General features: G+C 37.5%; 3 protein-coding genes and 1 long non-coding RNA gene across 4 annotated transcripts; 3 read left to right on the top strand and 1 right to left on the bottom strand.

Annotated features, from left to right (window-relative positions):
• Positions 1 to 19,390: 19,390 nt before the first annotated feature.
• On the top strand, positions 19,391 to 26,867 carry LOC120346344 (neurensin-1-like). The gene is made up of 4 exons (XM_039416055.2): positions 19,391 to 19,724; positions 20,958 to 21,063; positions 24,206 to 24,397; positions 25,846 to 26,867. Exons 1-4 carry the CDS (start codon positions 19,480 to 19,482, stop codon positions 26,035 to 26,037), a joined length of 735 nt encoding a protein of 244 aa, XP_039271989.2. The 5' UTR covers positions 19,391 to 19,479; the 3' UTR covers positions 26,038 to 26,867.
• Positions 26,868 to 32,288: 5,421 nt separating this feature from the next.
• On the top strand, positions 32,289 to 32,669 carry LOC120345623 (adenosine 5'-monophosphoramidase HINT1-like). Its single transcript, XM_039415148.2, has one exon. The coding sequence runs from the start codon at positions 32,289 to 32,291 to the stop codon at positions 32,667 to 32,669; it is 381 nt and encodes a 126-aa protein (XP_039271082.2).
• Positions 32,667 to 45,815, top strand: LOC120345606 (uncharacterized). The gene is made up of 6 exons (XM_039415127.2): positions 32,667 to 34,661; positions 35,317 to 35,460; positions 36,239 to 36,385; positions 39,306 to 39,412; positions 40,381 to 40,542; positions 41,745 to 45,815. The coding sequence occupies exons 1-6, from the start codon at positions 34,068 to 34,070 to the stop codon at positions 41,833 to 41,835; spliced, it is 1,245 nt and encodes a 414-aa protein (XP_039271061.2). The 5' UTR covers positions 32,667 to 34,067; the 3' UTR covers positions 41,836 to 45,815.
• Positions 45,816 to 50,382: 4,567 nt separating this feature from the next.
• On the bottom strand, positions 50,383 to 51,429 carry LOC144425766 (uncharacterized). Its single transcript, XR_013477642.1, has 3 exons — positions 51,214 to 51,429; positions 50,607 to 50,678; positions 50,383 to 50,518 (listed from the first exon to the last, which is right to left on the bottom strand). It is a non-coding gene; the product is annotated as an uncharacterized LOC144425766 (long non-coding RNA).
• Between the last annotated feature and the right edge of the window lie 9,519 nt (positions 51,430 to 60,948).

Consider the following 60,948-nt stretch of genomic DNA (forward strand, 5'->3'; position numbering starts at 1 on the left):
GATTTTACTCCGCAGAGAATATTGCTTGTCCGTTCTGAAGTTATCGATTTAACAGAGCAGAAATGATTTGTGTTTGAATATGCGACTCTGTATATTGTCAGCTAGAAAAATGTTTCGGAGATTTATTCTAAGTAATTCAATAGTCTTGCTGGACACTAACAAAAATATATTTCTGTAACGTTTCGTCTGACCAAGGTCAGACTTCTTCAGACATACATAGTTCAACTATAGTTCAACTAAAACTATGAAATATATTACAGAAATATATTTGTTTTAGTGTGCAGCAAGACTCTTGAATCACTTAGGATTGTTATCTCTTCTCTTGCTACAGCATCCTTGCATTGTATGCACACCGATCCACCGACGCAAAAGTTTAGGTGAAGGTCACTTGTCACACACTAGCACAAATACTGTACTGTTTCGTCTGGCCTTATTTGTGTTAGTGTGCAGAAAGACTATTGAATCACTTAGGATTGTTATCTCTTCTCTTGCTACAGCATCCTTGCATTGTATGCATACCGATCCACCGGCAAAAAAGTTTTGGTGAAGGATAAGTAGTTAGTCCCGTAGAAACCCAATCGATAGCGGAGATTTATTGTTTAAAATCGAAATTTTAAAAATTGTGTTTTATGTGTTTATGTAACTTCTATGGCAGTGGTCTTACTGGGCCAATTATGTACATAGGCGGTAGCGTGCGAGCCACAATAGTAGTGAAATACCAGTTAATTTTGCGTATTTTCACATCATATTTATTTTTTGCTTCCGAGTGCTTCCGTTTGCGATTAATCCACAACACCGGCGACACGTCAATGCAAAATGAAATTGAGCCTTTTTCTTTGCAGATTCATGATTTGTACATCTTTGAAGTAAGTGCAGCATAGGTAACGATTGTTTTTGCTTAGCCTGCCCAATGTATGGTTGGGAACTTGCCACGCAATTGGTCGAGGATCAGAACTAGTCTTTTTTTATGTAAATTTTTGAAGTAAGTGCAGCTTGGGTAACGTTTATTTTTGCTCAGTCTCAGTCCTATATGTAGATTGGAAATTAGTAAAGGGAGGGGGGGGGGGGGGGGGATATATACATGGTCGTCCCAATCGACATTTAAATGTAGGTTTGTAGTATTTTGAAGCAAGTGCATTATAGGTGGTAATAATCTATGCCTAACCTGGTCTATGCATGGATTAGGAATTAGTTAGGTGTAAGGATGTATGGTGACCGTACATTTGAACCAACGTACATTTGAACCCATGTGTATATCCGCGGGTTCAATCTATATGCGGGTGCTGAAACCCATGGGTTAGGGTTAGTATGGGTTCAAATATCCGCAAAACAAAAACAAAAAAAATTCCATAGGTGCAATAGTATGCAGGTGCAATTGTCGTGGGTCCAAATGTACGTGGGTTCAAATGTACGGGATTCAGGATGTATATATGCAGGATACTTGGCTTCTATATATATAGACCTCACGCTAGGGACAAGGAATCATTATATATGTATCCTATCATCATTTGAACGGCTAGGGCTGGGCATTTTTGAATACCTTGTGATTTCAGAATCGAATCGAATAATTTTTTCGAATCAAATCGAATCTCGAATACTTGGAATTATATAATTGTAAGCGACTTTATTATAGTAATTGGTCCTCTCAACAAATGAATTACTGAAGACATAGAATAAATCACTCAGATAGATTACTGAGCGTTCATACAGAATAGCAAACACGTTTTATCAATAACTCACTACAGAAAATAGTCGTATGTTAGAATTTCGTTGAAAAAATATGTCTCCAATGAAAAAAAAAACTGGGGAATTCACTTCGACCATTAGCGGAAAGATAAAAACAAGATAGCGGCGATTCGAAATTTAGCTCTGAACCGATTTGAATAATTCACTATTCGATTCGTATAGTCGATTCGAAATGCCAAACCCTACGAACGGCTTCCTTCTTACAGCGCATATTTGGCAATGCGATGGGCCATTGGTCAAGCAAAAATAATTGTTTGGCGTTATTTTTATTAAGAGCTCTTTTGCTGGTTTTTACACACTCTCTAACTGGTGCGTCCGTTGGTCAATATATCGGCAATGTTCTGGCAGAAAGTGTAGAACAGACACATTACAACCTCTGCGAATCCCGGGGAACTAATTATCACACTGTAATAATAGAAAAGCGTTTTATAAAGAAAAATAATCTGAAAGCCTTATCGCAGTTGAGACGGTCATCATAATATTGTGTATAACGTAAAGGATGATAAACACAATGAATTTAAACAAAGATTCAATTCTAAATGTGTGCAATACGCGGCCCACAGGTCCGAACCCGGCCCGCCACGACATTTACTGTGATCCTGACCAACACTCAGATTTTTATCTCATCATGCCTGAAATCCTAATCCGACAGTTTATGCTACAACTTCTGTCAAAGATGGTGTTAACAAACTATGCAAGAACGCGAGTTTCTCAAGTGTCCCAATTAAATGTTAATTCAAATAAAATTATTGACTGTGGGAATTTTTTGATTTGTTGTGTATACATGAAAAAACTAATTTTATTTTGTGTGGCCCAACTATATTTCTAAAGTTGTCGGACACTGACAAAAAATGTTGCGCACCCCTGGGTTAAAGATTAGGCTTATTAGAGTAAGCCAACATTCATTGATTATTCATTAATGACTTGGAACTGTGATTCAATGGAAGGACGCTCTTTACTCCTGGGAAAACAAAGTCGCCATTGGAACAAGTTTAACATTTTATGTAACTCGCATTGATTAGGATTTCTCTGGATTAGACGAGCGTGTACCTAACTGCTTTGCTCCTTTCCATTGTGTAAGTGAATCTGTATGCTCTGTGCTGTAGCATAAGCGTTGCCTGGGGGGTCATGGCCATCAAATAGGCACGAGTAAGCGTCGTATTACGTCATAATACAAAAAATAGTTGGCCCGCCATAACAATGGGGCTGGCTACGCTCTTTTAACTGTAGTGCAGCAGTGTTCAACCTTTCCGACAGCTTTCGAGGCTCGAGGAACCTCTGTGCAGTTGTAAGACAATAAGAAGAATTGTATAAACAATGAGTATATATAAAAGTAAAATTAATACTGGCAAAACAAAACGATTTTTCAAGTTTGTAAAGTTTAATAATAGTGACAAACCTAATATGTAGTTACAGCTAATGGTAAGACACATCTCAATATGAGTTTGGCAAATTTACAAGCTAATGGTAAGACACATCTCAATATGAGTTTGGCAAATTTGCTAAAAGTGATTTAGGAGTCCTGCTGCACACTAACACAAATGTATTTCTGTAATGTTTCGTCTGGCCAAAGTCAGACTTTCTCAGACATACATTATTCAACTAACTATTTGTGTAAGGCAGAATTCTTGAATTGTATAGTATGGTCATCTTTATTCTTGCTACAGCATATTTGCTTTAAACACCCTAGCATACGAGTCACAAAGGCATACAGGAATGGAAGGACAGGTAGTTAGCCTCGCATAACTCTAATTGATATATCGGTAGAGGATGTGCTGTACTTACCTTTCAGAACGTAGCGTAATGTTCTTTCTATAAATTGCTGGACTAGGAATTATACTGTCACTGTAAAAAAAGTTCGGATTGGAAAAAAGCGAGAACTACTAGTCAAAGTTACAGTTAATAGTAAGACACGTCTCAATGGAAATTAGGTAAATTTAAAGCATTTTCAGAAGTGATACACATAATTTTGCAAGTTTGAAGAGATTCATCTATTCTAAAGTAACAGTGAATAAGTAAGACACATCTCAATGGGAATTTGGCAAATTTACGACATTTTTTTAAAGTGATATTATGCTTGCAAGTTCGAGGGAGTTCACTTGTTTAGTCTAGACTTATTCATATTTTAACGTTTCCGCGGCAAAGTTTGAATCTAATTTCGATTCAATATGTAAGTCACGTGACCTCAAATTTCCTGCCAAAAATCCACACTCTATCAACTATGGACAGTCGAGAAGGAAATCGTTTTTGAGGCGAACAGAGTAGACACAACTACTTTCAAATGAGAGTCAGCGGGCCGCTAGGAGTATAAAAAAATACCCGCCAAAAGTTGGCATATTCAGTTTTCACATTATTCCATACGGGTGATGCCCATTGCATGCTGTTGTTTTTGCAGTTGTCCTGTTAGTATGAAATGGTCATCGTCAAGCTGTTGAAAGGCTGAAGAGATAGTGAATGGGGGGAATAAATTTTATTACCTCAATATAGATACCCGCCAAAAGCTGACATTATCATACGTATCGCTATTTTCGGCTCAAAGAAAAGTATACTGGTATTCTGTCATTGTAAGTTAGTATAATCATAGTAATTGAATTTGAATCGGGCTATGCAAGCTGTTAAAAGGCATTGAAAAGTAGTGAAGCGAAAAGAATTTTGCTGTACCTCAACAAAACTATTAAGTTTTATTCAATTAAAAATGCAGGCATCGCTAGTGAAAGTGCGTTCGCAACATCTGATATGAATTACAATTGTAATAGACAGAGAGTTCATACTCTGAGAAGGCCGGAAACGTTATTCGATTTCTCATTTTGTCGTGCCTGAGTCAGCCTCGTGGAATCACGTGATCGTCGCAAATCCCGCTTCAATGAGCATTTTAATATTTTGCCAACCAGGAATTCAAATTGTATTTGATAATAGATAGTGTGAGATGTTCTGGATTTTCGTGTAGACTAGGAGGTGGCGGTATTAGAATGAAAAGCCCAGTGAAAGCAGGAATATTCAGATTTGACTCTGATTTATTCCCAAGTATGGTCGGTTACAGGCTTTGAGCTCGACCCTTTAGTAGATTTTCCACATTTTTGTGACTTTAAAGCGGGACGCTTCAAATAACCAAGACCCCTCAGATGTGATTCTTTTAACTTTATATTTTCCGATTTTACTACATAGGCCGACAGACCGGTCGGGACAAGACGTTAAAAACCGGGACTGTACCGCCTAAAATGGGATGTAGGTTAATAGGACTGAGAATACAATAGGGGGAAAGGGTGACCGTACATTTGAACCCACGTACATTTGAACCCATGTGTATATCCACGGGTTTAAGCTATATACGGGTGCTAAAACCCATGGGTTAGGGTTAGTATGAGTTCAACTATCCCAAAAACAAAAAGAAATCCGTAGGTGAAATAGCATACAGGTGCAATTGTCATGGGTTCAAATGTACGTGGGTTCAAATGTAATGGAACCGGGGGAAAGATATTTAATAGACACAGTTCATGTTCTGAGCAGCCGGAAACGTTTGTCGATTTCTCTTTCCATTGTATATTAGTCAGCCTGGTGGAATCGCGTGGCCATGACCAGTTCCCAACAAAACAAGCGGTTTCGTAACTAAAGATAGCAGCTGATGGAGTGAAATAGAAAGCAGAAAAATTATTCTTATTTATTGCTTATTGTCCAGTATTTTAAGTTATTTTAGGCCCTGTCGCCATTCGTATAGTATTCTCCGTAAAGGGTTTATAGCTTGAAGAAACCTGGTTTTATTTTAGCGGTATCGATGCAAAAAATTTTCAGTCTTACTCCGACTATAATTGTTAAATATTTTGGAGTTTGGACGTTGACATACGTCTGTTGTATTTTCGTGTTTAGGTAACATTTGACTGCTAAGCATGCCATTCCTTTGCATTGCTGTCGGAAATTCAAATTTAACGAAATCTTGTTCTTGGTTTGCAAACTTACGCCTCGTTTTGATAATGTTGCATTTTTATATAGCGCAAACACTGGTATTATCGGGCTTGCGACCCATCTCGTCTGTTTGATATCCAGCACATTTTGTCATTTTTTCTGTATGTGTCGAGATCCAGCTTAGATAGCCTATCGGAATAAACCAAACTGAGACGTTCGATTTCTAATCCCCTGTCGCATCAACCACTAATCCCCGATTGACAACATGATAGGCAAAGTACAGGGTGAACAAAAACAGAACCCTGGCAATTTAAAACATATGTTTAGAGCAGTAGTTCTCAAGCGGTGGGACGTAGACAATTTTTTGAAGAGGAGCGAAGATAATAAAAATTATTTTTAGATTTGATCTTGTCCGCCTTATTACTTATCGATTTTAATCGGTAAGTATGTTGGTAGGTATTTGTCTGTCTGTCTGTCTGTTAGATGCACGCGATATCTCACGAAAGCGAGATCGAATCTGCTCCAGATTTTGCATGTGCATTCATCATATGTCGGACCAGAAGCCTATTGATTTTGGGCAAATTATGTCGTATAATTAGCGAGTTATCAATTAATTAGTGATGGGACACAAGGTGTCACTATGGAGTAAGAGCGCTGTTTTGGGGATCCCCTAACTTTCGATCGATAAGTCTTCGGTCTCTGACCGATATTCTCGTTTTGGATATTTATATTTCAAAATTTTTTATTCATTTCATTATTTACCTTCGATCCACGTATTTCAAACTTGTTTTTTGAATAAAATATACCGTTCTCGTACATTTAAACCCACGACAATTGCACCTGCATACGTTTGAACCTATGGAATTTTTTTTGTTTTGCGGATATATGAACCCATACTAACCCTAACCTATGGGTTTTAGCACCCGCATATAGATTGAACCCGCGGATCTACACATGGGTTCAAATGTACGGTCACCAAAACATACTTGTCGATCTCGATCGGTAAGTATATTGATAGGAATTTTTCTGTTTGTCTGTTTTTGTTTGTTTGTCTGTTAGACACTTTCGTGTGTTACGCGATATCTCACGGAAGCGATTTTGAATCTGCTCCAGATTTTGCATGCGCATTTATCATATCTCGGACCAGAAGACTATTGAGTTTGAATGATACGTCATAATTCATCCAAACTCAATAGGCTTCTGGTCCGAGATATGATACATGCAAAATTTGGAGCAGATTCAACCTTGCTTTCGTAAAATATCGCGTGTATCTAACAGACAAACAAACAAACAAACAGACGAATACCTATCAATATACTTACCGATCAAGATCGATAAGTAATAACCTTTCAATGTATTTGTTACAATGCGAGACTGAAATCTCGCCTATTTGGTTCCTTTGTCACGACCTTTGAACTCTGTTCCGGGTTAATAGTTTTGATTCTTCTGAAATCTCGCCTATCTGGTTCCTTTGTCACGATCTTTGAACTCTGCTCCGGGTTAATAGTTTTGATTCTCCACGCAATTTGCTTGAAGGGAATTCGTTGTTAAATAAAAATTTTGTTGTTTATAGACGGAATTGATAATAACCAATACCCACGCTAAAAATTTCCAAGTATGCTTAAGTCAACAATTAGCCGGAAATTTCCATACAATAAAATAATAATATTTTCAAATGAGTAAAGACCATGAAACAATGACGGTTTTAAATGATAGAGTGGCCAGTCCAGAGTGGAGTCTAATTTAGAGTCTTTGTATTTGAATTGATAAGTGAGAAGGTAAGAATCTTTTGTACGAAGCCCTCGCCGAAAAAACATCTTCGCCAACGCTTAAAACGAGAATATCGGTCGGAGACCGAAGACTTATCGATCGGAGGTTAGGGGATCCCCCAAAACAGCGCTCTTACTCCATAGTGACACCGAGTGTCCCATCACTAATTAATTAATAACTCGCTAAATATACGACATAATTCATCGAAAATCAATAGGCTTCTGATCAGAGCTATGATGAATGCAAATGCAAAATTTGGAGCAGATTTAACGTCGCTTTCGTGAGATATCGCGTGTATCTAACAAACAAACAGATAAACGAACAAACAGACAAATACCTATCAGCATACTTACCGATCTTAAGATCGATAAGTAATGAAAGAATCAGTAATTATTTAATTAGGGTTAGGAATGCAGATTGCGAAGGAAATTTAAATTTTAAAATCATTCATAACCCGAACCCTAATCTTGACTGGATAATTAATCAACTTGGCGGGCGTGTTTTGCTCAAATCTCACACTTTTGAGATAGAGACGAGGGCTTAGTACAAAAGATTGGGTAGCTACAGTTTAAAATCTGTTGATCAAATTATGTTCTTTCAGTTCTAAATATTGCGATTTTAGCGCCATATCTGTTTGTTAAGGTTTGAGGGAAAAACGAGTGTTTTTGTTTTGTTGCTGTCGCATTGGCTACTGTCTCCACGTGGCAACGTTGCTTTTTGTCTTCTAAAGTAGTTGTCAAAATTTATTTATGTTTGTATTTAGAAAGGCCGCGACCTTGATTTGAATAATTGACGCTCCAGAAGTGTGTGTACCAATATGGGAGGAATTAATTTTGTTCGCTCACTTTACATCAAGTTGTGTAATGGGACTGAAACCTATGGGCAGGGGGTATATTCACTTGGCTAACACAGACAGTTCCCGAACTCGTAATAGAACTAAAATAAGGAAAATCGGAATAAAATTATGGCCTAACCCTAATCTGGTACACATACTACGGGAGTACCGAATAAACCCGCATTGGAGCGACAGCGTTGTTGTAAATGGCAAACTAATTATCCACGAGAAATCGAAACAGAATTGGCGACTTAATTTAGTAAAGCATTAGGGAAATTTTGACGTCAGCATTGACCTGTTTTGTAGAGAGATTTGCGTCAGACAGATTTAAAACATTCAACCGAGCTCGGCCACATGTATTCAGCTCATTTGTTTGTTATCATTGCTTATCGTAATCACTGTGTCGGTGCATGGTAATTGAAAGATTGATTTTCTGCGCTTGTCATGAACTTTTTCCTTTTAGTAACAAAGTTTGGCTCGACCCAAAAAGACCTGTCTTCGTCTGTTCGATTATAAAGCATGCTGTGGGGCGCAGTTGTGGAATTTGAACCTACTTCATTAAAATGCCTTGTGGCGAAGCTTGGTGTAAAAATAAAGAAATAACTATAATGGCATCATTTAAGTCTGAGACATTGCAACTCAAACGATGGGGCGCGTCCCACAGACGGATCGTTGACAATTTTCTGATGATTTTATTTTGGATATTCACTTATTTCTTTATTGTTCAATAATTGCAAAGAGCTTGTTGGTATTTTTATTATCTGTTATATAACTTTCACTTTACTATCTGTATTTGTAGCTTATTGTCAGCTAGTTATTTTTGAGGTGGAATGTGAGACTTGAAAAATTCTAAAAAGGGGGAGCGGCTTAAAACGTAGATTGCTTCCGCTGCAGACGATGGGTTTGTCTCACTCAATATTATCTACAGTTTAGTATGCCGAGCAGAACAGGAAGAATTTAACTGTGTTTTCAAACCCCACTCCGCGCAAGGCCATTGCTATGCTAGAGTAATTCCTTCAAAAAGACCAAAGTATTTTGGATTCGGCATTACCGACACAACTTATTACACGAATACAATCATTTCTTTATGTGACGTTTTCACGCCTTACGGTTCTAAACTGTGGGGCGGGCCTTATTTTGGATATTTATATTTATTTTATTATCTACATTCCATTCACGTATTTCCAACGTTTTTTTTTTTTGAATAAAACATTACTATTTCACCTTACTATCGTTATTTGTAGCTTATTGTTAGATAGTTACTTTGAGGTTAGGCGCAAGACTTGACAAATTCTAAAAAGGGGGCGTGGCTTAAAAAGTTTGAAAACCACTGTTTTGAAACAAATATATATACAAAAAATGTTATTTTTCAGAAAACCGGAATTGTTACGCGCCGACATTGTCTACTTAATTTATCACACCTTGTGCAATTGATAATTTGTGGTGCCGACGTAATTATATCCAACGATTCCACCAGTAGGCAATCGCCATACTTGTGTGACCTTATACATATGTACAGTTGTGTGTAACCGGATGAGCGAAATATTTCATAATAATAATATATATAAACATGTCATATTGAATATTTTACGTCGCGGAATTCTCCACTGGAAATATCGCACTGGTATTTACACTTATGGCAGGATAGACAATTAACTAAATGAGCTTCGTTTGTTCGTATTTTGTAAAAAAAACATATTTCAATAATTAAAACTGAAAAAATTTAATTTGGTAGAAAATATAATTCTGACATGACAGGTGTCAGATGAGGTAGAGAATGACAAACCCACAGGAATCATGAAAATTTAATGATTCAGTGACGAGAATAAAGTATTATTGACTGACAGGGCATTTTTCATGACCGTAGTCTATATCTGAATCTAGTAGGGAATCTGAATCTACAAGGGAGCGATGCTCAAATATATGGACACGAAAACCAAAACGAAGTATTACGGGTAAATGCAATCTGTCACATTACACCATCGTTGTTACCGCAGTCTTTGCGACTTATACGAATGCTGTCCCACAAGGTGCGCAATTTTTGAAGACGTCATCGCAAATACAATATTTTATCACCGGAAGTGTCAAAGACATTAGTACAGTAGTTAATGAGAAAATACCTACAGAAACAACAACGTATTAACAACATGTACCATTCGTGTGAAATACGTCCACGTTGAACACACCGGCATTTTTAAGAGTAATATTCGGGGCCGTATAAACACCACATAACAATGAAATATTGATGTCGCGTCGACCGGATACATCGCAATAGCTTGGTAACGCGATTTTTATGTAAAATTCGATAGTTTGAATTCGAGTATTGGTTAAACATGGCCGATTATGAATTTTTGATTTTAAATTTGGACCATGTGTGGGCCGTATTAGAGCGGATGTTAAGTTATACTATTACAATTCTAGGAAAGCGAGCATCGTTTTACACATTATGGTGTCATAAGTAGATCGAGGCTTACTGTTGTAATGTCACACAGTAGCGTTAGGGTTGTTATTGTTGAAGCGAGGCACTGTAGAGGTAACAGCCTTTCAGAATAGGAATTTCGTATTTATTCCGGGAGAGAAGAAAGCCGATTAGAATAGGGTTGCCATAAGGGTTAAATTTTGGGTCCGGGAAGAATTTAAAAAATGCTCAAATGTCCGGAATCCGGAATTTTACTGCGTCTGAAATCGTACTGTGCACACTGCTAATACATACATTATTATTTCGTGCCGTGGGTATATTCTTACTACGAGGTCATGAAAATAGTCATGCACTGTCTGGAATTTTGCTTTTTCAACTATGGTGACCCTAGATTAGACGGCTTAGTCTTATGGCGTACCACGGCCTCGCGTCGGTGGTTTCTTGTATGAATGCCCGTCATTAGTTTGGATCTTTTGTACAAAGCGCCCGCCAAAAACAAAACGCCACCGCTCAAAATATGGAAAATAGTAATTATTCATATTTTTGCATTAGTGGTGGGCTTGGTACAGAAGCCGATTAAACGACCACGTCCTCGCGCATGTGCTTTATCGTAATCTCCCCTCATTAATTTGATGATCTATTTACTTTTGATTCTGTTTATGTTAGTCAGGCTGTTGCCATTTTGTTGGTGGGGCAATATTGGGATATTACACTATCATTTACTTCAAGTAAAAAATTGTTTTCTTTATCTGTATAAGTTTCTTGTGGGACTCCGCAAATAATAGTCTTTTACGGACTCCATAACATCAAAAGTTTGAGAACCCCTGATCTGGGACATCGCGTCGTTCAACCAGAATGAGCGTTTTCTGACCGAACGAGTCCCAACGCTGTCAATAAGACGACGACGCGAAATTGGCGAGTTATTTTTACCACAAACTGAAACTACGAGGAATTCCTTCTGGAATTGGTCATTATTCTCTAAGTACCGTGATTGTCTCGCGTGTAATCGTGTGACGTTTGTACTCGCGGTGAGGTCGTTACAGCCAAAGTGACTATAAACCAAGTGAGGACATGCATTGGTAACGTTATAAGCGCTCGTGTGACGTCACACCAGCCATTTTGTGTCCAGAATTCTATCGCTGTATGATCCCAACTAAGTGAATAAGTACCAACAGCTGAATAAAAAAAAAAACGATGCTAAATAATTTGGACCAAACTTTCGCAGCGAAAACGAATGAACAATCTTCTGAAAAATTAATTATCCGCAGATGTTTCTCGAATAACTCGGCTCGGCGGTATGGTCAGCATATACTCCGTGTCTCCTCTTGGTTTATCAGGGGTCGGGAACCCATGGCTCGCGAGCCATATATGGCTCTTTTGGTGACTGCATATGGCTCCCAGAAAAATCTAACTTTCTGAGACTAAGCTTACTATTATTACGAGATTTGAAACTATTTTATAGCCAAATATGGCAGAAAATTTGCCAACACGTTTTGGAAACGCGAGCCAAGCGCATGTAAGAGAATTACCAGACAGGCATTGTGACAAAACTAGGGGATTCTGTAACATATATTGTGACATCACAAATTGATAAAGTCGTATTTGACATATTTATATCTGACTAGCAAAGCTAGTTTTCAAATACTACGGAAATGCCTAAACAAAAGAAGGGTGATGACTGATGACATGAGTATCGTAGATTTCAACTTGTGCTGTATATGAGCAGCCGTTATTAAAGTCCTGTAGCAACAACATGCAGCATCAGAAGTCATATTAACATATATTGACATTGTATGTGTTGACTTTTGAGTAAATATTTCAGTCCTGATTAAGTGAAGAAATTCTATATGGCTCGCACGAAAATCCAATTGTAAATATGTACCTTTTATGGCTCTCTTGACCAAAAAGGTTCCCGACCCTTGGTTTATAGTCACTTTGGTTACAGCCAGCGAGACCGGAAAAGTCGGTTTCGAGTTCTGAGGTGAAAATTGCTATATGTATGATACAGAAGACTTTTTTTCATTTCAAACGTGTTTTCCGTAATCCATACTGCAGGATCGAAAACCGCTTCCTTAACTGTATTAATTTGCATTTCTATCGATTGTTACAATCAGAATCTTGATCTATTTTATGGTATATGTATGCATGCTGGTAAATGATTTATTCTTAAGAACAATGAACGACGGCTTCAATATGGTTTCTGCGGTCGTTTTAAACGTCAGCTACAGACGCTTGCTTTTAAAAATGATGTGTGTTTTTAACTTAAAAAAAATAAGTTCAGAGAGTAATTGTCGATTTAAATTAGTGGTTATTCCACATGGTGCAGGTGTACGATGAAAGCGCGGGTGATAACGGTGAATAGCGCCTTCAGCCAGCTCAAAGTATATCTTTCATTTTGTTGCGAATTGATCGCTTGTAGAACGCCGTGTTGAGAGTGAAGGTATCTCCCTTTTGAATGTAATAAATTCAACTTATTTTTAAGACTATTTTGGAGAGCATTCGTTAGGTAAAGTGAATGTATGTTCTTTAGGAATATGTGTATAATGATTGTCGGTCTGTTAGCAGTGTTTAGCTTCTTCGTTCAGGTTTCTATATTATTTCAAAGTGCTACTTTCATAAGGACTTGTTCGGACTAATGGTGTAATGTAATGACACCTCAGTATGTGATAGCGTGGTATACTATCCATAGTTAGTATGAATCTTCTTACGCTTAAATAAGATTAGATTGGATTTTCTGGAAGGAAAAGAAAGATTATGAAACGCCTTAGAATAGAGAATCCGTCCTTCTTAGTGTGTTGGTTTCTAATACTTAAAAGATTTCGTATCTGTAGCATTTTGAATACCTAATGAGTCGACCCTCAGTGCTAATAAATAAAGAAAATTTGTACCTTAAGCATGGAATGCTTTATTGCTCGGCTAATCCGAAAATAACAAATAATGGAAGCTAACAAACACACATTAAACAGCTGTCGAGTATCGGATGTATCAATTGTCAATACCTAGAATGCATAATAGCCATTTACATAAGGGATTTCGCCCAAACGGGTTATAAATCAGTTTATCTAGCGACATACAGCTAACACACCACGAAGTTCAGATGCGTGCGTTGACAGATATATATAAATTCATACTTTGTGTGTAAAATTACTAAACGAGAGGCATCGCCTAGACTAGAGCAATATTTGGATGCCATATAGGCAGCAGGCGACTAAGAGGGTTTCGGATATATGATTTAAATTGACATTTTAATATTCTTCTCTGTAAGGGACAGGTCACGAATAGGGAGATAGATATACGTTCCCAATCAACATTTGATTTGCTTTTTTGTGTAGATATCTATTTGTATTCCTTAGCTAGTAGGTTTGGAATAGGAGTGGATATATGGCCCATTGCCATTTTTATAGTCTCCTTCGTAAATTTTGGATACCATAGATAGCATGGTACGATTAGGAGAAATAAATATTTTATACCAATTAACATTTGAATATCCTGTTATAAAGATAGACGACTGCCCTTAGACAGTGGGTTAGGAACATTGATATTATGGAATATATTGACACGATATTCAGATGCAGGTTCGATATAAGGATCAAAATACATTCGAAATTGATATTTATCCACCTTTTTAGAGGGCAGGTCAGAAATAGGGATAGATAAGACTTATCAAATAACATTTGAATGGCCTCCTTTGTAGAAGGCGATACTGTTTTTATCGGAATAGGACATTGGAATGGCTTGCTTCCTACAGGACTGCCATATAGACAGCAGATTAGAAACATAGATAAATATGTGGTTCTAATTGATATTTGAATATCCTCCGCCGTAGATGGCAGGTCGAGAATAGGAACAGAATAGAAATGAGTTTTCAATTTAACATTCAAATGCCTTCCTGTGTAGAGAGATTTTCAGATGCCGAAGATAGCAGGTTCGGATAGGGGATGGATATATGTTCTTATTTGTTATATTAATATCCTGCTCCACAAAGGTCTGCCGTGTAGACAGCAAGTTAGGAATAGAGATGGATACATGACACCAGTCACCATTTGAATGGTTTCCTCTGCATTGGGCCAATATGGATCTGATATACAGTAAATTAGAAATTATGATGGATATAAAACTCCATTGCTATTTCATGGCTTTCTTCGTATAGAGGCCTATTTAGCTGCTAAAATAAACATGATTAAGAATGGATGCATGCTCCCAATCGCTAATTGAATGATATCCTTCGCAAGGGGGTAATGGAATACCATATAGACAGCAGGTGCGATTTTAATTCAGTTATAATATAGTTCGACTTATTAACTGTTATTTTATTGTTAGACTTTCTTACGGACGCAGCTCTCGATAACCAAATTTGGTTTTCAACGGCTTCCCTCACCATGGAATTTATTGTAATATAATTTATAACAAGTGTGCTTTCAGTTTAGTGAAAAAAGTAACCTACTGGTTACTGATTTTAAGACAGATATATGATGCCTGTCATACCGATCAAGTAGGAAGTATGTTTAATGTATATTTGAAAAACCCTTTTGTGAAATTCAGAGTCTAAATCGATATTGTTTTATTTGTACAAACGGCGTGTTATAATAAATCCAGGGTTTGCCTAATATTTGATTTATGAATCATTTATAATAATACTTCCATCCATTTTTTAGAAACTGTCCACGATTAAATAGTATTTTATACACGAGAAAGGAGAATTGAAAAAATATAATAAAAATCTTGAAATATGAGCCGCAAAATATTATCAGAAATTACGTAAACTGCTGGTCGTTTTGATAGCGTTTTCACGAAGGATATAATATTTTGCCATCGACATTTTGAATGTTTTTTTAGTATAATATATTAATATCATTTACACAGATAGTATATGATAGTATTATTCACCTAGGTTGTAATAAATGGTTATGACATGCCAAATTGGAAAGATTCTGTTTCTTTCAGATATGTAGTAGTTATACGTATCAGTGGACTCCTACTCAGACCGTGAATGCGTGGAAACGATAAAATATAATAGAAATAAGTCGATAAGGTCCCGTATTAAATTAGTGAGAACTTTGGTGTGCTTCGGCGTACATAAAGGAAAAGCTCAAATAAATACTGATTAAAATAAAACAAACCAGATATATTGAGAACTGACTTCATGACAGTATAGAAATTGTAACAAGACTTATACAGACCCTGTTGCCTGTATCTTTATTGTCGTCTTGAAGGCGAACGAAATACGGAAACAACTCTCCCGGGCCCGAGAACGAAATAAAAATTACCACCCTAAATTTGGAAACACCCCCACCCTCCTAAAATGAAATAAAAAGCTGGGGAGTACACTGAATTCGTTATTTTCGTTTTGAAATCAAAACAGGCGGTTAGTCCAAAAAAATATCCGTGTTACTGGTTATAATCCATTATCAATATTATATAACCCTCTTCAATGGAAGCAGATTTGTTGTGAATTTTAATTGCCATTCATCTCGCGATCATATTCTAGTAGCGTGTTTTCCCGAAAATAAGACCTAGCTTAAATTTTAATATAAGCCCTCCCCTTAAAACAAGACCTAGTTGATAGCGCAAAAAAACGTGTTATTCATAAGTTCATGAATATCGGTTTTCATATTTTGTATAGTATCTTAAAATCTCGTAATTCTTTACTTTGTAGTTTTGTTTTTATTAAATGAAAATAAAAAACATCCCACAAAAATAAGCCCTAGTGTTATTTTTCGAAAGAAAATTGAAATAAGCCCCGGTCTTACCTACGAAAAAACACGGCAGCACCATTCATTTTTACTAAAATTCGATTCACGAAATTTCAACAAAGCCTGACGTATGAATGTTTATCATCGATTTATGTAAATAGACAATGCAATCAATCAATGGTTACGTAAAGCAGGTGACGCACGCTCTATGACAAAATCTACTATGATTACATAAGTGTCGATATTCTTACGCAGCGTTGCGTGGATTAAATACACCGCAGCGTGAGCGCTATCAATTGCATGCTACGTTCAGTTTTTACGCAAGTCTTATTCCAGCCCGGTCCCTGCCGAGCCTTCAGCCAATAATGAAAATAATAATGTCCAAGCGAGCGCTGACGAAATAAGAGCTATATTTTCGGGTGTTCATGTTACAATTACAATTAGATCTTTTGTAAAAAGCCACCGCCACCCACTAATGCAAAAATGTGAGATTTGGGTGAAAACACCGCCGACACGTTTTAAAATACCGTAATAAGGATCTACCGTCCAAAGCCACATAAAAAAAACAACGCCAACGCTCAAAATAGAAAAATACGGGACCTCCTGAAGTATGCGCACCAAGATGGCGCACAACCTGAACACAGGTTGTGTAGCAGGTTAGAGTTCAGGTTGTGGGACATCTTGGTGCGCATACTTCGGGAGTATCAAAATTATTATCCAGTTATAGGGTAAGAAATTCAGATTGCACTGGAAATTCAAATTTTCAAATCCTTCCTAACCCCAATTATATACCAATTTGTTATTTAAAAATGCTGCGGAGATGTTTTTCTCAAATTTCACATTTTTGCATTATGGTCGGGGGCTTTGTAAAAAGGTTCAAATGAGTTATGGAGCCTCAAAGTGCCGTAAAAATACCTTCAAATGGATGCTTCATTTTGCTAAATTTATACGCCATTGAGTTGACACAAAACTTGAATTCGTTCGTACCTTTTCAAATATAGAACAAAAATTGAAGTTGCAATATCCAGTAGTCAGTAGTTTATTTTTTCACGTGCTGAATGTACACATTGTACATACAGAATTAGGAAAGGTAAGAAAAATGAATTTTATTGTGATGAAAGACGCGATAAACCAATAATTGGCGAGCAGCGTCACCCATAGCAGGATGTTGCTGAATAACGCTCACTGTTTTCGATTTTTGTGTAAATTGACCGTCGATTTTGTTCAACTAAATAATTATATGATTATTTCGACTCCATAACCAGAATAAAAGGCGCTAAAATGATTTTTAAAAACAAATAAATAAAAACTGATTATGAAATCAGGCGAGCAAACAAAAACCTGGATAAGGTTTGAAACGTACAAAAAATATAAGATGGAAGGTATTGCCAAAAAGAAGTGGCGTGTTAACTCACCTAATTACTCACATACATAGGAATAATTTACAAATTTGTTTCATAGCACTGCTATCATAATTAACGGTTTTTCGGCAGATGGTCGGCTGGCTTAATCCGCAGATTCTCGTTCCGAGGGTTGCCAGTTATTGATTATTTCAGATTTTCTCCTTGAATCGTAAATACCTAATTCCATGAAGCAGGGTACGCAATGTAACGATGTGTACTTAATTTATTTTATCTTCAGCTTGCGTTCCAGTATCACGTAGTGTAATTATTGTTTTAGTACAGCCATAGACGTAACTAGTGGGCAGAGGGATCATTGCTTCTCCAACACTATTTTACTCTAATCTTGAACAATTCAATAGAGTTTGATGTGCACCAAGATGGCGGACACCGAAATGTAATATGTGTACCAGGTTAGGCAATAATTTTTTTTCAATTTTCCTTATTTTAGTTCTATTAAGTGTTCAGGGACTAGTCAAGTGGCTCTCGTAGTATTTGAACATGAAATTATACCCTAACCTGTTACACATACTACATTACAGTGTCCAGGGTTCACATACTTCGGGAGTACCGATTTTTCTTAGCTTGTTTTCAATAATCCTTTCACCAAATTAACCAACCGAGATATTGTAGATGAAAATGCTCGTTTTTATACCGTGTGTTACAGCCATAGTCGAAGGCAATGGGCTGAGGGGCCAACCCCATTTTATCCTATTTTTGAACAATTCCATGGAAGTTGACTTTTCTTGGCTTGCTATCAATAATCCTATTACCAGATGAACCAACTAGGATACTGAAAATAAAAAAGCGCGCATGTATACCTTGGATAACTTCGACAGCGAAGTAAGTATGTAGAGAGATTCTTTGAGATATTGTTAGAAATCAGTAGCAGCTTTTATCCAGCCTTGTTCGGACCAAAAGCCACGAGTAAACGTCATATTACGTCATAATAGAAAAAATGTGAGTGGAAACTGGTATTGTCGATAAAGTCACTGTTCACTTCAATTTCTCGCAGCATTTATGCCATAGGTAGTGCTTTAGCTATAACTTTCATTTACCAGAGCATTCAGTAAGCGACAACATATCCAAGTTTTGCGCATAAGAATACGAACAAACAATTATCCCACAAACGAATGTGCCCGTTCCCAGAACAAATATTGTTACATCATCTGAGATGATTAATCTTATTCAATCGATAAGTTAATTCACCATTTGGTATTTTATAAAACAAGTTTATGATTATTACATAAAAGGTTAATCAGCTTTGGATTGACCATACTAAGATAAGGCTTTATATTTGTTCCCGGATAGAAGGAAGACGGCTTGATCATGTGGCGAACCAAGGCCTCTCGTCCGGTTCCCAGTCCATGTCAGGCACCAGAATAGTCGACCAGCAATTTATTTCAGATGCATGAACTTGACATCGGAGTAAGCCGCGATGCGCAATACCTAACTGAAATGAATATAAGTGCTTTAAGTGTATAAAACCTATTTTACTAGGGCCGAATCTCTGCTAATGTATCGTCATTTTGCGTGTAGTATCGGTGATATTTTTTTCCTATTTATTGTTACCGGGATACATATTTATGAACACATTAAAACAAATCCGATTACATAAAAATTACAATTTTCTTAACAGAATATTAGAAAATAGTGTGACTATGGACATTATTTAATATGAAACGTCCTAAGACAAATTAAGTTTGCTATAGCAACATGACGTCACCAGCTTCAAAGGTAGGTTCAGGTGGAAGCACATCGGGGTCAATAAAGTACTCTGAAGACTCTTCCGGTAGTCTTCCGCATCACGTGTCACCTACGTCACCCACTCGTGGACCAACGAAAGTTAAGTTCGGGGTCAAAAGTTATCTCCATCATTTTTATGAAGATTGCGCGGGAATTGGAGATGTGGACGAGGACGCGGAATATGACGGGTATCAAGTAAAACCTAAAAGCCTCAGGTACGTTTTATTTATTGTTTCAGTACTCCCCTAGTGTGTGTACCAGGTTAGGGTTAGGGCGTTAGGCCATAATTTTATTTCGATTTTCCTTATTTTTTTAGTTCTATTACTAGTTTGGGGACTGTCTGTGTCAGCTAAGTGAATATACCCCCTGCTCATAAGTTTCAGTCCCTTCACACAACTTCATTAGAATTAGTTATCATCATATTGGTACACATACTTCTGGAGTGTCATTTTTTCTATGTGCTGGGATTGCCTAAAGCAGTGCCATACAACCTTTTTAGTTAAATTCCTCTATTTGTTTATATTATAACTTTTTATTCCCCCTCGCAATATGCATAAAAACTGATTTATTTGTTTATTCTATAACGAGACCTTAGCTATAGTATTATGCGGTATCTAGTGTCTTGCCCGCCTTATTTTAGATATTCACATTTATTTATTGTTTGGAGATTGCGATTTTATCCTCGTATTTGCAACGTGTTTTTTGAATAAAACATACTTTCGCCTTACTATCAGTTATTTGTAGCTTATTGTTAGCTAGTTATGTTTGAGGTGGGCGCGAGACTTGACAAATTCTAAAAAGCCGGCGCGGTACTGATCTAGATCCTTGTGTATCAGCGAGTGATTGTACTGAGTGAATTGATGATCTATTAGCGATGTCAGTTGTTTTTTATTTTTCATGTATATGACATCATGATTTCTCAACGATTCGATACTATTGTTCACATTCACGTATCACGGTTACATCATAATGGACTGATCATTACAATTTTCAAGAATACAGTTACGTCATAATCTCGTGAACAACAATCATTGTTTATAATAATACTGTATTGTATCGATATGGTTTCGTTCACAAAAGACCATAATCTATTCAGGCATATTATAAATAAACATTTATATCAACAACATTATTTAATTATAAGCGCATCAGCGCACGTAATGTACCGCCAGTGATTTCCCTACGCCCCCAGTGTAGTAAGGCGAAAGTATGTTTTATTCAAAAACACGTTGAAAATACGTTGATGGAATCGCAATATCTAAACAATAAGGAAATGTAAATATCCAAAATAAAAAATGTGATATTCAAATGAAACAAGCAAGATAAAATCTAAAAAATATTTTAAATTTTAATTAGCTTCACGTCCCCTTAAAAACTGTCTACGGTTTAAACCAAAACAATCAAAATAATCCACACCTTGTATTACAACAGCACATTTCTCGTTACAGGCGATGGGACATCTTGAGCACAGTTGGATTCTCAGTTGCAATTATCCTAATCGTCGCGGGAATTGTTCTTCTGCTTGTTGGATTCCTAGTTCCGGCGAAACGAACCGTGAGTGGGTTATTGGTTCATTTTCTCGTTACGTGTAGGAATCTTAATTAAAGCTAAAGTTACCTTATTTGGTGCTCCCGAAGTATGCGAACCAAGATGGCGGACATCGGAACGTAACATGGGTAACAGGTTAGGGTTAGGCGATAATTTTTTTCCAATTTTCCCTATTTTAGTCCTATTATCAGTTCGAAGACTAGCCAAGAGTCTCCCGTAGTATTTATACCTAAAATTATGGCCTAACCCTAACCTAGTACACATATAACATTCTGATGTCCGCCATCTTGGTTCGCATACTTCGGGAGCCCCCCTTATTCATCATAGGAGATAAATTTAGATTCTGTTCTATACTGATGCTGAATTTCTTCTTTGCTTATGTCGCTCTTATGTTCTGAATGCTTATGCTTTTTCCGACGAAACGCGACGTAATTTGTTTATCGATTTATTATCGTTGAGGACGAGCCTTAGTTAAAACGAAAGCAACCTTGTTAATTATACTTCGATGATTCGAAGGATTAAGCCCAACGGGAGAAACTTGAATAAACTGGATTGAATAAATTAGAAAAACGTATATTTTTGGTTTTTCACTCTTAAAACGTACCGCAAAGTGGCCATCGACTTATTTTATCGTGACACCGACGTTTACCGAAGCTAAAGTTACTTTGGTAATTAGACATTTGAGGGTTTCATTCCACAAGACGAAACTTGTAAAAACTGTTTTGAGTAATAAACGCATATTTTTGATTTCTAAAATCTTGTAACTTTTTATTGGAATATTTTGGTGATTAGGTACCTACTTGGCCTTTCTCTTTGTAATATTTTAAAATAAAAGTTTTCGGTGCCCCCGAAGTATGCGAACCAAGATGGCGGACATCGGAACTTGACATGGGTAACAGGTTAGGGTTAGGCTATAATTTTTTTCCAATTTTCCTTATTTTAGTCCTATTATCAGTTCGAAACTAGCCAAGAGCCTCCCATAGTATTCATACCTACAATTATGGCCTAACCCTAACCTAGTACACATATTACATTCCGATGTCCGCCATCTTGGTTCGCATACTTCGGGAGCCCCAAGTTTTCGAATATTCAATTTCGATTTGACTCTACAGCTAAAACTTTATTACTGTAGAAGTTCTAAGTTATGAATATTAGTTACGTCGAAACGGACCTCAAACTAGTTATCGATCTATTTCATCGCGACACAGACCAGCCATAATTGAAGCTAAAATAATCTTGTTAATTAGAGGAATCAAGGCCTTTGAACCGAAAGGGCAAAACTTGAGGTTGTTCCTAGTAAATTACGTAAACATACATTTTACTTTTTGATGTCCTGTAAATTTTTATTATATTATGTTGACGAATATTGCTTCAAACTAACCCAACTTAAATAGCGACTAATATTTTGTTATATTTTAAAAACAAGAGTTTTGTTATTTGAATTTTTGCACTTTTTTTCCTGAAATCGATTCTATTTTACACCTGAAATCCTATTTTATATCTTTTTTTTTATGTTGTGAAGATTCATTTTAAGTTATGGCGAAACGTACAGTAAATTGGTTATCGGCTTTTTTTTTAGTCACGCGTACGACCCAAACTTAAAGCTAAAGTAACCATGTTAATTAGAGATTCGAAGGCTTCAGCCCAAAATGCGAAACTTCAAAAGCTGCTTTGAGTAAATCAGGAAATCGTGTATTTTTGCTTAATAATCTCTTGTTACTTTTTATTGGAACACTGATGAATATTGCTCCAAACTATAAATATGTAGCAGGTTTAAAAACACCATTTCATTGTAATATTTTAAAATAAAAGTTTAGAAATTTCGACATTTTCCCCGTTGCCTTGAAACCATCGATTCTAATCTACAGCTGGAACTTTTTTCTGTTGAAGTTTTAAAGTTGCCTTGATTGAACCCAAAGTTACCTAGTTATTTATAGAATATAAATTTTTCGATTCTATCGCTGGAACTCTTTATCATTGAGGCCGCGATTATGTTGAGACTTCCAGTTTCATTTAGTCACGGTGAAACGGACCGCGAGCTGATTATCGATAAGCCCTAAATGAACCTAAATTAACCTCGTTAATTAATTAGACGAGGAAACTTTTCGATTCTGTGGCAACGCTGTCACGTTTTACTTCCATTTTGACTCTGTTGGGGGTCGTCAATTTTCGTGCGTTGTTTTATTGCTTCAGAATTACAATAAAACATGTAAACCACTTTATGATTTTCTGAAATTAATGCATTCTAATCAATATTCTTTTAAACGTGTTATAGCGGTTTACGGGCTAACGCACTGCGTTTCTGGCTAATACGATATTTCAGTCCCGTTCGTTTCGATTGCGACAGTGAATTTTTGATTCCCCGATGATGGGTGAAACAAACTTTCCATCAGCAATCGTCCTGTAATTATGAACAATTCCCATGTCCACTACCTCACGCAGGGTGTAATAAATGGGGGAGGCAATGCCGAACCGTAAAGATTTCTTCCAAAATATGGTACCTTCTTCTGTCAATGTCTTCTTGTGCAGAGCCTTGTTCGGAGGTGTGTTTAATCGAAACTTAATTTTAAACATACGAATGCTGCATTGGTGTACGTGGCTGATTGATATCTTACTTTCAATCCTCACAATTAACACTGTTGTATTATGTAGGGCTGGGCATTTTTGAATACCTGATGATTTCAGAATCGAATCGAATATTTTTTTCAAATCGAATCGAATCTCGAATACTTGGCAGTCAATGTGTAATTGTATGCGACTTTTCTATTGTAATTGGTCCCGTTAATACATGAATTACTGAAAACGTATATTACATCACTCAGACAAATGGCTGAGCGTTCACACACAATAAAAATACGTTTTTTTTTATCAATACCTCACTACAGAATATAGTCATATGTCACAATTGCGTTGAAAAAAACATGGCTCCAATAAAAAAAAATGGGGAGTTGATCTCGACTATTGACAAAAAGAAAACAACAAGATGGCGGCGATTCGAAATTTTGCTCCGAACCGATTCGAATAATTTACTATTCGATTCGAATTGCTCAGCCCTAGTATTATATGTTTAATTCTCTTAATAAAAATCCTACACAATTAGCAGACGACAAAAATAAACTTAATTAAATCAACCTCTTCCAATTTTTAGAGATTCGTACTTGGACGAAACACATATGTCAAGCAAGACAATGTCGAGTTTAATAAATTTCTCATGTATTCACGGTGGGCTGGGGCGTTTACTTTCTGTTTTGGAGGGATCAGTCTGTCTGTATGTATCGCACTAATTGGCTTCGGAAAACTCAACAAGCAAAGCGAATTGGCCGAAAGGAAAATATTCGAGGTTTGTAGTTTTTAGATAATTTGCTTAAAGCAAATTGTTCGTACTCTCCAAAAGTGGAGAAGGCCTATTTCTGCCCAACTGGTGGAATTTTGACAGATACTGACATTATATAGCAGTGGTTCCCAACCTTTTATGACTAGTGGGCAGTGCCCCCCTTGCATAGGCTCCCAGAACTCATGTCCCCTCTGTTTATCATTCCAGTGGTATTTATAGTGTTTTTTCATTGGTAGATTCCAAATCTCATTATGTTCAAACAATTCATGCTCAACAAAGTGAAAACACCCTGTGATATAATCTTTGAAACTAGGGAGAACGGAAAGTTTTCTTGCCAAGAGAAAAGTAAAATTCGTTTTGCGCCTAGCATTGTAACCCCCTTCAACTGCTCTGTGGAGCCGGGCCCCCGGTTGAGAATCGTTGCTATATAGAGCAGGGCTAATGAACTATTTTCACCAAAGGTCCGTTTACGAAACTTCAAAATTACTGGGGTCCGGACATTACAGAAAATTTATTTCATCAAATACAATATTAAATTAAATACAGAGCAATGAATGACCCGCAAATATGGACACAAATATCGCACATCGGTACCAGTACGACAAACTGTATAGAAGTGTATGTAAATTGTATCAAAATCATCTATAACTATAAAACGATGCTTATGCTGCCAAAATAAACAAGCAGACGCGGTCCAAATTTTATCGTCAAAAGGTCCGGATTCGGACCGCGGTCCGCCAGTTGAGTAGCCCTGATATAGAATATAGATTGTTTTTGAGAGCACATATAGCACGGTTGGTAAATATCCACTCCGATGTCTTCAACCATCATGTGGAACCAGTTTAGGTCAGAGGTTTTTATCCGTTACCAACCAACTCATTGCGCATTTGCTTTATAAAATACAAATCACGGCACGTTGAAATGAAAATTTGACTTTGTTAACACCTCATTACCACAAAATAGCTTGTTTATATGTAAATGAACATTCTGAACGCGACTGAATGTGCGGTACACTTCCTTCCCACTGTAAATATTTACAGATTTTAGCAATTTACGAAAATTTCTAATCTTCAAGACGTAATAAGAAGTAATTTTTGGAGAATAAATTGACATTTCACTGCCGCAATTGACTGCGTCGAGGTGCGCGGTTTAGGAACCGCTGCTGGTTTACCGAATCCCGATGCCTATCGTAGTCACAAAACTTCCTTATCGTTTTTTGGTACTATCAGTAGAGGTTGCGCGAGACTAAATCCCAATACTTCCTCAATGCCTTAACGCTAGTGGCATGTAATGCAAGGATGCTGTAGCAGGAATAAGAATATCATATTATGCAATTCGAGTCCTGCTGCACACTAACACAAATGTATTTCTGTAACGTTTCGTCTGACCAAAATCAGACTTCCTCAGACAAGCAGTTTACTTTGGTGTTTAGTATTTATGTTCTTATCCGACAGGACCGACTCCAACGTTCAACATCCTCTAAGGACGAGCAAAGTTACCAAGGGACAGATGAGTTCGGAAATCTAGTGCAATACGGCACTTGCGGAACTACTACTATACCTACGCCGACACTATCAACCTCATACCCTGTACCGATGTCTTTAAGAGAAGTTACACCAGTTCAACCAAATGGGGACGATCGGTGATATTAAGAAAACAAGAATCCCAGTCCCTTCACTACTTTATATATTTACCTGAGTTTCACGTTTTAATAACTGTTCAAAATTTAAAGTAATTTTTCTTCTAGTTTAATCGAATTCAAATTAGTCACTTATAAAGTTCTGTGATAAAGTAAATGGGATCGAACTGTCAATGCTGCAAAAACTTCACTGCCGATTTTTCTTATTCTTCACATTTAAACTTACAATGATGAAAGTACAGTTTATTAGAAAATTCTAAATTATGTGAGGTTGGTGTATTATATTTGTACTCACATAATGAAAACTTGAAAAGGTATTGCGGCGATGATGAAATGCGTTTTTCTGGAGTTTAATCGGATTTATTTTATACATTGAATATGCTCCAGCCGTCTATGCTTTAAAAACTCATTGTCACTGCCATTAGTTTTATTCGCCATATGTGGACATAAATTCCCCAATGATCAGTATGAACATTGGACTATAGAATCTGTTTGTTGTATCCAGCTTACCTACTGAAAATGTAATAATTTTGGGCTGAAATGACTGAAAGCCATTTTCTACGATCTAGAGAAAACTTTCTAACAAGAGTTGTTATTGTAAATAGATCCAGCGCCAGTTGTTATAATATTTATAATATTTAGTTAATTTATTTATGCATGGGTACTTGCTGTTTTCAAACTTGAGTAGTTTTATAGAGTGTGCACAAGTGAACACTGCTAATAATTATCGGACTACGTATCACGGAATATTTGTAATGTGTTTGATCTATTTCTATGTTTATTTTTCTCTTCTTTTTACATTTTCATGATGTAATAATACATTCCATCTGCATTATGTACTTGTGTTAAGTTTTTTTGGCTGACCAGAGACGGGTAAAGTTCCGCACCGGAAACCCAGAGTATGACAAATACACAACTGGCAAATATGGGGCAGTATGTTACCCAGATTTTTATTTTAGGAAGGTGGTGTTCCGAAATTTAGGGGGTGGTAAATATTATAAAAATGTGTTTTGTTTTTGACAGATCATCTACAGTTTCTATACTGAAAAATATGCTATGTTCTATAATATATTGTAACACAATTATAGTTTCGTTGGGAACTATAATTTGATTTAACTCCTCAAAATTAGGAGAGATGTTTTGAAATTTTAGGGGGGTGTTCACCCCCTATAAGGGAGATGTAGGGAAATCATGTATGGGGGGGGGGGGGGGAGGCACGTTATTCATCAGCTGCAACAGGACCCCGGAAGCACGGAGAGGTTCATCTGCCGGGATAATGGAACGAAAGTAGGGCATGTATCTGGGTATTCGAAAGCGTACATTGCACAAGTCGTACTGCAATTCGCGTTTTGAAAGCCGCGTGGAGTGACCGGACAGAGGAATTATTTTTGATGAATTAGTACAATATGGACTTTTCCCCAACCTTTGACCCCCGAAGCAAAATTTTTGAGGCTTATTTTAAGAGTGGTTTCGCAAGTTAGCGTCTGTAAAATGGGGTATGTATTTTAAACCATCATTGTAATTCATCGCATACAACAATCTGTTTTTTAAAAGTACCGGTAAAGAATTTCAGCCTAGTCTATCACAGCTATTTCTACACTAATTTTTTATCACCGCAATAAAATTAAAACTCATAAGAAGACAGAGTGATCATTGAATTATCTCATTTATATTTAAATTTCCGAAACACAACTGAAAACTAACGAATAGAGTTCAAAAACGCGAAAACGAGGTAATGTTTACAACCACGCCTGAAAATCTGTCTGAGTAAGAAAAGTGTCATTTTTTTCATCTTGCTGATTGACCAATGTCAAGAAGTAAACAGGGAAGTCGATGCTCGGGGAAAGGTCCATTATGGCAGTGCTTCTTTGCCAATATTTATACTAGTCTATAGCAACACATTCGGAAGACTCTGTGAGTTGCAAAGACACACAGTTAATAGTATATTTATTTTCTGTTCCAATTTTTGTGCATTTGTTGTTTTGTAGCGACAAATAAACAATTGACTGAATGGCTGATCTGCAATCGACAGTAAATTACACGGTAGTGGTTGGAGTCTAGCAACAACATCTGACTACAAAAACGGAGTATTAAAATAACAGAATCCCATAAAGGCACATACTATACACACCCATGTTTTTGCGATCTATAACTCTATTAGGAAATACAAAACTCGAATAATTTCCAATATATACATAAAAAAAAAAGGATGAACCGTCGCCACACGAAGTACTAATATTTTTTATTCCAAAGATAAGTTCCGAAGCAGATATGAAATCATAACGCATTCTTAGAATCCTGCCGATTTTAAACGATTCCAGTGACCAACAAACTAAAAGCATTACACATGATGCAATACAGCAAACAAAAAATATAATAGTTTCAAGGCGTGACAAGAACCAATCGCTTTAAAATAGTGTCTACATCTGAACATCTAGAAATGTATGGCTCCAACACTGTATATAAGAGTGGGGTGCCAACGCAGTTCTTTTCCGATCCGACACCTCTTGCGAACATTCGATACATCATTCGATAGATGGGTGCAAAAAAAGAAGGATGCTCTTTTTATTTCATGTAATTTTACTCGAATCAGAGCCTCAAGTCCCACATAATAAGAAATATTAAAGTATTGTCAAACTTGGGAATAGACTACTGTTAGTTCATTGGTCCAAGTCCTTTTTTTATTTATTTTCAACGAACCGAAGGTAGTAAGAGAGTTTGATTATGTTTGACAGCACCGGCGGTTTGAAGGAAAGCCATCGGATTACTTTTTGGCGAATCACACAATTTTTGGCGAGTAATGCTATATTTAGTCGTGGATATTTGTTCATTGATAATGTAAAATGAAAAAAAAAAAAATTTGTTAGAATATTTTCTAATTTATTAGGTCTCATCAGATTTCCAACAATTTAGTTTTTGAATATGTTTCAATTTGTAAAACGAGATTTCGAAAACGCAGCGACAAGAGCAAAAAACATTATGTATTTCTACCCACGTAAGCGACTTTCTAAACTTTAACTGTCGGATTCAGAATTTATGCTTGATGGGGGAAAATGTAAGTCAGGGGTCTCAAACACAATTTACCTAGAGACCTATGGAGACAGAGTCTGGGTGGGTCTGGCCCGCATCGGGTTTTCCACCGTAACATCCTGAATAATTCAAATCTTTTCAAATTTCTTAATACTTTTAAACACAAAACAAGTTGAAAACATTAATGAACAAATTAAGACTAATTATAAGAAATTTACTGAACATATTATGAATTATTATTTGGTGATTGTGACTAACTTATATTACTGTAAATGTATTAATCATTAATCATGCGAACCGAGGTAAGTGAGTTGCGGGCCTCACTAACATCAAACTTCTATACCAAAGCGGGGGCCACAAACTATCGTCCTGCGGGTCGCAATTGGCCCCCGGGCCGCGCGTGTGAGGCTCCTACACTAAATGGTTTGATGGGTCGGGTTGTGGCCGCCTGTTGCACACCACCAACACCTCAATGCGACTAACATACTAACTTAAATAGTCCTATCCGGATATACGGAAAATCGAAAAATTCTAACTCCTCACTTCCCATATACTGTATGGTATATCTCTATACATCAGCACTCAGCAGTTGTCAGTCGTTCGTTTGACTTTTTGCTCATTTTCAAGACGCAAACTGGTGCCGTCTGTTGTTTGGGTTACGTACTGTGGCGTTATATATTATTCATTGAATAAGATTAAGAGTTGGTAATTACTGTTGAAGTTCAAGTGCGAAAATAATCATGGCATGTACGAATCCAGGTAGACAGATTCTTGTAAGTAATGTTTTCAGATATTCCAACGTGAAAAATCTATCGTTCTGACATTCAGATCACGGTTACCGTAACTTGCTTGTCTCTCAGACGGTGCCTGGGGTCTGAGGAAAAAATAGTTCCTGCACGGGTATGGAAATTCCATAAGGTAACTAAGCGATCAACTACCGTATCCCCAGATTTAACCATGCTTGTTTCGATAATCAGATAAGCCAGTACGGTACCTGTACCGTATATCAATCGTGACATGTGTCTGAGTCTGCCATCAACCAACCAAAATTGTGGTTTTTGCTAAAAAAATTCAAATGTTGAGTAAATTATTAACAGATTATGTTATTCCAAGGAATCCAAGCATGGCGTGTTAGATTGCGCTTTCTTTTAGTTTATTGGTCTGTACAGGTTTGCTGATTTGTGCGCGGTGCGGCGGTGTGGCTCAACGGGCTAAGCGTTAGGATTACGCTCGCCACCGCACCTCTAACTACTCTGCGTGGGTTCGCAGGTTCGAATCCCATGCAGGGATGGTTATGTGCGAGAGGATTGCTGGACTCCTCGCCGTCGTTGGGTGGTTCACGTAACCGCTGGTCGGTTACGGCTTCCTCCACCACCAAGTCCATGCTTCCGAAAACAAACAATACAGTAAATCTAATCCCATACCCGACTTGGAATGGTAACCGGACGAGAGGCCGTGGTTCGCCATATGAATAAGCCGTCTTATCGGCTTTCCTCTCCCCCGGGATAAATATGTAAATCCTATCCCCTATCCTTGTGTCGATATTATTAAGACCCAGACCTTCTCAGTCATCATGCAGTAATGGATTGAGTTTGCTAACACTGTTATAATTACGGTATATCCTTCGGGTCTCATGTAGTTTCTTACCTAACATACTTCTAGTGGGCGTAGCATGACAATTTTGTCACGTATCAATCCTAACCCCCACCTGACTACACCATCCAAAAATTATGTCATTACGACGTCACAGTGACGTAATAGAGCCCTTCAAACTATACGAACTACCATCCAAGACGCGCAAACGAGCACCCGAAATCGAACAGTTAGTTCTCTCGTTTTCTCGTCGCAGCGATTCCAATAGGAGAGAGACCGATAACATCAGTCAGTTCTTTATCGTCGGCGCCAATGCCATTTCGGTCGATCGTGCGTATATTTGGCAAGCTCTATGACGTGATTGTGATGTCGTAGTGATTTAATTTTTGGATGGCGTAATCAGATGAGGGTTAGGATTGACATATCAAAAAATTGTTATGCTACGCCCACTAGAAGTACGTTAGGTACGAAACTACACGAGACCCTATCCTTCAATGTGAGGCTATGGAATCGAAGAACTGTGTCATGCTATCATGCACTAAACGGTGACCGTACATTTGAACCCATGCGTATATCCACGAGTTCAATCTATATGCGGGTGCTAAAACCCATGGGTTAGGGTTAGTATGGGTTAAACTATCCGTGAAACAAAAAAAAATCCATAGGTGCAATAGCATACAGGTGCAATTGCCATGGGTTCAAATGTACGTGGGTTCAAATGTAATGGAACCGCACTAAACAAACTCATAACTCAGTAACTGGCCAGAAGCCATTGTAAACTCTGTATAGCGTGTAAAAACTTTGAGCAATTCGAACCTGTGAACACACATTCAGACATTCAGGATGGCACACTATCCAAATTCCAAGAATTTCCCTCCATTTGGTTTAATGAAACAAACACTCTATGTGTCTCACAAATGAGGAGCGTCTAGCATGATGGCAGAAGTGTCCTATCGCGCCATGCTTGTCTCGATAATAATCTGAATTAATCGCATCCAGCACGTGACCAAAATTGCATTTTTTATGCAAAAAACATTCGAACGCCACATTAAAAAAATTTTTCCTTCTGTAAATCGGATTCTTTTTTCCCAAAGGAAATCAATGATGACGTTTTTATACGCGCGTTTTTGTAGTATTTTGCGCACCCTAATTATACTGTATTTTCACCGTTATTGAGGGACAACAATGTCCAAAAGTCTCCTAAAAGAGGAGTGTCTGATCATCTGTAAAATGGGTTTCTCCGAGACGAGACAATGTGCTCGATCTATATAGTGTGCATACTAACATAAGATAATCAGCAGTTCTGTGACAAGTGTGGACTTGACGATATAATAAGCAAAAAGTCGAGACAAAAATGCCTAAGATGATCACAATATTAGAAGCCTATAATTTTTTATATATATTATAATTAGCAGCGCTGTCCCTAACACAATGTGCAAACCATCCAGATGAAAATTATGCCCAGTGTGATAACCGCTATGTGTAACCCCAAAGATACCAAAAACTTGTTTATGGAATTAATTATTAATATTTGTCATATGGTTTATATATTATTTTATTTATAGTGAGTGAATGAGCAGCCAATTGCTTCTTACTAAATTTTTGGCTTATTTGATAGTATTAAACATAATTGTCATGTCGGAAGTTGACAAAGCACAAACGGCTCAGGCTGGTGGGGACACCATATTTGGGAAAATCATCCGCAAAGAGATCCCTTCTGATATTCTCTACGAAGATGACAAATGCATGGCATTTAAGGATGTAAATCCACAAGCCCCAACTCACTTTCTTGTCATACCAAAAAAAGCCATTACAGGATTGTCTGCGGCAGAAGATACTGACTCAGCACTTTTAGGACACCTTATGACTGTAGCAAGAAACGTCGCTGTAGAACAAAATATTGCCTCGTCGGGATACCGTGTTGTGGTTAATGATGGGAAAAATGGAGCTCAGTCTGTTTATCATTTACATCTGCATGTCCTTGGTGGACGTCAACTTGGCTGGCCTCCTGGCTAAGCTAACCACTCAAAACACAGTCTGGTCTAGAACAGTAATAGTAATTAAACTTTTTTGGCGTTTTTAGGCTTCTAAAATAAAATTTAGGCTTGGTCTGTCTGGTTAGCATATGCACAATATTGTCCATGTCCTGTGCTTATTAATAATTAAAATACGAACTAATAGCAGAATAGGTACTTTGTCATTTTTCAACCAGTTCTCAGTACACATTTCAATATAGTGCTCTGCTTGACCCTCTTAACCACATTTTATCAACAATTTCACAATTTACTTTTAGTGCAAAGTATTGGGATCATGATTGAATAATTAGATAGAAATATCTTGGTGCTTGTACAAGCTTCAAGATTTGGTCTAAAAGTTCAAAAAATATACTCGAGGGCTATGAATTGATAAACATAAACGCTCTTAAAAGTAAAAGTGACTCTTATTAAAGTTACGGACGACCGTTCTATTATGGTTAACTCAAAAACAATCATTTCATTTGTTTTCTTTTCCTGTCCATGACTAAACGGTTAATAGAGCATGTTCTCTCACTTCCTCTAAGCTGTTTCCCTGACTGTGCTAACTTGAATTGCCTCGAATCTCATGGAATATAATTGTTATTGTTGATGTAGGTTTTTTTAATAAATTCGTAGCTAGTTCTTCAGTTTTGATTTGAAAAAACATCCTTGTAAATGTCCAAATTTTGATTAGTAAGGTGAAATTTGATAAATTAAGTATAAAAATTCCAATAAGTTCCGGATTGCTTTACAATGCGAAATGTTTCAACTTTCAATACAACACCTTTCAATTTAATGCAATGGAGTGTAACTGGCTAGAATGTACTCATTCTAACTAAATGAGTCTACTGCTGATTGCCATATTTCAATGTTTTGGTTCTGTCTGGTAGTATTTGACCTCACTTTAACCCTAAACTAGTAGAGCATGACCAACCAGAACATCTTAGTTCAAAATTGATAGTTGCAGTGCTGCCAAATCATGTTTAATTGATTTTCTCATATAATCATTTTGTGGTAAAAATCAGCGTTGTTTTATTTTATCGATTTAGAAAAAATTTTCAGATACACAAAGAATAGTTCAGAATATCTCATTTGGAGTATTTAACTGTTGCCTGACTTAATAGGCTCAAAAAAAGCCCTGAACCATGTTTATGGGTATCCATCATCGAATTGCTATAAAATCTTAAATGTATTCTCTTATTATGAAGATGTGAAGAGATATTGGATATGCTTTATTAGCTAGGCTAATTATTTTAACGATGATAATTGCTTAAGCATTCTGAACTTTCATTACAAATGCCAAATTTCATTGTTTTAATTCTAAGCTTAAATACACAATCATAATTTATGAAATATAAAAGAGAAAACTTTTCTTGACGATATTTCTCATTCACGGAAAATGGATGATCTGGCTGGGCCTTCATTTTTCGATTATACTGGTGCTCATTCAACCATATCCTCCTCAACTCTTGAGATCCATGGTGCTGGACTGGACTCAGTATTAAAACAGGAAACGTACGACACCACCGCATGGATACAAGGATGCACGGACTTATCATCAGGAATCGGGATAACGCAACAAGCAACCAGCTATGAACAAACAACTAGCAAAGTTAATTTTTTTCAGTCTGGATTACAAAACCCTATCGGACTGGAAAGTCTTATTTCAGGCCCGCCATCGCAGACGTTTGACTCTCTGGATTCGATTTTAAATGAACCTAGCAGTTTCGATAATAATACTTCCAGCTCAATTCCAACCTCAATTTTTTCAACACCCGTTGAGAATAATAATATCAGTAAAGTGGAGCCTATTACATCAGACTCCTTGATTTTAAATTCACTGAATGCATTACCTACCCATAATTCAATGCAACAAAGTACCCACAATGCAACAGTAGAGAATTCAGAAAGTCAGGGGCCTCTAATTCCATTGGAAAAAGCAGGAAATGTCCCAAATCTAACTGTCACCACTGTGAAAGAAATCCCAGCAACGGTAAGCATACAATTTTTTTCTCAATTTTAAATTAAGCTATTTATATAACCTGTTTATCAAATAAATATATGAAATATATTTTGATTAAAAACATACAAAATGACTTTCTTTGCAGCAAAAGTATTTTATTGTACTTTATACTGTATTTATTTTACTGTATTTTATAAAAATCCAGATCAATGCATTTTGTTTCTTCCGCTCAGTGAATCAATATATTTACCTCGTGCATGTCTCTTCAAAAATACCATGATTTCATCTGTGTTGTTTCCTTTTAATATGTCGAATAGAATTCTTGAACTGTGACACCCACATTGTTGTATCAAAAAGAACATAATCCATCTTTAATAAAAAATACATTTCTTGGTGCTCCTGAAGTACGCCTACCAAGATGGCGGACACCAGAACGTAGTGTGTGTACCAGGTTAGGCCATAATTTTATTCCAATTTTCCATATTTTAGTTCTATTACGAGTTCGGGGACTAGCCGTGTGACTCCTGTAGTATTTGTACCTAAAATTATGGCCTAACCCTAACCTGATACACATACTACGTTCCGGTGTTCGCCATGTTGGTACGCATACTTCAGGAGCGCCCATTTTTCTGTGGTATATATTCACTTTGAGTATGGAAAGCTGAATGCGTCTATTTTTATTAAGGTCATTCCTAAGGAAGTGGACCCTGAGAAAGATCTGAATTTATACATAACGAATGTTGTGACATCGTTCCGAGTAAGATGTCATCTTAATTTACGAAGAATCGCACAGGAGGGAATCAATGTTATTTATCAAAGAGAATCAAAGGTAATATATAGGGTGTTCATAAAGTCTTAATTTTTTTTTAAATTGCAATGAAAATTTATCGATAACATATGTTGTTTTAGCCCTCACATATATATTAAATACAGTAAAAATACTTGAACAATTACTGATTAAAAACAAATCTGGTTATGATATATTGAGGACTGATCTCGTGTAAAAATTGAAACTGGAAAGGAACTTTATATACATCCTGTAATAATCTTTATCAAGTTCCACTTAGCTCAGATTGAGGGGGGTCTCAAACTTCTCAGACTCGCAACTCATTTACTTTCAGTAATACAAATCACAATCCATTTAAAAAAAATTATAATGACGTCAAATTGACCACAAAAAAAAGATTTATAGCAGTGGTTCCCAACCCTTTCGAAGGCTTTTTAGCACTCATGACCACCCCTGTTTATCATTCCAGTTTTTATAGTATTATTTTGATTGGTATCGGTAGATTCCAAATCTTATTATGTTGGAACAATTATTGCTCAACACAGTGAAAGCATCCTGTGAATCAAGCAATGAAACAGGGAAATTGAAAAGTATCGGTAGGCGAACAAAATTAGTTACCTCCATATTGGTACATTCAATTCTGGAGCGCTCATAGTTTTGCTCAGAAATGGATCTATCCACTTCTGGGCGAATCTTTTTGTTGAAAAATATCAATCAAATATGATTGGGGTGCCATGGCATACAGATCAAAGGTAGTAAGTTGAGAGAAAAATTACTTACAATGCATCTCAATGTCGTCTTTTATTTTCATTTCAAACAGAAAATTATCATGCGAATACGACGGCCATCTTGCACAGCTTATATTTGGTCTTCTGGTAAGATAATTTGTACAGGGGCAAACTCTGAAATGGCTGCTAGAAAAGGTTCAAGGAAACTCGCAAAGAGGCTGCAGAAAATAGGATTTCAAGTAAGTGACACTCGTTCAGTTTTTTCAATTTGGTTTTCCGCGTCAGTGTGGTGAATAATAAACTACTGAATACTGACTAATTTGGCCAAAATCTTTGAGACTACAACCTTTTTGAGGACTTGAATTTTTTATATGTATTGCTTTTAATTATCTTGCGTTTCACTCTGAACATGGCCTTGTATAGACGGCCACTGATATCTCACGATATCTTATAAGCTACTATTCAGTATTCATTATTTGGAAACCATAGTAAAATTTTGTTAGTTTGTGTAATGGTTATTACATTTGTATTCAGTCCTGTGTTGTTGTTGTATTAAAAAGAACATAATCTAATTTTAAACACATTTCTCAGTACCTCCGGTAGTATGTGTCCAGGTTGGGGTTAGGCCATAATTTTATTCCGATTTTCCTTATTTTACATTGATAATAAATTTACTAAAATTTTGGTTTCTGTATAATGGTTATTACATTTTAGAGAAGTAACAGAATTATGAAAAAGTTAACATGTGGTTTCTTTAAAATTAATATTTTGTCGTTTGTATTCAGTCTTGTGTTGTGTGACCTGATATTCAAATCGATATTGTGTCACATTTTTTATAAATTCACATAAATTTTAAATATTTGCTTAGCAAATAAGGATTTGCTAAAAGCTACGGTAAGTAAACAAAGAATCGTCTTTGAGCAAAGTTTCAACCATTGAAATGGTTAGATCAACTGAATCTATATTGAATTTGGCAGTGAATTTATGCGCTTTCATTCATTTAAGCACTAGACCAGGGGTTCTCAACCTTTTTTCTGTCAAGTACCCCCCGAGGCACGAAGCAAGCAACGCGAACCCCTGTAATCAGGCATCGAACAAAGTTGTGATAAATTGAATAACAATTTGTTGCAACAACAATTTATTGACCAGATGAAACTGAATTGAATCTTCGCGTTGATAATATTGCTCTTGTCGTCTGCCTAACTAATGAATTCTTAAAATCTTTCCAAGTTTTAATAAGCAAAATCACTTTTTCCGGTGCTCCCGAAGTATGCGAACCAAGATGGCGGACATCGGAACGTAACATGGGTAGCAGGTTAGGGTTAGGCGATAATTTTTTTCCAATTTTCCTTATTTTAGTCCTATTATCAGTTCGAAGACTAGCCAAAAGCCTCCCGTAGTATTTATACCTAAAATTATGGCCTAACCCTAACCTAGTACACATATTACATTCCGATGTCCGCCATCTTGGTTCGCATACTTTGGGAGCCCCCTTTTTCCAATGCCCGTTGCACGCTGTCTTAGAGATTTCAGTTTTCCTGCAAAGCCGTGAGTTCCACATTGTTGCGTCGCAATCTCAATACCGCAAGATCAGTGAAATCTACGTTTCAATTGACACGCTTTTTCCTCCGGTAGTAATAAAGGATATTAAAAACAACAACACACAAAAACTCGACTGCCTTCCAAGTACCCCTGGAAATCTTCTCAGGTTGAGAACCCCTGCACTAGAGTGTCTAGACCAGGGGTGAGCAAGGTTTTTGAACCAGGGGCCAAAAATGTTGCCCACCTAGTCTGGCGGGCCATGTAAGTGTGACATAAAAAGTTACATTTCATGAATAATGTTTACAGTGTTACAAAGCAAAGGTGGAAAACAATAAACTTCATGCCAAAACTAAATTTAACCGCAACCCCAACAAATTCCTTGATCTATTTTTAGCTAAAACATAAAAATTGGGTTTTAGTGGTTGTGGCTGCATCAGGCGGGTCAGATTGAATTACCCAACGGGCTGGATTTAGCCTGCTGGCCCGTACTTTGCCCATGTCTGGCCTAGACTCTAGAGCAGGCCTGCACAACTCAAATTACCACGAGGGCCGCAAGCATAAATCCAAAGGCCCGGCGGGTCGCAAACTTTGCCACATACATATTTAACAAGATGAACTACAAATCAAAATAATATTGTGAAACAGTTAAATTTAATGAAACACTTTCATTACTGGGAAGCTTAAAAATATGAATAATCCTATTTTCTTGGGTAAAAACGAGGTACAGTATTTTTGCATATGAGATGGCAAATATGTATTTAGTGGTTCATCCACCTTGAAAACCCACCCTTCATTTTCAATATCTCTTTTTTATTAGAATTAGGGATTGCGTGTTGCAGTAAAAAACTGACTGCAGGAAAATATTTGACTCAGGTTCAGTTTTGTAAAAACGTCCCAAATATATGTATGACAATTTATTTAGTCATAATCTATCATTATTGGATATTTCTGTCTGTTAAATTACATTTTTCTACCAAATCTGCTCTAATTTATTCGAAATTTTACAGTAAATAGCAAAATCTTTTGTGCGGGAATTTCTGCACCATTCATAAATGATTGAACTGTTTTTTAAATTCTAAATTTGAATTAAAAAAGAAACTTCAGTTTCATAAACTGCTAGTAAAAAATAATGTAAATTAATAAATTATTAATAGGTTGCTAATATGCATTAATGGGTGTGAAATTGTATACCGATATTATTTTAGGCGTGATTCAGTCTGAATACTGAGATATCTAAATCAGGGTTTCCCAAACTGGGGGGCGAGGGGTCGAGCGACGAATTTTAGAGATTGCGAAGGGCACACCAATTTCACACAAAGTTTGATATTTATTGAAACTAGTGCAAAACCTAAATCTTACGATTTCGAAAATGATCGGAGTAGCGGCGCGCTTGCATAACAATGCTGACTTTGATTGTTAGACCCGAGAATTGGCGTGTTTCGAAATCACCTGCGCCCCGCAGGAGTATCTAGCGGGCCGCATGCGGGCCGTATGTTGTGCAGGCCTGCTCTAGAGCAGCTTAATTTAAAGTTGATGACAAAAATGTCACTTTTATTTTCCTCCCACCATTATTTGTTATTTATTGTGAATCGTGATACAAGTTGTTTTTCTTTTCAGGTGATATTTTCAAATTTCAAAGTGATCAACGTTCTTGCTGTTTGTAAAATGCCGTACCATATTAATATTGTTGATTTTTCTAATTTTCATCGATCAAAACATTTAAGGTAAAAGACTTTTAAATTTTTAGCATGTAGAGTTGCTTTTAGAGTCTAGTGTAAGGAGAACTTGGCTATTCAATAATTACCTTCATAAATTTTGTACCCAACTTATGTTTTCAAGTGCCGATAAGTGAGTTTTATTATCCAATATTATCGTTCCTTCACTTCGAAAATGGATTTGTATAAATATCACCAAGATTTGAGAATCACTCATTTGGAATCATTGGAATCTTTCTTCCCAATTCCTTATTGTTAGTTGTTTACGATGATACCCAGTGGCATGGTGCTTGAAATCACATGCTTGAATTATTATTTGAATTGCGACAATCGTTAGCGACTCGTCAACATGTTAGGGTGGTTCATGTCATTTACAGCTTACTCCAACTTCAACTTGAGATTTTACTGAAATTTTACTTGTGCTGAAAAGGATGGATTTTAATATTTGTATGACATTATAAATGTTAAAAAATAATAGTTCAAAGCTGGAGCTACTAAAATTTTTGGTAGCTTCGGAGCTGTTTAACATGGTGAGCTTGGTTTCGGCTATAGCTCCAGGCTTCACTTCCACATAGGCCACCCCCCTCACCATGGCTTGATAATAACATACCGTAACTTTCATATTAGTGCCTCAGCTATTTCCAATAGTTCAGCGCTTGCAACTATACTGTACTTTTTGATATTTCTGATGCTAATTAAATACTTAAATTGATAAAACACAAATCTACATTTAACCAATTTATAGTTAAGACCCAACAATATTTTGTAAAAAATCAGTCAACTCTCCAACAAGTAGCTTGTTCTATATACTGTGAATCTTATAAGTGAATTTAGGGGGAGCTGACTCTGATGACTTATGGTCTTTTTTTGCTCCCTCCAATTTATACCGAATTAACTTGTGTATTTTGTATATAATTTTTGTATCGTTTTTTATTTTCTGGTGACGAAACAATAAATCTCCTTCTCTCACTTTTCAGTTATGAGCCTGAGATTCATCCTGCAGTGACTTATAGGATGCCAGATATGAAAGTTACATTCAAAATATTTTCTACCGGTTCGATCACTCTGACCTGCCCTGTTGTCGCTCGAATATCTGAAGCAATTAAACTTATTTATCCAATGGTGGAAGGTTTTTTCAAGTAAGATCGATTTGTCTTCTAAAATAGCTCCATGGCGCCTCACAGTGGCAATTAGATCATCTTTCTGTTCGTTTTACTTATAAGAATTCACCAAGTATACCAAGAGGTTTAAAACAAATTGTATTTAAATTGTTGACATGCGATATAGAAAATTATTGATTTTCAGAAGTATTTTTTAATGTTTTAGTTCAAAAATGTGTCATTTTGAGCAGGGGCATAACCAGAAATCCTCAAAGGGAGGCCAAGTTAGACCTTATCAGCTAGCGAAACCAGAATATGTGAGATTTCAAGAAACTTGAGGGTTTGAAAAGCATTTCAAGCTTCGGGATATTGCCATGCATGATAAAGAAATGTGCTTTTTTTACATTTTAAAGGGGGTTCCAACTCTCGAACCCTGATTTTGAGCATCAGGGTGGTCCAAACCCAGGCCCGCGGGCCACATGTGGCCCGCCGCTTCATTATCTGTGGCCCGCATCACATTCGGAGAGTAATCAAAAAATCGCATTTCGTGTTGTTTCGGCATAAAATTAATCAGAAAAAGCTTTTGACGTATTGTCATCACTGTTGTCACTGAATTAAATAGTGTTATGGATAGCTGGGGAAACTAGCGAAGTTGAATGATGTGCTTGGCGGTCTAAATTATCATCTGGCTTTTTACCTTCTTGGTCGAGAATATATGCAAACAATATAGGTATCATAGAAAACTAAAAATCGAATGCGGATTCTATTAGCCTAGAATGGCTATGCCTGATAACTATGTGTTTGCACAATAAAGGTGTTTGTTTTATATTGCACTGAATACCTATTCTTGGCACTATTGTGGCCCGCAAACAATGCAAAAATAATTCGCAGGTGGGAATAATATAATTCGTGGGTTCGCAGGTTTGAATCCCATGCTGGTGGATTATGTGTGTGATGGGATTGCTGTACTCCTCACCGCTGTAGGGTGGTTCACGTAATCGCTGGACTGTTATGACTTCCTCCACCATCAAGTCCATGCATCTGAAAACAAATAACAGACTAACTAATATCCAGCATGGACTGGTAACCGGACGCGAAGCCGTGGTTCGCCATATGATTAGGCTGTCCCATCGGCTTTTCTTTCTCCCAAGATAATCATGTAAATTCCAATCTTATTCAAACTTAAACAGAGCCTGATGATAAATAAGAGTCCATAACATTTATCGTCTCTTTGTTTCTAGAAAGGACAAGCCAAACGATCTTGCCTCACTAAGAAAACAACCCGACGATTTTGAAAAAGTTGAAGATAAAGATGAACAAAGTTTAAGTTGATAACACCTGAAAGGAACACTTTAGACAATTTAAGGGGGACACTTATTTTAAATGGGTGGGAATATTATTTATTAGGAAATTGGGCGCATGATATTTTTTGAGGATTGTATTGTTTCCCCGAAATGCTACATTCTCTAGATGGGAAGTGGATGTTCGGGAAATGTAGGATTTTCTTCCAGTGATGTGGGTAAAAGTTGTCTGCTCCAACCTCAAGTTATCTTGGCATTCTGAGTTCTGCTGGGTTCATTTTAGAGCAGGGGTGTGCAACCTGTGGGCCAAGGAAAAATGATGTGGCCCCGTAGAAGTGTCCTATGACGTTGCAATGCCCTAACAGCTAGCTTGGGTGAAGCGAACAACGCATGTCATAAAATCAATACTCAAAATTTTTGTGTCCGCAACTACTAGATGTTAAATAAAAGTGCGGCCAGTGGTTTTATCCAGTTATTTGTATCTGGCACTCTTGTATTGAAGGTTGCACACCCCTGTTTTAGAGTAGCACCAACTCGTCAGATAAAAAAATCTTTGCCCCTACTTTTTGTGAGTTTCGATTAGAAAAAAATTTAGGATTTAACTTCTGATGGTCAGACAATGCGACAAAAAAATGGAGTTTCAATCAAAAATATGAGCAGTACTGAATATTCTAATCTATCAGAATGTCTTGAATTTCAGAGTGTTTCGAATTGTAAATTATTCAATTTTGGCCATACCCACAAATGAGCAAATACCAAAATTTTTGTAGCTATTATAATTGTAAATTTCACATTATTGGCATGTGTTACCCAAATGGTAGAACTTGAACGAGTGGTTTATGTTATTCTTGGGCTTTTCCTCCTTCGATTTGATCAATAATTTCGAGGGATATGTTGAAATTTGTCTGCCTCAGCCTTGAGATTTCTTGGTGTTCTGAGTTCTGCTATTCCGACTTGCCATCATTGAAAACATCTTTGCTCCTGCTTTTTGTGAGTTTCAGTTGAAAATTATTTTTGTGATTCGACATCTGGTCAGACAATGCGACAAAAAATGGTAATTTTATCAAAAAAGGACAGTACTGAATATTCAAAATCTATCACTTTTGCAACTTCTCTGATGTCCCAATTTAGAACGTCTTGGATTTTAGAGTGTGTTTTGAATTGTAAATTACGGTATTCGATTTTGGCCATACCCACTTGAACAAATATTACATTTTTTGTAGGTATACAAGCCCAATTATGAATTTCATCATTGTCAAGTGTTACCCGAATAGTTGGACTTGTATGTGTGATTACTTATCGATCTTAAGATCGGTAAGTATGTTGATAGGTATTTGCCTGTCTGTGTGTTAGATGCACGCGATATCTCACGAAAGCGAGGTTGAATCTGCTCAAAATTGTGCATGTGCATTCATCATAGCTCGGATCAAAAGTCTATTGATTTTGGATGAATTATGTCCTATAATTAGCGAGTTATTAATTAATTAGTGACAGGACACACGGTGTCACTGTGGAGTGAGACCACTGTTTTGGGGGATCCCCTAACCTTCGATCGACAAGTCTTCGGTTTCTAACTGATATTCTAGTTTGTATTATTTTTGGGTTTTCTCATTTGGTTTGATCAATATTTCCCGTTTAATTCATAGTAAAGTTCTAACACTCACTCCAGCAAAGTTCTGGAATCCTGCTCACCCACGATTGATAGTTCACAATTTTTCATCATGCGAATGTTGTTCCCTTACTTGTGTTCGGGTACTCCCGTAGTGTGTGTACCAGGTCAGGGCATAAATTTCTTCTGATTTTCTATATTATAGTTCTCTTACGAGTTCGAGGACTTTTGTGTTAGCCAAGTGAATGTACCCCCTGCCTATAGGCGTCAATCCCTTTATACAACTTGATGTAAAGTAGGCGAACAAAATTAGTTACCTCCATATTGGTACACACACTTCTGGAGCGCTAATGTTTATTCATTTGCCAAGATATTCCTGAAACATCTGAATCTGAGCTAGCACAGGGCTTCAAAACTTTTCTTGCCTGCGTTTTAGACCCGTTTACTAAATGGATTCTGTTTTTGATCATATTGACTTATCTAGTCCAAGTCTCGCTTAGAAACAAATTTCTGTCATTTCGGAAACGATGTTCATGAAAATACCAATTCAATTGGAAACTCAAATTTTCATAGATTTCCTTTATAATGGTTTTTATTACAATTCAATATAACACATCACACATGCAAGTCCATGAAAATAGCTACTTACATAAAAAAAAAGTAAAATTTCAAATTTTCCTCGTTCTATCACAATATGATTGAAGATTACCCATGCGAAAAGTCCCTAAACAACAGTTATACGGCATAAAACGGTGGTTCTTAAACTATTTAAGCCGTGCCACCTTTTCAGTTTAGAATTTGTCAAGTCTCGCGCCCCACATCAAAAATATCTAACTAACAATAAACTGCAAATAACAGACAGTAAGGCGAAATTATGTTTTGTTCAGAAAATACAGGGGAGTTGTTTACGCCCCTCTTGTGGGGCGCGCCCCTCCGGTTGAGAACAACTGGCATAAAAAAGGTATCTGGGGTACCAGCCCTGTGCTAGACGTACCTTCATTATCCTATTATTATTGCACAGTATACCTTTCTACCTTTTCATTTATTTTTCGTGAAGTTCTTTGTTATTATACTTTTATTACTCGAATCCATCTGCTTATTATTTTATTTTTTTTTGACAGCAAATGTTCTTTAAAATAAGATACACAGCTAGCTTGTATTAGGTCCATAGATGGATTTTCAAGGTTATGTACTTTCACACCAAAATATTGTATATGGATATCCCTAATATATGGTAATATCGTCCATTTTTATACCTGTACAAGATGATCTATTTGAATATCTCAAATGTTATCCCAGGTTCTGGCAAATTATACCAAAAATTTTGGACCTTCTGAAGTATGTGCACCAAGATGGCGCAAAACCTGAACTCAGGTTGTGTATAAGGTTCAGGTTGTGCGACATCTTGGTGCCCATACTTCAGCAGTACAAAAATTTTGATATAGATCTTTGAACTCAGGATAATCTAGGGTGTTCATTACGTTTGTTTTCTCTTACAGGTGTATTAAATGAAGTAAAAAAACTTTGCCACTTCATATCAAAATTGAAAGGAGACTTTATATGCACTCTATATTTCCGTATCACTTTACCCTTTCAAATTGTAATAACTTGAACATCATTTTACATCTGTCATATTTCGCTTCAAATGGAGTAGTTCACTCAGCTGATTTGAAAAAAAAAACTATTTTATTTCCAGACTAATACCAATTTCTCAGATTGCCAAAATAGACGAAGATGCCCACGGCCATCCATCTATGACTTATATTCTGTTCAATGTCTCTCTTTTATTGTTGGTATATGTTAGCCTCATGTGGTTTACAGACTTTTCACCCACAGAAGTTTAAAACCGCGAACTTCCCGGGCCATTAGGTGGCACAAGACTGAAGTTATGAGATTAATTTGTGGTTGCTAAGAAGTTTGCCTCAAAAATGCTAATATACAAATACATGTGGAATTCGCTCCGGAAGTATTTGTACCAAGATGGCGCACAACCTGAACAGTCCTAACCTGATAGACATACTATGTTCAGGTTGTGCGCCATCTTGGTATGAATACCTAACGGGAGCACCATGGAATCGTAGGAAATTTCAGCGTGGGGTCACTGGTGCTTGCGGGTTATCATTTTTTGTTACTACTATGGTTACTCAAACTCAAACAGTCTTATGCCACCATGTGGTCAAAAAATTGAATGTAGATCAAATTTTACTCTCTGGCGCTATCTACTCAAGTGTTTTATATATTCTTATGTACAAGCTTGTATACTTTTGCTTTTCCATTTCATCAATGCCAAACCTCTGTCTGGGATTTCTTTTTCAATTTTTCTCTAGATTGAGTGAGAGTATTTTTTGTTTGAAAAAGTGGTGTATACAACCACCTCTTTGTTTAAAGATTTTAGTTGAAGTTAGTATTGGCTTCATAAAAAATTAAGATACCTCTACAGAATCTACATCAAAAACAGGCATGGCAGTACTTTGTAAACACCTTTACAACAGTGAGACATCTAAGTGAGATTCTTCATCTGGACTTACGAGTCGCGGCCAGGGTTTGTCGTGTTTTCACTGGAGCCGGAGTCGTATTCTCAAACTGCCGTAGTTGAAGCCAAAATTTTTTTTATCCAGAAGCTGAAATTTTCCTTAGCCCAACGTCAGGACTAAGCCTGAATATAACTGTGGAGTCCTAGTCAATTGCAAATTACTCTTCGGCCTAAAGTGTGAAAGAATTCCCCGGAACGCAATCTGCTCTGTTTCACCTCATTTGACTTATTTACCCTCTGAAATAAAATTCTTTAAAACACAATTATTTTGAATTTGTGGGGAAAAGGGAGTCATAACGAGCATTTTCAAGCTATATTGACAAATCTTCCAAGTTTCAGGTACACCTGAGCTGGAATCCTTTCTATGCGGAATAAAGCAAACGAGCTGGAGTTTGTGCTAATCACCGTCCCCGAATAGGAATGTAAGATACCAACCGAGTCCGTTTGCTCGTGACCTCAAAAAAACTGCCTTTGAAGAGACGAGGACCCAGTCTGGATAATACTTGTGGGGGAGTTATTGGAGGAAACTCGCTTTTGTGCACCAGAGTTTGGAGGACTTTGATGTTTCGGCCGTGTGGTGCATCGCGCTAGGCGTTATAAATATGCTTGCCGCCGCACCTCCTATTTTCCTTGACAGGTAATTATGTGCGATTGGATCGTTGGACTTATTACCGCCGTACAGGTGGTTCGCCTAACCGCTGGTTGTTTACGATTTCCACCACAATTGAGTCAATGCATTTGAATCAAATACCTGGCTAAATAAATTAGAGAACTTCTCTCTTATTTGAAAGTTCCTTGCTACACCTCTAAGATTATGGGCGGGGGAACAGTACAGGCAGTTCAGTGTGATCAATGACACAATGTTGTTTAATGTCATTGGTGTGATTGAACGCCATATAGCGTTGAATACAGTGACCACAGGTGATCTGTAGCCGGAGCGCAATGCCGGTTGTTAAATATTTATATTGCGTTCCCGTTGCTGATATAAAACTATGTTATATAAAGTTTAGCTTATCTGGTAAACTTAATTATTAACTGTATTTGCTCCCAAAGTATTCGTACCAAGATGGCGCACACCTGACTATAGTATGTGTACCATGTTTGAGATTTACAGGTTGTGCGTCATCTTGTTACGAATACTTCCGGAGCGCAGCATGTTTTGTAACGTCGTATTATTTTTACATCGCAGCTGAAAAATATTTATTACAGCCTTAACGTGTGATCGATGTTTCCCCGACCTTTGAACTCAAGGAACTTCTCTCTGTACCTCACCAATATAACATTTCTCATGCTTATTGTGAACATTAATAAGAACATTACAAGTTATTTTTGATTAAGGTTTGTATTGAATTGCTATAAATATATATAGTTGTCATTTTACATAGACATATTTCAGATATTTTCTCAAATTTTAATGTATAGCTCTTCGGCTTTATCTTAGGCCAGACAAAAATGTCTGGAAGCTTCCGCGGACGATTTTTTCAGCTCCTCACTTGTTATCCTCCACGGAATTCAAAACTGCAAACCCACGCAGGACAATCGAAGAGTGGGTGACCTCGGGGCTGCCATCGATATGAACCCAAAAAAAAAGGACATCAGGGAAACATAATAATAGAATAACAAAGAACGAAATGTAATAAACAAAATGTATTCATGCCAGTGCGACCAATGACATTAAACAACATGATAGGCAACTCTGACGTCACTCCATAAGACTACAGGCAAAACATTGTATTTCATGATACGCTCCAATGCACATATTTCTCGTCGCCTTTCGCGTCCGTTTTCCGCTCGCTTTTGCTACTCGGCGTCTTTTTTACGTGTAGTACCTGCCTTTTTGCGCCTGTAACGAAACAAAATAATCTCTATATCTAAGAAGTTTTGCTTACTTGGAAAGCTGGAATAACAGGCAAGCTGTAAAGAGCAATTCTGGACATCATAGACGTTTTTTTTTATCAGAGAAGATTACAAACGCGATAGCGGAAAGATTTGTGTGGAACATTTTGCAGATAATGACAAAGTTCAAAGTTAGTAATTTTAATGTTTGCGCTTAATCATTGAAATTTCATTTAAAGAGGGTGTCATACAAAACTGTGCTGCGATACAATTCCATAACACAAAGTTTGCACCTATCGAACTTGCTTTTGTAGGTGAATTTATTAAACATATTACATATTCAGTTAATCGTAGGTAACATTGCTGGTACATAATGCATCGTAGAAAGGTTTGTTTAAATTTAGGAATTTAGCTCATAGCCCACTAATTAATATTATCTTCTATGCAGGAGGTTGCAGGGCTGAATTCAACCTGCAGCCTTACCGATCACCTGACGATGCTCATTTAGTTTGGCTCGAGCAAGTCTTCTTGAAATGCTTGTGTGGATGGAAACTACCTATATTTTTTGCCTTCCTCCGATTTTAGACAAATTTATTCTGAGGGATTTCGCATATAATTCTCACTGATTGTTGGCTGTTTATAATTCCTATTGATTGTGAATTCTGATTATAACAATGAGTTGAAAATTTTTTTACCTAATTTACTGGCACCTTTTTCTTGTCAATACTCCAAGCTGAGGTAATAAACATGACAATACATTTATGTCATCTGGAAGCAAAATATGCACACTAATTAATAGTTTGGCACATTGAGATAATACATCATGACAGAAAATACAAGTTAAAGATATGTATGACCATCACATGGTAATTAAAATTAAAAAAAATTAATAGGGGCTGTGGAGTATGGAAAGTTCAAGACAAAGAAAAGAACAAATGTTCATAGCTCATGAACTCTCAAGTTTGCCTCCATTGCTTTGTGAAGGCCAATATATTTCGAGTGGCTGAATTGGTTTATCTTTATGATAGCAACGATTTTGTATTTAATATAGCGAGATTATTTCAATTTAATTGAAGTGATATAATTTCCCAAAGCAATGCTTGAATCGTCTAGAATAGATCAGTGGTGTCAAACTCATGGGTTTTCGAGAGCCGCATTGCATTTTGAAAATTGTAAAAAGAGCCGCAAACAGTTTTTGATAATGTATACTTAAAAGATATTTTTAAGATAGTTTTAGTTTGTGACATATATTGTGATGCAACTAAACAGTTGGATTAAGTTTTATTATTTTCTTCAATTTCAAATGCAATTACATATTAATATTTGCATTCCACTATTATTGCAACATTTGCAAGTTACAGTATTTATTATAAAAAATCGTAAAATTCTATGTACAACCATCAAAATCATTTTTGAACAAGCTTTGAATAAGGAAAGAATAATACATACACTAAAAATAACTTAATCTAAATATATGAACCTAAAATTAACAAAAATACTACAGTATAAACTCAATGTTTTAATAATTACATTTGTCCTGGCGTTTGGCATCTTTTTTGTGTCACCAGCATACTAAGGCCAGTCTGAAATGATTTTATAGTACCAACTCTAACTAACGAGGTCACATGATCATGGGTTTATCTGGATCTTTACGAATGTTTAATTAATTCCAGTAATGCAAAAAAGTTACTTTTATCATTTCATGTATAGATCAGTAAAAAAACAAATGACAGATTTTTTCGACAAGACATTTCGCACTACATTGCGTGGCATAGGATTGCTTGAATTATTATTGATATTGATTTTTAGTAACTAAGTCGTTGTATAATTATATTAATATACAAACACATGAAAATTTTCTGTTCGAAGTTGGTCTTCGAATTTGTCATATTGACTGCTGAGCTTATTGTGTTTTTTGATTGTATTGATGGAAATATGACAAATTAAACAATGTGCTTCAGAATTTTGTGAAGAGCAGAAATGTTACAACTCCCATTTTCTTTGAAAATGCCACCTTCTTCATGTACTTTGCGTTTAATTTAATTACTCAAGTGTTTTATTCAAGTATTCTTTTGCTAGCTTGATGTGTATTCTTAATTGGGTCAAAATGTGGACAAAAAAAATTAATATTCCAAAACTACTTTCAGTAAATTGTTTTCTGTGTGAATAATCAATTTCACTTTAGAAGGTTTGAAAAATCTATTACATTTAGATAAAAAAAAAAAACTTCCAAAATACTATTACAATTATTGTTAAGCGTTCGAGGGCCGCACTGGAAGTTCTCTGGGGCCGCGAGTTTGAGATCCCTGGTCTAGATTGAAGTTGTTCAAAAAATATATGATAGTATTTTATCATGAATGATGATTATACCCCTTCCGGAATTTCTTCTATAGTACTACCAAAAGTTGATGAACCAAATATAACACAGGTGCATTGAGGTACCCGTAATCCTCATTTCCAAAGCTGTTTTAAGTATGTCTGGCGTGTTTTGTGCCTTTTTACAAATAAGACCGCTTATGCAATCTTACGCTTTGGAATTTTTAGTTATTTTTCTCAAGCCCTGCAGGATGTGGGGGCCATACACAACTCTACCGGAGGGTCAAATGTCTTTGCATGCCTCCATAGGTTGTTTTTCTATTGCAATTTTCTATTTTCAATTGCATTATATTTCTTGGAATCACACTGTCACTGATATGTCGCCAAACTTCTGATATCTCCCCGTCTGCTATAGTTGTCCTGTGAATAAATAATAGGAAATTGAGATTAGACGAATAGTTGAAACTTTTGCTTTCTGTCGGCTTAATTTCTTGATTGATATACTTACTATTTCTGCTATTGCCTCTTGTGCTGCAAGAGTCTCACAATGCTTAGACAGGTTTGTCCACAACTTTCACATCTGAAGAGAGAGAGGAGATTTATTAATTTTCGTTAAGAATAAATAAAGCAGTCTATATGATTCAGAATGGAAAAGCTAATAAATCCAATATCTCATGTTTTATTTAAAAAATATTTTACTGAATTTGGTATATAAACCAACTAATAAAAGGGTTTAGTCAGAAAATTACAAGCATTCGTGGCTCCAAATACTTGAGAAATCAGACTATACAATATAGACCGGTATGAGTGAAATGTTAGGTGAACTTGTTAACACTTTGATTCAATACGCAAATAAAAGTGAATGAGTAATAGTATGTTACAATGAGCAGCAATCAACAATGAGTATATATCCTCACTGATTAAAAAAATCTAACTGGAGGTGCATGAACTATTTGAAACCATAAGGGGTAAGTAAATATGTAATTTCGGCAAATGGGCAATTACGTACCGTACTGAATTAATAACTTCGTAGTATTTGACAAAGGCTGGCTTTCCCACATGTACTTAACAGTGCGATGCCCGGGTGTGATATACAACAATAGTATTCACCTTACCTTTTGCCGATTTCTTTTTACCCCAACTTTCAAAAATATCATTAAAATCGACAACAACTGTCAAAGCAGGCACGAACACCATTCGTGCTACGCCTTGAAAGCAGCACACATCCGCTCGTTTTCGTCTCGTCAAGTATGTGCATTGGAGCGTGCTATCGAATACGATCTTCGGACAAAAATGCCGGAGTTGCGCATCATGTTGTTTAATGTCATTGGTGCGACCCGTGTCTAATTATATTTTGCACTAGAAAGGATTTGCTCCAGCAGTTCTTCATTCTCAGAAACTATCTGTTCCATCTCACTTTAAAATTATATTTTGATTCAAGTTACACGAACTGATTTTGGCTGGTAGGCTATTGTTTTGTCACTGTGTCAATTAATTTGCTGTTATTACGTAATGAATGTGCGTAGCAATCAATGACGTTGTAAAATATCATTTCTAGCAAATCAGTCATTCGATCTGACCTATCTAAGTGCTTGGAACCTCTTCTCATCAAATAAGGACAAAGATACGGACACATGTTAAAATATGGACTTTTCTTAGAAAAAGGAAGAAAAATATTTTCTAAGACAAAGACCTTCAGATTAAGGACAAATCTTAGGAATGAGGACGTTATGGTATAGCAACTAACCCCCAAATGTACCCCATTTCATGTTGAAATCATCAAAACAAATTTAATTTTTCCCAAAATTTGAACAAAGACTTTCGTAGGAATCAAATTACACCAGTTTTAAGAACACAACATGTTCCACCCATTCATTATCAAATTAAAATTTATATTCTCAAAACCTTTATCACTGATTGAAATAATTATATATAAGTTCCCATCCGTACGATGTACATAATTACCCTTATTGAGATAATAGGAGTTTCTGTTTATAACGTGAATCACGAGCTCACGATTACAGCATTTAATTAGATTTATGATCGACGTATATAAATACGACTCGATATCTTTCAATAAAAAATCTAGTGTGGATAAATGTTTTAAGATTTGTATTCTGTGTGTTGTGGAAATTTACGAATAAAAACATACAGAGATTTTTAACGCATCTTCATTAACGTGGGCATTGAAGTTGAAGGGTGAACGGGTGATTTTTTTTTTTTTTTTTTAAATACGGATCAGAACGACAAAGTCTGGAATCCAGCCCAATTGCCTTCATACCCAGACTATGCCGACGGAAGTTATATGGATCCCTTCTCTTTGCCATAGAGATCACCGTTTTATATACCACATGAAGAGGTAGTCTTCCATTCATCACATCCGCTATAAGTGGGATGGTATTATCAAGTTGAGTTTTATGCCATCAACTGGGCAGTTTGTTTTACGCTCGATGTTTAAAGGCCGAATTAAATGTCCAGGTTACAGAATTTTGATTTGTGGGGTCCGAATTAACTTACAACTATTTTTTCTTTTTGCCAACAAGTCTAAATTCTAAAGTGGTTGAAAATGACGAGTCTGATGACGTTTCTTCACGGCTTCTTTTATTAGCATAATCCGAATTGTCGAGATTTGGTTCAGGTGTGTCCACGGTTTTGGATTTTGATTGGTTGTATTCTAGATTAGCCGGTGCGGAAGATATTTCATCAGGTGTAGTAGAAAAAACGGAAGATGTTGTTAAGTCCGGTGGCTGGATGTTGTGCACCATCACTCTTACATAAGGGTTGCCTTTCGATGGAGGATGAAAAGGGGTGTTTCCAATCGCCGATGATTGTTTTAGTCTTGACGATTGCGTTGTTTGTTTCAGTTGCGGCTGACTCGGCGGTGTTAACAGAGGGCTTATAACGTTTCCCACATCCTCGCACTCTGACCAATTACCAGTGGCGGCGCGTGGTCATTTTGACAACCGGGGCAAGCTACTGCGGGACCAAGTCACCCCCATCTACGGGGACAGGATGAGCGCTGTAAGTTCTCCCATCATTTTATGAGTATAAAAACCATTCCATCGGTAACAACCAATCGGCAAAAGCGACAATTTTTAACGATAAGAAAGTGTCTTCAAAACCGGTCCAAGTCAAGGGATTAATAAATATAGACATAGTTTATTTTGAAACCTCTTTCAAAAGGAAAGGCAATATTTACCCAGATAAATACAATGACATATTAACAGAAACTTCGGGGAAGCAGACAAAACCTAAAATAAGGTTTAAAACGTTACTATGAAGAAAGAAAAGTTAATGCAAAGATAAGGACATGCGTCGCTCACTCATAGATATATATGCTGCTAGACTTCTACTGCTTGAACATATATGCAACACGCCGCGGTTTCTTGGAAGCAAAATGCTCAATAACGCGCTGATTAAAGTCATGCATCCCAGAAATAACGTCTCTGTGAATGGATAAAACAGCCAAGGAATTTAATCTATCTTGCTTCATTGTGTTTTTGAGATACATTTTAATACGCTTCAGCGTGCTGAATGTTCGCTCTGCGTCGGCGGAAGAAATAGGCGTCGTCAAAATGATGTCCAGAAATTTTGCAAACGCCGCAAAGGTAGTTACTAGAGTGTTATCTATGAGGAACCCATAGAGCGCGCAAGTTGATGTGATGTTCAAAAAAGTTTGATTGGTGTATATACATCGCAATTCATTTTCCAATTTACCCACGTTTATCATGGGGTAAAATTTGGAGACAGTAGCCAACAAATGGATGGGAAATTGACGTGCAAATTTTGAAAAATTTTTGGGGTTCATCAAAGAGAACGCGGCAAGGTGTTCAGTGCGCAGACGATCGCCTATTTGATTCACCAGAATGTCACAGCATTCCTTTGCAGACAAAATCAAACGCTGCGTTGTTTGCTCGCGGCGTAAAGAAGCACTCCATGTGTCGTCGTATTTTATTGTTTCCCGGATACGAGATACAGCATCGCAGAAGTCTGAAATACACGACTGCACAGACGCTCCATCCATTAGCCTTGACTGCAATGCGCCGTATAATACATCCACGTGATAGAATATTGTGGAGAAAAAATGAAAACTCACCATCTTCTAGCAGACGCTTTAGACCTGCCGCCTCCCTCACAGAGCGTTCGTCCCAAACCGGAGAGCTCTGAATGCCATTGAAATACTCAATGAGCTCAGACCTAATTTCGGACACGCCCTGCACTACGCGTGATTGGAAGTTCCAACGTGTTGGTGCACAAGCTGGGAGACGGCGGCTACATATCTGGCGAAGGAGGTCATAGCGCTTCGGCGAAACGGAAAAAAAAATGAAGAAAACCCCGAAACATTTGCAAAAAATATACGGACGAGAGGGGTATCAAGACACATATTTTTAATAACGAGGTTAAATTGGTGTGCATAACAATGTAAAAAATGCGCATGAGGAAAATCTTCTTTTATATAAACTTGAACACCATGTTTCGACCCACTCATGACTGCCGCGCCGTCATAAGTTTGAGCTATCAATTTTGACTTCGCGTTGTAAGGCTGTAACACTTCTTTCAGTACAGCCGATATCCCGCAAGCCGTGCAATCAACGATTGGTACAAAGCTGTGAAATCACTCGGTAGGTTTACCATCTTTCACAAACCGAAAAATCACAGCCAGTTGGGAAACGCACGTGATGTCAGTTGTCTCGTCAGACTGAATCTAAAGGAACTGGCAATTCTCAATTTCCAGAGCCAAATGTTGTAAATAAATTTTATACATTGAGTCGAGCAAATCATTTTGGATATCCTTAGATGTCCCTTTCGAAACAGTTGCGGCATCAAGATGATCTATCAATACTGTATCTAGGAATGCGATGTATTCCACCATATCCAAAAATACCCCTCTATTAGAAGAGCCAGCCCGTTCATCGTGCCCACGGAGGGACAGCTCGTGACAACCAATGAACTTCAAAACATCTATCAATCGACCGAGAACATGGCGGTTTTTCTCGACGTTTTGGTTGTGCCGACGAATAGAAACCGCGCGTCCTTCATCCAACTGTGCTGCAATATTAACATTTCCGAATGTTCGGTATTTTACTGCATTGTCCAGATGCTCCATAGTAGATTGATGATCCCTGGCATGCTCGGAAAGATGTTTAAGATCTCTAAAACCAAATTTACACCAACGTGAGTCACGGGCGGTAGCAAAAAGTAGGCAATAAAAACAAAAAAGTGCATTTTTGTCCTCGCTGTAACACAACCATTCGTGTTTTTTATACCAAGTTTCTGCGCAGAATGTACGCCGACGCTTTCCTCCGTCATGGGATTGTTCCAGTGAACAATTTTTTGGTTGATAAGGCCCAAGACGTTGTACCTCTAATTTTTGTTCCAGCGGCAGCTGCGAAAACGGAGTCCGAAAGGAGCTCAAAAGGAATGTGGAAAATCGAAAGCAAATGGACTAAAGGTCTCTAACTGATTCAAATAGCGAAACAAGCGACAAAAACGAAGGCGAGGAAACTATCAACTCTTCAAGCAACCAATGAACGAGAAGGAATGCGTGAATATGTCAACACGTTGTTGTAAGAAACGTCGGCATTGTGTTGTCTTAATTTCGGGGCTAGCCCCGATCGGCCCCGATGATTTAGTAAAAGAAACAGAAAACAAACGAGACAAACGCGGCGAGTGGAAGATAAAAGAGAGAATACGATATACAATGAGCAACCGGGGCAAAATCGGCGTCGCCCCGTCGACGTTCGGCGAAGGCTTTGCGAGCGAAAAATGAACCATGTCGGGAGAATATGGCTAGTGTAGACAGTCTGTGCAACCGATATTGAGGTATTTTTCGAATATTTTTTATTATACCGAAAAAACAACCGGGGCATTGCCCCGGTTAGCCCTATTGACGCGCCGCCACTGCCAATTACTAACTTCTTTTAAGTCGGTTGAATCGGTGGAGGAAGAAAATTCGATTACATCCGAGGTTGGATCAATCCTGTTGTCATGCGGAGTATGTCCAAGAATGGTCGATTCAGGTTGTAAATCCATTTGATCGACTGGTATATCCGGGTTTGTAGTGTAGGTTGTACGGCGCGGTTTCTTGGAAGCAAAATGCTCAATAACGCGCTGATTAAAGTCATGCATCCCAGAAATAACGTCTCTGTGAATGGATAAAACAGCCAAGGAATTTAATCTATCTTGCTTCATTGTGTTTTTGAGATACATTTTAATACGCTTCAGCGTGCTGAATGTTCGCTCTGCGTCGGCGGAAGAAATAGGCGTCGTCAAAATGATGTCCAGAAATTTTGCAAACGCCGCAAAGGTAGTTACTAGAGTGTTATCTATGAGGAACCCATAGAGCGCGCAAGTTGATGTGATGTTCAAAAAAGTTTGATTGGTGTATATACATCGCAATTCATTTTCCAATTTACCCACGTTTATCATGGGGTAAAATTTGGAGACAGTAGCCAACAAATGGATGGGAAATTGACGTGCAAATTTTGAAAAATTTTTGGGGTTCATCAAAGAGAACGCGGCAAGGTGTTCAGTGCGCAGACGATCGCCTATTTGATTCACCAGAATGTCACAGCATTCCTTTGCAGACAAAATCAAACGCTGCGTTGTTTGCTCGCGGCGTAAAGAAGCACTCCATGTGTCGTCGTATTTTATTGTTTCCCGGATACGAGATACAGCATCGCAGAAGTCTGAAATACACGACTGCACAGACGCTCCATCCATTAGCCTTGACTGCAATGCGCCGTATAATACATCCACGTGATAGAATATTGTGGAGAAAAAATGAAAACTCACCATCTTCTAGCAGACGCTTTAGACCTGCCGCCTCCCTCACAGAGCGTTCGTCCCAAACCGGAGAGCTCTGAATGCCATTGAAATACTCAATGAGCTCAGACCTAATTTCGGACACGCCCTGCACTACGCGTGATTGGAAGTTCCAACGTGTTGGTGCACAAGCTGGGAGACGGCGGCTACATATCTGGCGAAGGAGGTCATAGCGCTTCGGCGAAACGGAAAAAAAAATGAAGAAAACCCCGAAACATTTGCAAAAAATATACGGACGAGAGGGGTATCAAGACACATATTTTTAATAACGAGGTTAAATTGGTGTGCATAACAATGTAAAAAATGCGCATGAGGAAAATCTTCTTTTATATAAACTTGAACACCATGTTTCGACCCACTCATGACTGCCGCGCCGTCATAAGTTTGAGCTATCAATTTTGACTTCGCGTTGTAAGGCTGTAACACTTCTTTCAGTACAGCCGATATCCCGCAAGCCGTGCAATCAACGATTGGTACAAAGCTGTGAAATCACTCGGTAGGTTTACCATCTTTCACAAACCGAAAAATCACAGCCAGTTGGGAAACGCACGTGATGTCAGTTGTCTCGTCAGACTGAATCTAAAGGAACTGGCAATTCTCAATTTCCAGAGCCAAATGTTGTAAATAAATTTTATACATTGAGTCGAGCAAATCATTTTGGATTCCTTAGATGTCCCTTTCGAAACAGTTGCGGCATCAAGATGATCTATCAATACTGTATCTAGGAATGCGATGTATTCCACCATATCCAAAAATACCCCTCTATTAGAAGAGCCAGCCCGTTCATCGTGCCCACGGAGGGACAGCTCGTGACAACCAATGAACTTCAAAACATCTATCAATCGACCGAGAACATGGCGGTTTTTCTCGACGTTTTGGTTGTGCCGACGAATAGAAACCGCGCGTCCTTCATCCAACTGTGCTGCAATATTAACATTTCCGAATGTTCGGTATTTTACTGCATTGTCCAGATGCTCCATAGTAGATTGATGATCCCTGGCATGCTCGGAAAGATGTTTAAGATCTCTAAAACCAAATTTACACCAACGTGAGTCACGGGCGGTAGCAAAAAGTAGGCAATAAAAACAAAAAAGTGCATTTTTGTCCTCGCTGTAACACAACCATTCGTGTTTTTTATACCAAGTTTCTGCGCAGAATGTACGCCGACGCTTTCCTCCGTCATGGGATTGTTCCAGTGAACAATTTTTTGGTTGATAAGGCCCAAGACGTTGTACCTCTAATTTTTGTTCCAGCGGCAGCTGCGAAAACGGAGTCCGAAAGGAGCTCAAAAGGAATGTGGAAAATCGAAAGCAAATGGACTAAAGGTCTCTAACTGATTCAAATAGCGAAACAAGCGACAAAAACGAAGGCGAGGAAACTATCAACTCTTCAAGCAACCAATGAACGAGAAGGAATGCGTGAATATGTCAACACGTTGTTGTAAGAAACGTCGGCATTGTGTTGTCTTAATTTCGGGGCTAGCCCCGATCGGCCCCGATGATTTAGTAAAAGAAACAGAAAACAAACGAGACAAACGCGGCGAGTGGAAGATAAAAGAGAGAATACGATATACAATGAGCAACCGGGGCAAAATCGGCGTCGCCCCGTCGACGTTCGGCGAAGGCTTTGCGAGCGAAAAATGAACCATGTCGGGAGAATATGGCTAGTGTAGACAGTCTGTGCAACCGATATTGAGGTATTTTTCGAATATTTTTTATTATACCGAAAAAACAACCGGGGCATTGCCCCGGTTAGCCCTATTGACGCGCCGCCACTGCCAATTACTAACTTCTTTTAAGTCGGTTGAATCGGTGGAGGAAGAAAATTCGATTACATCCGAGGTTGGATCAATCCTGTTGTCATGCGGAGTATGTCCAAGAATGGTCGATTCAGGTTGTAAATCCATTTGATCGACTGGTATATCCGGGTTTGTAGTGTAGGTTGTACGGCATTTTGGTTGACTTGTAATTCCGAAACTTGTCCAGATTGTGTAGCATTTTGTAAATCCGAATTTAGTCCAGGTTGTGAAGCGCTTTGTAAATCCGAAATTGGTCCAGGTTGTGAGGCATTTTGTAAATCCGATACTGTTGCAGGTTGTGAAATATTTATTTGATTACTTGGTTGTTCCAAATGAGGTGGGTTTTCTGATAGCTGTTTTCGACGTCGTGGAAGGGTCCATGTAGAGCAGGAAATCGATGGAAATTCTTTTCTTCTGGATGGACAATCTTCTAGAAGATGACCCAGCTGTTTGCAGTAGCGACAGACTGGTTCGCTTTCGCATTCGGTGAAGTTGTGACCGGATTTCAAACACCTACCACAGGTTGGCACGTATAATTCCCTGGGCAGGTAAGTTTTGCAGCTTTTCCCGTCGATGACCAAGTAATCTGGTAACCTGTCCTTTTTGAAATTTTCAATAAAAAAGGAAGTGTATCCGTTATAAATGGACGTACCTCTGTACCAGTTTCTGGTGGCATTCCGGACTTTTCCGCACTGCAGTCGTTCGATTGTCGACACGGCCTTGCTGTAGGAAGTTTCACCCGGTATCCCCCGAATGGATATTCGGACTGGTGCTTCGGTTGGCAGCGATACCGTAACAGCGTCTGAAACTCTTATTTCACCCTTTGTGTCGTGCAAGAATTGCTCGCCACAGCTAGAGTTGGGGTCGTCGGTGGCGGCAAAAGTACATATCCACTGACCTTTTCTTCCCTCAAACAGTCCCGTGATGTTGTCGACGTAGTTTCGGGACGCTGAGTCGGTCTTGAGGATGTCGAACAGTCGAGGGAAGTCCAGGTCTTTGGTGGTTGTCAGGAACAGAGTGCGAGGTCGTGTAGTCGGTGCAGTTGTTTCTTCGCTTGTAGGTGTAGGCGTTGTTGAGGCGGCTTCGGCGTAGTTCATCTTCTTCTTCCTTTTCTTCTTGCTTCGTTGCTGTCGAGGGCCTAACCCGGTGAGGGGTTGCCTTAATCAAAACAGCAACAAACAACGGGTGACTTGCAAGTTCTGAGACAATCTACGAAATAGCAATATACGGTAACATCACATTCATCTAACAACCATTTATGCTATAATGGCAGCCATGCCTTTATCCAACGCAGCAACCGTTGTTTTCTTTTAGACCGGAATTCCTTTCATTATCTGAACGTTGAAAATTGTCGTAATTAACCAAGATTGTCGTCATGGGTATTGAAAAGTTTAGTTCATTTGTGTCATCATAGTCAAATTTATTTTGTAGTAGCAATGAATGATGCTCTTCTTTTCATTCTAATTATTAGGGTGAAAGTATTTATTTTTGCAAAAATAGTCTTGTTTTCTTGTAGTTTTTTCCTTGCATGAGAAAATTGGTAGGCCACAGAATTTTTACGCAACGAAAGTGCGCCACGAAAGAAAAAAGGTTGAGAACTACTGGACTCTAGTTGGATTGCGTGGGGGTTTGAATCACTGTACAAGGATTCTTTGAATGATATTTTATTTGTCGTACCTTTTCCAGTATTTCAACCGCGTCGCGCCGAAACCTATTTTTTCAAGAGATTTCTTTGTTCACATGTGAAATTCGTGACTTCTCCATATTTGAAGATTGACCCGTTGTGGGCGCTGAAAGATTATGAACTCTTCAAAAAGTAGGTCGATTGATTTATACGGATTTCGTAATAAAACTAGTGTATTAGCAGACCGTTCCATTTCCCATTAACCGTATTCCCTGAGTAAAACAGCAAATATTTGAGCTACCAATTATGGTGATTGATTACCATTTGCGATTCAGCCTACATTTAAATGGCCTGGCAAATGATGTGGATAAGTGTCAATGAAGATTTCAAACACTTTTGTCATCATTTACACTCACTGAAGCTATACATTTGTTTCATATTCAAATATTCCCATAATAATAGGTCACGAATGCCGTCAACCTTATAAGCTTGTTTCGTCGACACAAGCTTCAATCATCTCATTGGCATACTTGAGCCGTAAAACCTGAGAGTTTGCATAATCACACGCAGACGAGGTTTGGCGTGACGGTCGGACTGAGAGCG

The sequence above is a fragment of the Styela clava genome, chromosome 8 (genome assembly GCF_964204865.1).
Source record: "Styela clava chromosome 8, kaStyClav1.hap1.2, whole genome shotgun sequence".
In the NCBI taxonomy this organism is placed as follows: Eukaryota; Metazoa; Chordata; class Ascidiacea; order Stolidobranchia; family Styelidae; genus Styela; species Styela clava.

What these genes read in the sequence shown, in the direction of transcription:
- LOC120346344 (XM_039416055.2), top strand. Translation starts at nt 19,480, where the DNA reads ATGACGTCACCAGCTTCAAAGGTAGGTTCAGGTGGAAGCACATCGGGG. An exon ending in GTAAAACCTAAAAGCCTCAG is followed by an intron (nt 19,725 to 20,957) that starts GTACGTTTTATT and finishes TTCTCGTTACAG; the next exon opens with GCGATGGGACATCTTGAGCA. An exon ending in TAGTTCCGGCGAAACGAACC is followed by an intron (nt 21,064 to 24,205) that starts GTGAGTGGGTTA and finishes TCCAATTTTTAG; the next exon opens with AGATTCGTACTTGGACGAAA.
- LOC120345623 (XM_039415148.2), top strand. Translation starts at nt 32,289, where the DNA reads ATGTCGGAAGTTGACAAAGCACAAACGGCTCAGGCTGGTGGGGACACC.
- LOC120345606 (XM_039415127.2), top strand. Translation starts at nt 34,068, where the DNA reads ATGGATGATCTGGCTGGGCCTTCATTTTTCGATTATACTGGTGCTCAT. An exon ending in TGAAAGAAATCCCAGCAACG is followed by an intron (nt 34,662 to 35,316) that starts GTAAGCATACAA and finishes ATTTTTATTAAG; the next exon opens with GTCATTCCTAAGGAAGTGGA. An exon ending in ATGGTGGAAGGTTTTTTCAA is followed by an intron (nt 40,543 to 41,744) that starts GTAAGATCGATT and finishes CTTTGTTTCTAG; the next exon opens with AAAGGACAAGCCAAACGATC.